Source organism: Crinia signifera, chromosome 1, assembly GCF_055691185.1.
Source record: "Crinia signifera chromosome 1, ASM5569118v1, whole genome shotgun sequence".
In the NCBI taxonomy this organism is placed as follows: domain Eukaryota; kingdom Metazoa; phylum Chordata; class Amphibia; order Anura; family Myobatrachidae; genus Crinia; species Crinia signifera.
The window spans coordinates 86,770,695-86,842,783 of NC_139217.1; positions in this window are offsets into that span (position 1 = coordinate 86,770,695).

The window sequence follows — 72,089 nt, forward strand, 5'->3', positions numbered from 1 at the left end:
AATTGCATACGAGCTTGCTAATTGTTCTGAGCATGGCAACACAAATGATCTGATCAATCAGAGAGCTCCTATTCAATTCAGCGGCAGTGCCAATATACTGGGCTGATCCAGAAAAAAAATAACAGGGGGGCAGAAGGGTAAGGGAATGGGGGAGTTAGCTGTGTCACACATATTGGCACTCTCAGAAAATCACTTCAAAGGATAGTGGGTGGCTGGGAAAGGGTTACAAGCAAGGGGTGATGGAGAAGCAGGGGCTAACAGAAAAGCAGTAGGTGACAGAGAGGGTAACAGAGAAGCAGTGAGTAATAGGGAAAAGGGTTGACCTTGATAGGAAGGGGGTGATAAAGAGTGGGTAAAATTGAGAGCTAGAGGGTGATCATCATTGGGTGATTGGAAGAGGGTGACAAGAAGTGGGAGTGGCTAACATGGGTTACAGGGAGAGCTAGAGGGTGATGGTGAGAAGGTAAAAAGCAGTGGGCGACAGGCAGAGGCAGGGTGGAGAATTGGTGAAGAGGAGAGGCAGTGGGTGATAGGCAGAGGGTGAAGGGTAGAGGCAGAGTGTGGCAGGAGAGGCAGACCATATCTAAGATCTCCGTACATACTGTAAGAGTAAAGGGAGAAAATTAGGGTGAGATGGTTCACTGGGACATTAAGATAAAGTATCAGTGGGGAATACAAGCAGAAAAAAACAAGGGGGTAAAACATGAGAGCTTAGAGGAGAGAGAGGGCTGAAGGGAAAGAAAAAAGGGGAGAAAATTATTAAACAGAACTATTAAATATAGCTAATGTCACAATTCAAAAATAAAATATCAATTTTATAACCAAAGAAAAAGAGTATAAAACATATAGTGCAAACTGTACACCAGCTGGTATATACTAAAAAAATCTACATAAGAATAATTGAATGCTTTAATTGAAAGTCTTCAAACTTTGCACAATACCTTATCATTTTAAGGAACAATCAAAGATGGATTTAATTGGACGACCACTTAAGGGTGCTGTCATAAGAGTCCATGCTATTTCTGTTGTTTTCATGCCTTGTGATATGTCGTTGGAAAGCTTATGACTTTCTGAATACAACCAGGGCTGCTGAAAGCACTGCCAGGCCCCAGTAAAAAGAGCTGCAGTAAATGGGAGGGGCATGGCCAATGGGAGGTGGCATGGCTATGCCCATGCAAAAAATAATTGCAGAGGGTGCGGGCTGTGTGCTGGGGCCCTCATCCCTGCAAAAGAGGACAGCTGCCTCTCTTCCCCACTCAGCACACAGCACTGAGCAGCATGTTGCATGAGTGGGGAAGAGAGGCTGCTCTCTACTCCCACTGCCTGGTCTCTCTCTGCAGCAGGGAAGGGGGGTGCAGGCCCCGGGCCCCTCCAACAGACCCCGGGTCCAGGTAAAAAGTACCCAGTCTCCCCCTCTCGACGGCACTGAATACAACACAATAAACAGACTTAAGTGAACAACAAACAAAAGAAAAAGTCCCAAGGCGCTACCTAGCACCTTCTGCCAAGCCTTCAAATTAGGACCACCACACAATCCTCTCCAACGACAATTTTCCAAGAAATCAGGCACACGGCGATGATGCTTGTTCCTACACCAATATTCTCTTTTTGATAGAAATAAGGAAATAGGGAATTATATGGAGGGCCCCAGAATGCGTACCCTCACTCACTTCTCTCTATGTGAGTCAGGGTACGCATTCTCGGGCCCTCCATATCATTCCTTATTTCTATATTTTGATCTAGCCGTACTAGATATTGTATTTTCTTTTTCTCCTTGACATATAAACCTGGTCACGAGAGAACGAGATCTCTATCAAAAAGAGAATATTGGTGTAGGAACAAGCATCATCGCCACGTGCCTGATTTCTTGGAGACTTAAGTGAACCCTTAACCCCTTGAGTGGTAGGTTTTCCTGGGGCAGGACAAACCCACTGGGACGGGTTTGTCCTGCCCCAGAAATACTAACCCCAGAAGGGGCAGCAGCTCCCCTAGGGCTGCTGCTGCCGGCTTCAGCTGTTTGCTGCTGCTTTGGAGAAGTTCAGGGCCTCTTCGGAGGGGGCTCAGGTGTATGGGTGGTCAGCCGTTCATCTGTTCAGGCATTCCCGTATTTGGACACCTGAACACACGAACCGCCCTAAGCGGCCCTGATCCTCCCCGAGTGGCCCTGATCCTTCCCCATTAGCCCCGATCCTCCCAGAGTGGTGATGGTGAGGATTTGCGACGGGGGCAGTGATGGGGAGGATTGGCAATAGGGGGGAGGATCAGCGAGTGGGGGGATGGTGGTGCACCACTGGTTCACCGCTGGAGGCACCATTGGCACATCCTTTCTTTACAGTGTCATGCACGGAAATTTCATTATACAGCGCAGCTCAGCCCAAGAAGTTTCCGGGCATACGACCGAAGGGATTAAAGGCCCATATGGGTCCATTAAATGAAAAACATTTTTACCTTACAAAACTTTTGAGAAATGCATATGCATCGAATTCATATGCATCAATGCATATCATCAGACGGATGGGCCTTAAGACAAATATATTGCATCTGCTGTTCAGCACAGATATATTGGCGTATCTGGATGTGTGTTGGTGGATTGCCTTAAACTTTCTGTGAAGCCAAAGCTGAGTGGTCAATTTCAGATGCCCGCACATCTGTGACATCAGGATGACATTTTGAGCAGCAGATTTATAAGTGTATATGCTTATCTGGTTGGCACGATGGCAGGTCCTCTGATGTGTCAGCAGTGTGTACCTAGCTTGACTCAATAGAAAATAACTCCAGTATATCTAACTCTACTAGCCATGGTCTTTTTATAAAGTGAAGTTTCTTTGGTACTTGTGTAGTTTCACGGCGTGGAGTTGATTTTATAAAGTGTGGCGAGCGCAGCGAGCCACCGAGCCCGAAGCGTGGCGAGCGGACGCGGATACCTGTGAAGCCCGCGAGGGGACGCGGATACCTGTGAAGGTATCCGCGTCCCCTCGCGGGGCTCGCTGTGCTCGCCACACTTTATAAAATCAACTCCACGCCGACGTGGATAGTGGGGGTATGAAAAGGTCGTAGGACGCGTACCGCCGCCCCTCGCGGGCTCGCTGCGCTCGCCACGCTTCAGGTTGGCATGGATAGTGGAATTAACAAGGTCGACAGCTGTTACGTCGACTAGTGTCATTGTGAACAGGTTTAATAGTGTACCCCTAGACCCTACTAAATTTAGATGCCCCCATCTTAGCGGTTTGCAGGGAGTCTGGATTTAGACGTCTAAATCTAGACGTCTAAATTGCCGGGGTGTCCAGTTCAGGGAGTCTGGATTTAGACGCTTTAGCGTCCAAATTGCCGGGTTGTCAGAGGTGCACAGGAGTCTGGATTTAGGACTGCCTATTTCACTGTGGAACTACAAGTACCACAGTGACCTGTCAGCGCTGGGTGCACTGCTGCTGCCCAGCGCTTTGCTGATAACGTAGCTTACATAAGGAAAGCAGCCACGCGCTGCGCTGAGAACAGCTAGAGCGGCACGCGCACAGTAAACACAGAGTCTGGCAGACTGCCAAGTTTCAATGTTTCACTGTGCGCGCGGTGGCGCCGTGAAACTACACAAGTACCGTTTCTTTTGACCAGCATCAATATCTTAAGCTTAATTTGTTATATTAATGGTGATGCAGGCTCTAAGTTATAGGCAATACTAACTCAAACATCTTGTAAATGGCTCTGAACTCGATATTGAAAACTATGAAATGACAATATCTTTATGATGTAACCGTTTTTCATATATTATCCAGAAAATTTGGAGCTAGATTTTCTTTTTATGTTAAACAAAGACATAAAATCATATGCACAGAATAGATATACTTATTTTCTTATAATAACTGCACAAAAGCAGATAAAACTGTAGCTAATAAGATATGTATCACAAATATGCAGGAAACTGTAGAAATAATGAAAACCAGGCTATAAAATGCCCGGAATAATTTTATATCTTCGAAAAAGTAGAATAAGATAAGATAAATAAGTTCTCTTCGAAGCCGACACAGATAAAATTTACAGCAAGTAATATTTAATTACTTTAAAATAAGAAGTATATTTCATACTCAAATTTTTAGGTAGCCAATGGTTGTGTAAATTATATATGATATTGCCTACAACTAGTGAGGTAAGGCTGATCCACTCTCTTGCACTACCATATCCATATTGGTATTCAAATCAAGGAGAGTGATTTTAAAAACTGTTCTGCAAGTGTTCACCTCATTCCATATTAGGAGGCTAAAAGTTACAATTCAACCAATGGAATATGATTGTACCTTTTCCCTATCATATCACGCAGGAATGTAAATGTCCATTGCCACTTAAGCTCTGTTCTAGACTATACTGTAAATTCTGAAAAATGCAAATATATAAATATAGGGCACAGTCACAGCACCGGGGCAGATAATTTATCCAATGTGGATGTGGTACATCCGCTCTTATCACACATGGCGAGTCCAGCTTTTCCCTTTCCACTGAATTGGCCCTTTATATGGCGTCCTGTTCCCGGAGCAGCTGCAGTAGCACCCTCTTGGGTTGGGTGGTACTGCACAGCAGGCAATTTAGGTTTTATCTTCAGTTGATGCATGACATTTGATTAGCACCAGAATTGATTACTTATTCTATTTAAGATAACATTGTATAACATACTATGCCAACGTTAGACTTCTCTAGTTGGTGTTTATTGTTGAATTCTTTTTGAAGCTCTGTGTACCTGGTTTGTTGTATTGTTGTGCATTTTTGATATACCTTTGACTTGTTCTACCATTCTGATTATGTTCCTGACCTTTGCCTGCTTGACCATTGTCCTGTCTACTGACTTTGTACAATGACTGCCCTTAAACATTTTCGCTGCCAGGGGGACAATTTAGGGGGCCATGACCTACGGACCACTGACTACAGAGTACCATCATTATACTTAGTTACCATTGGATGCTTAAAGGTGACTAACACACAAATCATTTGCTATATTCAATACCCAAACATAAAATCTAATCTATAAATGCATAAACATTCATATAATAAATGCATAATTGAGTGGCCTACAGTATCTCCTATATATTTGGCTACATCTGTCACTCAAAGTGGGTGTCTGTGTCTATAACGCTCTGTTCCTGGACTTTCCTCTTAATGTGTGATTGCCTTCATCTGTGCTGAACACCTTTCTGAGAAATTAACCTGTTTAAAACAGATGATGGCAATCATACATTAAGGGGAAGTCTAGAAACAGAGCATTGTGTCCCTCCTGGAGAGGGTCATGTTGGGAGGTATGTGACAGAGAACTAGCCCAGTGAGCCCACAGACAGTGCCAGACACCCACTGCCTTCCCATGTTGCCCAGCACTGCTACTCCACAGCCACCAGGTGAGCGCCCCCCTCCCACGATTTGCGGCAAAACCTTCCCCCCCCCCCGTGCGCCCCCCCCCCCCCCCCTCCCGCGATTTGCAGCAAAAATACCCGCTCCCCGCGACCCCCCCTACCGCGATTCGCAGCAAAAACAGCCCCGCGACCCCCCCTCCCGCGATTCGCTGCAAAAAGAACCCCCCCACGACCCCTCCAGCAATTCGCGGCATAACCACCACCCCGCGACCCCCCCCTCCCGCGAATCGCGGCAAACCCTCCCCCGTGACCCCCCCCCCGATTCGCGGAAATAACACCCCCCCGCGACCTCCCTCCCACGATTCGTGGCAAAAAGAACCCCCCCGCGACCCCCCCTTGCACGATTGGCGGCACCCCCCCTGCGACCCCCCTCCCGCGATTCGCGGCACCCCCCCCCCCCCCCCCCGCAATTCGCAGCAGCCCCAGGATTAAATGGCACATGCAAAACACTGACATGGCTATGGTCGACAATGAAAAAGGTTGACATGAGTTTTTGAAGATTTATTTTTAATTTTTTTAATTTTTTCATATTCATTGTCATGTGTCGACATGGACACCAATTAAGTGGCACACTTATGTCAACATTTACATGTGTTGACCTTTCTGTGTTGATTTTTTCTTGTGGCGATTCGCGTCACACCCCCCGCAACCCCCCCTCCCGCGATTCGCGGCACCCCCCGTGACCCCCCACCTCCCTCAATTCGCGGCAACCCCCCACCGGAACCCCTGTGAACCCCGCCCTCCCGCGATTCGCGGCACCCACCCCCGCGACCCCCCCTCCCGCAATTCGCGGCACCCCCCCGTGATTCGCGGCAGCTCCAGAATTAAATTGCACATGGAAAACACTGACATGGCTATGGTCGACAATGAAAAAGGTTGACATGAGTTTTTAAAGTTTTTTTGTCATTTTTTGAATATTTTCATATTCATTCTCATGTGTCGACATGGACACCATTGAAGTGCCACACTTATGTCAACATTTACATGTGTTGACCTTTCTGTGTTGATTTTTTTCTTGTGGCGATTCGCGTCACACTCCCCGCAACCCCCCCTCCGGCGATTCGCGGCACCCCGGCACCCCCCCGCGACCCCCCCCCTCCCGCAATTCGCGGCAACCCCCCACCGGAACCCCCATGAACCCCGCTCTCCCGCGATTCGCGGCACCCACCCCCCGCAACCCCCCCCCTCCCGCAAATCGCGGCACCCCCCGCGATTCGCGGCAGCCCCAGGATTAAATGGCACATGCAAAACACTGGCACGGCTATGGTCGACAATGAAAAAGGTTGACATGAGTTTTTGAAGATTTATTTCATTTTTTGAATGTTTTCATATTCATTGTCATGTGTCAACATGGACACCAATGAAGTGGCACACTTATATCAACATTTACATGTGTTGACCTTTCTGTGTTGAGTTTTTCTTGTGGCGATTCGCGTCACACCCCCCCCCCCGCAAACCCCCCTCCTGCGATTCACGGCACCCCCCGTGACCCCCCACCTCCCGCAATTCGCGGCACCCCCCGTGATTCGCGGCAGCTCCAGAATTAAATTGCACATGGAAAACACTGACATGGCTATGGTCGACAATGAAAAAGGTTGACATGAGTTTTTGAAGATTTATTTTTAATTTTTTTAATTTTTTCATATTCATTGTCATGTGTCGACATGGACACCAATGAAGTGGCACACTTATGTCAACATTTACATGTGTTGACCTTTCTGTGTTGATTTTTTCTTGTGGCGATTCGCGTCACACCCCCCCGCAACCCCCACTCCCGCGATTCACGGCACACACACACCCCCCGCGATTCTCGGCACCCCACCCCGTGACCCCCCCTCCCGTGATTCACGGCACATCCCCCGCGACCCCCCCTACCATGATTCGCCGCAACCCCCGCCCCCATAACCCCCCTCCCGCAATTTGCGGCAACCCACCCCGCGACCCCCCTCCCGCGATTCTCTGCAATCCCTCCCCTCCCGCGATTCGCAGCATCCACCCCCCCACAACCCCCCCCTCCTGCAATTCGCGGCACCCCCCGCGACCCCCCCTCCTGCAATTCGCGGCACCCTCCGCGACCCCCCCTCCCGCGATTCGCGGACACCTAAGTTGCAATACAGGGCATCTTTCATACAATTCTAACCATATTTCTCATATACAAACGTTCACAAATTAAGGGGGCGCAGCCCCTTACGACGGTGTGAAGAGCGCCCGTAGGGCGCGATGAATCACCTAGTATGATAATATTTGTTAATGTGCTATAAGGAAGCTATATGGTATTTTCTGAAGAAAAACTAAACTAAATACTGTACACTATAACTTGATGCTGAAATGTGACAAACCAGAAACAATGGCCTCAGCGCAGATGTGAGAAAAACCTTAGCACTGATGAGGTTAATGAATTGCATGTTTTCACTTGTTCTCTTAAAACAATGTCTTAATTAAGTCATAGCAGTTAGGGAATAGGAAGATAAGGTAATAGCCAGAGAGGAAAATGTCATCTATTAATAACATATAGGGGCAGATTCAATTATCTTATGTGTTTACCATGCAACTAAAGCTCCAGATTTAACACCTGGAGCTATTCAATTATTATGCAAATTGTCCACGCAATAAAGCTGCGGCTAATGCACATTAACCCATTGATTCCACGTGTTTGGAAAAATCCACGTTAAGAGCTCCCTCTCTGACTTAACACAGGACTGTGTCCGGTTCTGTCATCATCATCGGCGAATGCTATTGGCTGCAGTATAAGGGTTGTCATCATCATCATTATTATCAGGGAAGTAGGGCTGTGGGCTGCAGCATTGTCTGTGACTGTGTCAGACTGTCAGTGTCACTGTCATTGACGTTTAAAGGCTGTAGTCTACTGTGTCAGTGTCATCAGTGAAGGACTGTAGGCTGCAGTACTGTGACTTCATCAGTTTTAGGATAATCATCATTATAAAAATGTGTGTGTTCTAGACACAAGGGAAGACAAGAATGATTTGTCTTGTGTCTAGAACACAACACATACACACACATATAATATAAACACACACCCACATATAATATAAACACACAGGACTTCCAGAATTATATAGATAGAACAGGATCAGCATTCACTGGTGGGTCCCATCCTGCTTACTGCCCTACAGGCTGAGTGGCACCAGGTCGTAGCCATACTGTCCCCTATTGCAGGTGTTAGCAGCAGAGGCGTAGGGAGGGCGGAGCCACTGGAGCACACGCTCCGGGCGCAGATTGGGCACCTGGCGCCAGAGGCGTAGGGAGGGCGGAGCCACTGGAGCACACGCTCCGGGCGCAGATTGGGCACCTGGCACCGCCGGCCCGCCCCCCCCCCTTCTCAGCAAATGAGCTGTGGCTGTAATACATGTTCACATAAGGGGCAGCGTGCGCCGGCGTCTGCTCTGCCTGGCGCCTGCGGCCTGTCTGCTCACCCGGTCCCTAGAAGCTCTCCCAGAAGAGCACTCAGCACTGCGGGTGCCGCTGACGTCAAGCGGAGGACCCAAGTGTCTGTGCGCGGCGTGCACTAAGTATAGAGCGTGACAGGGTGCACCAGCGGGCTGAAAGAAGCACCAGTGTGGCAGCCGCCTGACTGCCACCACTGAAGCACTGCAACAGGTGAATCCTGCTTACAGTGTGTGTGTGTGTGTGTGTGTGTGTGTGTGTGTGTGGTGCTTACAGTGTGTGTGAGTGAGAGAGAATTGTGTTTACAGTGTGTGTGTGTGTGTATGTGTGTGTGGTGCTTACAGTGTGTGTGTTTTATTATATCTTGATAAAGGGCATATTTCCAGCAAAAAAAATTCACTCATAACGACTGTGCTTTAAAAATTCTGCGTTTGCCACTGAATATATATCATTATCAAGGTGGATTTCTTCTTTTTTTTTTTTGATAAAGCTACTTAATTATGGTAATGAACTTATGGTAATAAACTTGGAGATTGGTAGGGCCCGGGGGAAGAGAGGGGTGGGGGGGAGGGTGTGAATGTCTCTGGTTTCTGCTGCCGCCCTGCTGTGCTGTATATATCTCTTTATCTGTATATTTATTTATTTATTTATTTATTTACAGAATCTTATATAGTGCAGCAGATTCTGTTAGTGTCTTATATAGCGCAGCAGATTTCCGTTACAGTGTCTTATATAGCGCAGCAGATTCCGTTAGTGTTTTATATAGCGCAGCAGATTCCGTTAATGTCTTATATAGCGCAGCAGATTTCCGTTACAGCACCTTATATAGCACAGCAGATACCGTTACAGTGTCTTATATAGCGCAGCAGATTCCGTTACAGTGTCTTACTGTATATAGCGCAGCAGATTCCATTACAGTGTCTTATATAGCGCAGCAGATTCCGTTACAGTGTCTTATTTAGCGCAGCAGATTCCGTTACAGTGTCTTCGCAGCAGATTCCATTACAGTGTCTTATATAGTGCAGCAGATTCCGTTACAGTGTCTTATATAGTGCAGCAGATTCCGTTACAGTGTCTTATATAGCGCAGCAGATTCCGTTACAGTGTCTTATATAGCGCAGCAGATTCCGTTAGTGTTTTATATAGCGCAGCAGATTCCGGTAGTGTCTTATATAGCGCCGCAGATTCCGTTACAGCGTCTTATATAGCGCAGCAGATTCCGTTACAGTGTCTTATATAGCGCAGAAGATTCCGTTACAATGTCTTATATAGCGCAGCAGATTCCGTGGTACTTGTTTCCTAGAAAAGCCACACCGATTTTGATCGGGTCGGAAAAATCGCGTCGGTCGCAACGCATGCGACCAAATCGCATGCGATGCGACCGACGCGATGGACCCGATTTTTACATTGAATCCAATTTGAATAGGGTCCCTGGGACCCTATTTTACATTGGATTCAATGTAAAATTGTCCCCAGACCCCAAATGGCCCCATTGTGAACGGCACCCCACGATTGACACCAACCCGAAGCGTGGCGAGCGTAGCGAGCCCACAAGGGGCGGCGGTACGCGTCCTCAGACCATTTCATACCCCTACTATCCACGTCGGCGTGGAGTTGAGAATATAAAGTGTGACATGTCCTCAGTGCCAGGGGCCGGCGGCCATTTTATTATAGCCGCGGCCATGTTCTGGCAGCCGCGGCCAGCGCTGGACGGCTGGAGGAGGAGGTAAACAATGTGCAGGATCACCAGATGGTGATTCAGCACGCCGGCCCGCAGCTAGTAATTGGTAAAGTAGCCTGGGGGGCACATGGCACCCTGCCCCCCGGCCCAGCCCGCCTCTGAACACTGTATTGCTAATAGCATGTTATCTTTCATGCTATGTACAAGGAGTCAACTGCCTCAGAGTGTACCTGTATATTTAGTGAGTGGTTTTAGTTTAGAATCCCTGAGTTTAGGATGCATTTTGGTATTGCTGCTGCAAAATTGTGTGTGTGTGTGTTTGCACATTAAATTCCAATATATCTGTCACGATCCGAGCTGTCAGACAGACTTTCCTACTGGCTAAGTGCCTCCGCAGGTTCAGCTTGCGGTCCAGACGTCATCCCTGCCGGCGTCCTGTCTGCCGTGCGCCATCACCGCTGCCATCCTCCAGTCTGCTCAGCACTGCTGAGTCCGCGGCAGCGCGGTGCACCGCTCTCCTTGTCCCCAGTGACAGTACCCAGTGAACGGCAATCCATCCGTCCGCCGCCATTGCTCCCAGTATCCACACTTTCCCGCCATAACAGACATGGGGGCTGCCATGTTCTTCCCAGTCACATGTCTGTACTGTCCAATCCTGAAGGTTCTGATCTCCCAGTCATACCTGCCCGGCCAATCCTGGCCACTCAGTGGGTATAAGTATGCTGGGAGCTCTCAGAACCTTTGCTAGTGCTTCAGTTGTCTCCAGTGTATGGTCAGCTGTCCTTGTCTCCGTGCAAGTGTATTTCCTGCTGGTGTTGTCTTCCATGCTGCAGTGTATTCCAGGTTATTCCATCTCCTGTGAAGTCCAGGTTATTCCATCTCCTGTGGTCCTGCCTCTACAGCCCAGCCTCAAGCCTAGCTCCGGGACTCTGGTCCTCTCGATGTTCCAACATCGCCCACCATCGATGCTCCGACATCATCTGTAAATCCGATACTCTGGATCTCCAGCTTCCAAGCTTCCGTCCGTCATTCCGGACCCACAGTCATCCGTCTCCCATCCAATGTTCCAACATCGGTCACCATCGATGTTCCGTCATCGCCTGTAAATCCGATACTCCGGATCTCCGCTTCCAGTTCCCGTCCGTCATCCCAGATCTACAGTCATCCATCTTCCATCCGATGTTCTACCATCGATTCCACTCCATCATCATCCAGCTGTAAAGTATTGCTATCTGTGACTGTATTATCTCCTGCATACTTTACTGCCTGTTGATCTACAACCATCTGTTCAATAAAACACTGGTTGTATCTTACCTGTGTTTACTCCTTGGCTTCGGGTGCACTGTCGCGCAGTTCATGCGCAGGGGTCCTCTCCAACCTCCCCGGTTTAGGTACCGGTCCAGGTCCCCACCAGAGGTCTCAGTCACGTCGACTCAGACCCCTGGTGTGACAATATCTCCTTTGATCAAAGAACACTAAGGAATGTAGAGCATTGAAATATTTAATTATAAAACATGTGAACTAAACAATCTCAGAGCAAGCGCATGTTAGATATTAAGGTGTTAAGGGGTGTACATGCGGAGCGATCCTTCTAAGCCATTTTGACTACATAGTCAAAATGGCTTAGAAGGTTAGTAAAGATCGCTGTCAGGGTTAGACAAATCACCCTATAATAATGCTTAGTAAAAAAGAGTTGCCAGGCAAGGATATTTTGACTGGATCGCTGGCTGTCAAGTCAAAATTGCTGGTATTCACTGCTAAGGGAGATATTCACTAGGTGATCGGCAATTAAATACCAATTCAGTTTGTTCATTCTAGTAGTCAAAATCACCCATAATCGCTTAGTCAAAATCGCTCACTAGCAAAAATCACTCCGTGTGTACACCCCATTTAGGGACAGATGCACTAAGCTTCAAAAGTGATAAAATGGAGAGTCATAATCCACCACCCAATTGGCTCTTGTCTGACATTTTTCAAACACAGTCTGTGACATAGCAGGTAGGAGCTGATTGGCTGGCTGTTTATCACCCTCCATTTTACCACTTTTGAATCTTAGTGCATCTGGCCCTAGTCTCTTATCTTCTTCATAAGATGTTATACCACTTTTATACCTAAGACCCTAGTCTAAAGGGGTGTTTTTCACAAAAAACCCCTAAGTATGTGGTGTACATATTGCCACTACCAGTCACTGCCCCCATCACAACAACTCCCAGTCTAGGCCCTGCCACCACCACAACTCATACTCCCCAGACCCAGGGAGTGCTGGTGGTCAACAGATTATTTTCCTGCTGTGTCTCCATGTGCTGAAAAATGAGCTTCCATTTTTCAGCAGTTCAGGAGGATGTGATAACTGGCAGCCCTCTCCGGAGTACTGATCAACGGTCCCTGTAGGTGAGTATTTTTTTACCATTGGCTACACATAGCTGTTCACATTTGCCAGAACTTTCTTTGCATACTGCCAGAACAAGCTGTGCAGGAGGCAGGGTTTGCAGTGAGCCCTGTATTGTTTTTAGCAAAGGGCTCAATGCCGTGTGTTTTTTACATTTATTTATAGTAAATTCCTCCAAATTGCATTAAATTCTCATTTTTTTAAGTAACCAGATCACATTTCTCATATTTACTTAAAAAATTAGAATTCAGTGGGTTTGGTAGATATTTTTCATGAAAACTGCTCCTGAAGCCCTTTAAAACATGCAGGTGATAATAAAATAATGTAATCAAAGGGTTAACAAATCTTCCCTATAGTACATGAGCTCACCTAGAATGCATCTATCAATGTGCAACAAATTCACCTCACTTATCACATGCTGCTTTATTTCTTCTGCGGTAGACGTCAGGGGCCACAGGGATAACATTGGGTCTAGGAGTGACGTCACGACCAATCCAGCACCAGAAAGGTTAAAAACTTCTGGCTGCTCAGAGACAGCCCCTGGGCTCTCACCTCCTATACCCCGCTTTCCAGGCTAGTCAGTTTTTATCGTGCTGGCAGCAGCCAACACGCATTTGAAAGGTGCTGCTATAATAGCAGTATAAAACTTTGTTTTTACTTTTTTTTTTTTTCATTATTCTGATTTTTACACTGGCCGGAGTCAGTGACAGAGCAGCAGCGCTGGGGGTCTGTTAGACCCCTGCACTGCGCTCCATCACCCGGGACCCGGCAGCCACACACCACCCACATGGTTCCCACAGCGGGGGTGTTCGGCTGGCTCTGAAGCACTGAAGAGCACAGCCGCGACGGGGACCGGGACATCAGCGGTCAGCACAGCTTACAGGTAACGCGCTCCCCACCAGGAGCGCGCGCGTGCGCATCATAATGGCGGCTGAGCAGCCCAGCGAGGGGGATCGCCGGGCTGCACTAGCAAGCGGCAGAACCTCCGCCTCTTGTAGTGTTGAGCACTCTGTCCCGCTGGACCACCAGGGAGACTTTGAGTGTGGGCAGTGGCGTCGGTACGCGGGGACGCCCGGCAAGCGCCGGATCCCTGCCATTTTACCGGCGCTACATGAGTCATAAAATCCCGGCGGCCATTTGCTAGTAGGGGAGGGAGCCTCTCCTCACACAGCCCTCCCCCGCCTGCCTGCTGCACATGTTGGAAGGACACAGAGAGCTCTCTGCCAGTCTGGAGTTCCATCTCTTCAAGGCCGGGCCATCTGGGCAAATCCCCCCTGTACCTCTCCTTCAAGGACACCAGGTTACAGTAATTTATGCTCCTGCCGGCCTTTGTGCTTTGCGGAGCCCAGTGCCAGGTTTTTTATTTTGCATTGTATGCTCTGTCTGTGTGCTGTGTCTCATATTGGGCCTTATTTTGGTTCACTCTTTCTGACAAAATCCTTCTTAGATGGACAAAACCATGTGCACTGCAGGGGGGCATATGTAAAATATGCAGAGAGAATTAGATTTGGGTGAGTTATTTTGTTTCTGTGCAGGATAAATATAGACTGCTTTATTTTTACACTGTAATATAGATCTCACTTTGAAGTAAAACCCCACCCAAATCTAATTCTTTCTGCACAAGTAACATCTGCCCCACCTGCAGTGCACATGGTTTTGTCCATCTAAGAAGGATTTTGTCAGAAAGAGTGATCCAAAATAAGGCCCATTGTCTTAACACTATCACTGCCTGTCAGAAAGTATATTGTGTTAAATGTTACAGTCAGCTGCCTCTTGTACAATGTCAGAGGAGAGCAGTGACGACACATGGGCCCCTATATTGGTGTCCTGCACGCGTTGCAGAGCGGGCGTACCCCAGCTTGTAGAGGGGTTATGCTTACAATGTATAAAGACGCACGCGCAGCTCCCTGTGGCAGCTTCCTCGCGGGAACCTGCTTGGGCCCAGCTTACCCAGGTCATGTCGCAGTTAATAGACAAGCTCTCTTCTGCACCATCCCTGCAGCCGGGACCATCCGTGTCTCGGCCATGTGCCCCCCCGAGGAGCCTGCATGGGCGCGTGCTTTGGCAGACTCAGTTCAGGGCATCCGTGCCTCTTTAAAGGGTAAAACCAGTAAGCCCCGGGGTGGGGAGATTCCTTCTACCCTCACCTATCAGGATACTGATGCAGATGATACTGATGAGGAGGAGGATCAGCTGGTTGACGACACAGTCGACGCAGATGCTGATGACACCTCTAGAGGCGACATAGCAGCAAAAGTCGATGTAGGGGCCCTGGTAATTGCGGTTAGAGATGTGTTAAATTTACAGGAGGTCTCTGAACCCGCACAGTCTGTGGGACCATCTTTTAAGCATCACAAGCAGACGCGGTCAGTGTTCCCTAAGTCTTCTGAGCTAGAGGATGTCCTTGGGGAGGCCTGGGTGTTACCAAATAGGAAGTTTCCGCTCCCTAAGCGGTTTAATTCCTTGTACCCGCTCCCTCCAGAGGATAGAGTTCGCTGGGAGACTCCTCCCAAAGTGGATGCACATATCGCTAAGATTGTGCGTTCCAGTACTTTACTCATTCCAACCGCCTCTCTTAAAGATGCCGCTGACAGAAAGTTGGAGAACTTTCTTAAGCTAATTTTTACAACAACTGGGGCGGTTGCACGGCCTACCCTGGCATCTGCCTGGGTGGCGAAGGCCATGGTAAAATGGATTTCTCTCCTCACTAATAGTATTACCGAGGGAGATAGTGTAGATGACATGTTTCCTATTCTTGACATCATGCATCAGGCTGCACTATATTTGGGGGAGGCTGCATTAGATGCAGCCACTCTTACTTCAAGAGCATCTGCCTCGGCAGTGGCGGCACGATGATCCCTGTGGCTTCGCTCTTGGAAAGCGGATACTGAGTCCAAACAAACTCTAGGCATTACCCTTTGCGGGTTTTCTATTGTTTGGATCAGAGCTGGACAAAATCGTGGCCACGGTGGCTGCCTCAAAGGCGGCTTTCCTGCCATCCACTCCTGCTCCACGTCCTCGACCGGCGTTCCAGTCCTTTCGTTTCCAGGGCAGGGGTAGGGGACAGTCGTTCACAAAGACTCAGGCCCAACCCGCAAAGCCCTCTAGGGCCAGGGGAAAACGTCCCTGGCCCACTAGACGTGCTGAACATAAACCCGAGGATAAGCCCTAGGCATGATGATCCCAGGGTGGGGGGTCGCCTGCTTCAGTTTTCGGACATGTGGCTGGAATCCACGACAGATGCTTGGGTTCGAGAGGTAGTCTCCAAAGGCTATTCTATAATCTTTCGCCGTCGACCACCAAGCTCGTTCTTTTCAACAAGTTCTCCCAAGGACTTGGAAAAGCGCGTAGCCCTGGAACAGGCCATACAAAAACTACTGTCAGCAGGTGTCATTGCCCCTGTTCCAGTGTCGCAACAAGGCACAGGTTTCTACGCCAGTCTTTTCTTGGTACGGAAGCCCAATGGGACCTTCCGTCCCATTTTAAATCTAAAGAGGCTAAACAAATTCCTCCGGAACCCGAGGTTCAAGATGGAGACCCTGCGGTCCATTGTGCTGGCGTTGCAACCAGGGGACTACATGGCATCCCTCGACATACAAGATGCGTATCTGCATGTACCCATCAAACAAGAACACTGGCGGTTCCTCAGGTTTGCGTTGCAGGACCGTCATTTTCAATTTCAGGCACTACCTTTCGGCCTGGCCACAGCTCCCCGGGTGTTTACGAAGGTCATGGCAGTGATGTGCAGTGCTCTTCGCCACCAGGGTGTTCGGATTCTCCCATACCTGGACGATCTGTTGATCCTGGCTCAGTCGCCTCAGGTTCTCCAGGCACACTTGACCAAAGTCGTGGCGGTCCTGGAATGCCACGGCTGGATAATCAATTGGCCAAAGTCATCCATAGTCCCTACTCAATCCATGATTCACCTAGGGGCCCTGTTGGACACAGTAAATCAGCGGATTTACTTGCCGGAGATCCGCCGCAAGACCCTACAGTCCCGGGTTCAACATCTTCTCTCGCTCAGGTGTGTCTCAATCCGCCTGCATGAGGGTGCTGGGCTCCATGGTCTCGACCTTCGACATGGCAGAGTACGCACAGTTCCACTCTCGCCCATTACAGCGGGAAATTCAAAGGAAATGGTCGGGGTCATACTCCAACATACGGTCACACCTGATTGTCTTATCACCGGCAGCTCGGAGTTCCCTATCATGGTGGCTTCTAGATCAGAACCTCATGGAAGGGAGGCCTTTCTGGATTCAAAGGTGGACTCTCCTCACCACGGATGCCAGTCTTCGTGGTTGGGGAGCAGTCACACGTCAGAAATCCTTTCAGGGGCTTTGGACTCCACAGGAATCCTTGCTATCCATCAACATTCTCGAACTGAGGGCTGTCTTGCTAGCTCTCCGCCAGGCGGAGCCTTGGCTTCAAGGTCACCCGGTGCAGGTCCAGTCGGACAATGCGACGACGGTGGCTTATATCAACCACCAGGGTGGCACTCGGAGTGGAGCAGCTATGGCGGAGGCCTCTTGTATCTTCCAGTGGGCGGAGAACAAGATCCCGGCATTATCGGCAATCTTCATCCCGGGCCTCCTCAATTGGGAGGCGGACTTCTTGAGTCAGCAGACTCTGGATGCCGGCTAATGGACCCTCCATCCGAAAGCGTTCCAGATGTTGGTAGACCGGTGGGGCAGACCGGAGGTGGATCTGATGGCATCACACCACAATCACCAGGTCACCCTGTACGGTTCCAGGTCTCGAGATCCGAACGCTTGCATGGTAGACGCTCTGTCAGCCCAGTGGCCGTTCGCTCTCATGTATGCCTTTCCCCCATTTTCGCTTCTTCTCTGAGTTCTTCGCAAATTGAAGGCAGAAGGGGGCACGTTGATCTTGGTGGCCCCTCATTGGCCTCGGAGGATCTGGTTCTCAGATCTGCAGGCCCTGTCAGTGGCCCCTCCAATCCGGCTACCTCTGTGGCCGGATCTGCTCTCGCAAGGGACGTGCCTCCATCCCGATCTGCAGCGGTTGTCTTTAACGGGGTGGCTGTTGAGACTGCCTTGTTAAAAGCTAAAGGCTTTAATTCACGTGTGATTTCGACTATGCTCAGAGCTCCTAGGCCTTCTTCGGCCGGTGTTTATCATCGCATCTGGCGGGCTTACTTTTCTTGGTGTAGCTCACGCCAGTTTAATCCAAAACCCTATCGTTTGTCTCGAATTCTGTCCTTTCTGCAAAAGGGTTTAGAGGCCGGCCTTCGACTGTCCTCACTAAAGGTACAGGTGTCGGCCTTGTCTATTCTATTTCGAAGGAGGCTGGCGTTGTTGCAGGACGTCCGCACTTTCCTGCAGGGGGTTTTGCGAATCCAACCTCCGTTTGTCCCACCGGTTGCTCCATGGGATCTTTCTCTGGTTCTTAAGGCTCTACAGGGCCCCCCTTTTGAACCATTGCGATCAGTGGATCTATCTTGGCGTACATGGAAAACTGTTTTTCTGCTGGCCATTGCTTCGGCCAGGAGGGTTTCAGATTTATCGGCTCTGTCCTGTCAGTCTCCTCTCCTGGTTTTCCCCCCTGACAGGGCGGTCCTTCAAACAGTCCCTTCACACCTTCCCAAGGTGGTGTCCAAATTTCACGTTAATCAGGAGATAGTGGTCCCACCCTTTCGTGGGCCGGAGGCTTCTCCTGAACATCGATTCCTAGATGTAGTGCGGGCGTTACGTATCTATGTGCGCCGTACTAAAGCACTTTCTTACACTTCTATGCGTTTGATACGTTTACCTCACAAGACTCGGCATTTGGCCGAAGTGTATTGGCTGCGGCCTAGGCGCGCCCCCACCCATAGGTGGCTGCTTTAGGACATCCCAATGTTATCCCTGGGGCCCCTGACGTCTACCGCAGAAGAAAATGATAATTATGTCTTACCTGTTAAATATCTTTCTTCAAGGACGTCAGGGGCCACAGGGATCCCTCCCTGGCGCGCCTGGTTCATGGTATTAACATTCAGAGTTACTCCGTTGAGTCAACTTAGTTAAAATTTCCTCTGTTGAGGGTGTTTACACATGTTACAGTTATGGTTTCTCTATTGAGCAACCACACACACACATATATTTGTTGAATGTTTCTGTACGGGTTTCTCTTCCTTCTATCTTGTCTCCTGACTGGTTTGGGAAAAAAAACTGACTAGCCTGGGAGGCGAGGTATAGGAGGTGAGAGCCCAGGGGCTGTCTCTGAGCAGCCAAAAGTTTTTAACCTTTCTGGTGCTGGATTGGTCGTGACGTCACTCCTAGACCCAATGTTATCCCTGTGGCCCCTGACGTCCTCGAAGAAAGATATTTAACAGGTAAGACATAAATATCATTATCATCTGTACCTACCCATGACTCACGTTCTCTGCATATCGTCGTTTACAAAAAGGTGCATAATATCACAGTAGAGAAACAAATGTAATAAACACGGTAATATATTTTTCTATAATTATGTTACATTTTATGGATGGTGACCCAAAGTTTCATTAGTTAAACTTCTTGAATTATATTTTTGATGGAAATCCAATGGAATGCAGTCACTAGCTTGACATGGCTTTAGGTCGACAGGGTCAAAAGGTCAACACATGCATTAGGCCGACAATGGGGAGGTCTAAATTCAAAAGGTCTTCACCGGACATTTTATCCTGAGCCAACATGTGCCGACAGGCGGAATTTCATGCCCTACCATCTACTAGGGCTTGGAGGGAGAATATAATAGTGTTCCGAGCTTAGCAAGCCATGCAAGGGGACGTGGTGCACTTTTTTAGTGTCCACGTGAACTGTGTCGACATTTGGCACAAATAAAATGTGAAAAACTTGAGTCAACCTTTTGATTGTCGACCTTCCCATCGTCGACCTAAGGCATGTGTTGACCTTATGACCCTGTCGACCTAATGCCATATCGACCTTTTGAAGGTGTCGACCTAAGGCCTTTCGACCTTCAGTGGTCAACCCGATGTATGTTGACCTTTGTTGGGTCGACCCAGTCACCCATTCCAATAATATAAGAGAAGGATAATGATTTTAAATGTAAGCAAACTTTAGTCACTATGAACGCACTGCACTATGCTTTTAATGACTGGAGCCTGTGCTGGTATATTATTTGTGACTCCCACCATTACAGTAGTTCAGGTATTAAAATACATCATTAATCTCCTAGCCAATTGAGCTTTCCATCCAGCATTAGAGCACATTAGCACGCAGCATCAATATGATTTTGGGAAATTGTACAGTAATATAATATAAGTAATAAATATTGAGCACTTTTTGGGACCTTCTATTATTTTGTTAGACTGCCTCAGTGCACATTCCTTTCTCCCTATTATAAATCTTCCATCCCAGAAGTGATATGGAATATAATTACAATAATCAAATAGCTGAGTGCTTCAAATGTTTCCCTAACAACCATGAGTTTTAAAAAAGTACCATTTCCTAGCACATATTTGCAAATACAATATTGTAATACAATGTTTTCCTAAAAGCGTTGACATCAAATTATAGAGAACTTTGGAAGTCCTATTGTGTTCAGCGCAGAGTATAGAATCACAGATAAAATCATTGCTTGTACACTTTTTCATGTACAAAAGATGACAAGCATGAGAGGTTGATATGCTTTAAAGACATGAGCTATTCCTTCCATGAGACAAAGAACCTTATTCTGATTGACTCACAAGGCTGCGAAATTTGCAGCCTTGCGAGTCCATCAGACACCGCCCCAAAGTGCCACCCCCCCCCCTGCAGGCGCTCCCCCCCCTCCCCCCCCCGCACTCCCCTGTGTATGGATGATTTACATAATCATCCGTCCGCGAGCAGGGAGAAATCATTTGCTGGTCGGCCACCATTGAATGATTTCTCCAGGGCTCGCAGTTCAGAAACACCTACAGTATATAGTGTCTCTACACTGCGGGCGCCCTGTGTGAGGACAGGGTGGGCAGCTGACATTCGGACTGGACAACTGAACTTTAACAGCAGTACCAATGGACTTTAACGGCATTACCAATGGACTTTAATGGCATTAATACTGGACTGGACTTATGCAGCAGTCTCACTGGACTGGACTTTAAATGCAGTACCACAGGACTGAAGTTATGCAGCAGTATCACTGGACCGGACTGTAGCTGCAGTTTGACATTTAAGCATGTGTAATGCTGTATATCACACAACATTGAGGTTACCCTCCTGATACATATATTAATATGGTATGATTACCATGTTTTTACTTCACAACAGAGAGAAAGAAAACAATCTTGCAAACCTAAACTGTCATTTGATTACATCAGCAGGTATGCCGCCATGCATCCAGCAAGCTGAGGTGAATGATATGTAGCAGGTAAGGATCCCTAGAAAATAACAAAAATAAAAGGTGTTCAATCATTTGCTTGTACTTATTCCAGACAATTACACATTCATTCTCCAACAGCACGGTTTAGAACCTTGATGGCTAACTTTGACACTCCAGCTGTTGTTGAACTACACATCCCAGCATGCTCTGCATCAGATTTAGCATGGCCAAATAGCAAAACTGAAGCAGAGCATGCTGGGATGTGTAGTTCAGCAACAACTGGAGTGTCAAGGTTAGCCATCAAGGGTCTAGATCTAGAACATCACAAAAAAGAAGTTGGGACAAAGGGTTATATATACAAAGTGGCAGCTATTGTACGCCAACACTTTTCATTGGGTTGGTGCTGAAAATTTAGAATGCCAGGCTTTACACTAACAGGCTGATTCAGACCTACATGCAAAGGTTTGAATTTGGCCCCTGTCCGATGGTGGGGCTACTGCACATGCACATTGGGCCTTATTTTGGTTCATTCTTTCTGACAAAATCCTTCTTAGATGGACAAAACCATGTGCACTGCAGGGGGGGCAGATGTAACATGTGCAGAGAGAATTAGATTTGGGTGAGTTATTTTGTTTCTGTGCAGGGAAAATACTGACTGCTTTATTTTTACACTGCAATATAGATCTCACTTTGAAGTGAAACTCCACCCAAATCTAATTCTCTCTGCACATGTTACATCTGCCCCACCTGCAGTGCACATAGTTTTGCCCATCTAAGAAGGATTTTGTCAGAAAGAATGAACCAAAATAAGGCCCAATGATTGTCGGTAATGTGCATGTGTAGGGCCCAGCTGCAAGCACCTTTGGCAAACTTCTCCCTTGCCAAGGCTGGGGAGCATGCAGGGGTTGACCCCTGACATTTTGTGGGTGTGCCCCCCCAAAAAACGGTGGGCTCGCACATACATATGCCTGGAGTGCCTGGTTGAACACAGACCTGCGTTCACCTGCTAGGCGTGGAGGAATGACGTTAATGCCCACCCTGAACTCACTTAAATTCGTGCAGCTGCTGAGTGCCGGGGGAGGAGGAAAAATTATTCAATGGTCAAATGATTTTTCCACTGTACGGACACTAGTGAATGGATGTGCACCCACACAAAACTGAGCAGAGTAATTAGAACAACTGAGGATGTCTCCGCACTTCAGAACAATCTTAATAAATTAGATAGGTAATTGTGTGTTGCGCAATCAATTAGCTGCTGGCACAGGGCTTGTCAGGCCCTAATTGGTAACCAAGAAAAAGGAAATATATATGTGCCAGCGCTTGCTGTTTCAGTAATTACACGGTTCTCATAAAATATAAATTTAATTAACGTATAAAATACATACCGTATTTATCGGCGTATAACACGCACTTTTTTCCCCCTGAAAACAGGGGGAAAAGATGGCTGCGTGTTATACGCCGATATGCGTGCTATACGGCGGTAAATTGCGGTAAATACACCCGACGGTACCTGTATTATATAATAGGTGCGCGCCAGTGGTGTCCAGGTGTGCACCACTGGCGCAGCACCTCTACCCCATACCTCCGATCAGCTCCAGCCCAGTCCCCCTGTCCTCCGGCGATCGGAGCTTCCCCGATCACCCCGGCGCGCCTGTCACTTTACAGTGACGTCGGCGGCAGGCTCGGGTAATGTCGGCCAGGCTCGGGGGGACTCGGAAGCGCTCAGGCACCCGAGTCCTCCCGAGCCGCGAACATCCCCCAGCCTGCCGCCGACGTCACTGCTAAATGTGACAGGCGGCTAGGAAGGGGGAGAGAGGCAGCAGGGAAGCTCCGGCGTACTAACGCCGGAGCGGAGGCGAGGGGGGGGCGGGCTGCTTCTAACCTTCTGTGGTGGGTTTTGCTGGGGCAGGATAAACCTGCCCTGGTAGGTTTGTCCTGCCCCAGCACAACCCACCACCCAAGGGGTTAAAGCTCCTCCCTGCACAGTGACTCCTTCCTCCCTGGCTACAGCAGCGTCATCAGCCTTCCCAAGCGCTGGCTGTAGCCTGGAGGAGGAGAAGGATAACTGTGCTGCCCTGCAAGTAAAATCCAGTACGGTATTTAAATTAATGCTGTATGCTAATAAACAGTGTAATAACACTGTAATAAACCTGGGGGCTGGGGGGGCGGGGGGGGGGGGGAAATGATGAGTAATAATACTAATAAAAAAAAAGTTCTGAGTTATTCTTATTTTTTTCCTGGAATTTCCCTCTTAAAATGAAGGTGCGTGTTATACGCCTGTGCGTGTTATACGCCGATAAATACGGTACATACATACATTTAATAAGAAAATAAAAATAAATATAGAAATAAAATTGAATTGAATGCTGGTGAATCATTTATCGCTTGAGGTTATTCTCATATGTGATAGAGTCCCGTAATAGGGGGGATTGTAAGCTGACTTATATTACCATCAATCCATCTGGTAAGGTTTTGAGTCCAGAATCTGTGACATCGATGGTTCTGAAGTGCCTTATATTTTCAAAGGCTCACGGTTCCCTTTTTAGAAGACTTCTCCTCCTCTGTATGGATCTTTAGGGATAATGCAAACCCAAAACGATTTTTCATCCAATAAGACAAAGGGGTGTCTGTAGGGTGTTGAACCAGGTCACTTTGGGGATGGAGTCAGCAAGATATTGTACAGCTCAACGCGTTTCCCCGGAATATCCTCCTCCGGCTTCCTCAGGACATTTGCTCCTGAGGAAGCCGGAGGAGGATATTCCGGGGAAACGCGTTGAGCTGTACAATATCTTGCTGACTCCATCCCCAAAGTGACCTGGTTCAACACCCTACAGACACCCCTTTGTCTTATTGGATGAAAAATCGTTTTGGGTTTGCATTATCCCTAAAGATCCATACAGAGGAGGAGAAGTCTTCTAAAAAGGGAACCGTGAGCCTTTGAAAATATAAGGCACTTCAGAACCATCGATGTCACAGATTCTGGACTCAAAACCTTACCAGATGGATTGATGGTAATATAAGTCAGCTTACAATCCCCCCTATTACGGGACTCTATCACATATGAGAATAACCTCAAGCGATAAATGATTCACCAGCATTCAATTCAATTTTATTTCTATATTTATTTTTATTTTCTTATTAAATGTATGTATGTATGTATGTATTTTATACGTTAATTAAATTTATATTTTATGAGAACCGTGTAATTACTGAAACAGCAAGCGCTGGCACATATATATTTCCTTAATAAATTAGATGAGTGGACAAAAAAGTGGAAAACCTAGGAGTCCAAATAGATAACAAACTTGGGTGCAGTGCTCAATATCATATAGCAACAAATAAGGCCAACAGGATACTAGCATGTATAAAAAGGGGCATGGAGACTAATTACTAAAATGTAATTATGCCACTGTACAAAGCATTGGTTAGACCACATCTTGAATATGGAGTACAGTTCTGGGCCCCACACTATAAAAAGGACATCATAGAACTGGAAAAAAGTCCAAAGAAGAGCAACAAAGCTAATAAAGGGAATGGAAAATTTAAGCTATGAAGACAGATTGAACAATTTGGGATTATTTACACTAGAGAAGAGATGTTTAAGGGGGGACATGCTTAACATGTACAAATATATCAGGGGCCAATATAAGGAACTGTCAGGGTCCATTTTTACTGTAAGGAAGGACTCCAGGACACGTGGGCATGAGTTTAGATTAGAGGAAAGAAGATTTTGTTCCCTTAGAAGAAAACTTTTTTTACAGTAAGGGCAGCCAAATGATGGAACTCTCTTCCTGGTGAGGTGGTGTCGGCACAAACAATAAATACGTTTAAAATAAGATTGGACAAACATCTTTTGGTTAAAAACATCCAGGGGTACAAGCAATAATTATAATCTATCCTTAAATCTACAGTATAACAAGGGATGAAGCTAATAGATCATACTCGCTAACACCAAGGTTGAACTAGTTGGATGTGAGTCTTTATTCAGCCTTAAATACTATGTAACTATGTAACTATTGGCTCATACAGAGCAACAACAATTGGATAGTTAGATCCATATCTAAGGAGTACATCAATTCACTGTCTGAAACTTTCTACATATCTTACTGTATATCATACCTACCCACCCTCACTTCAGAGTTGTGAGCTGATGAGGTTATTTATTTGGGGTGAACAGTAGAAATCAATCTTCTCAATGAAATTACTGTTTTAATTGTTTTATATGTAAATGTATTGTTTTGATACCCCCAGGAGTAAGTTAAATTGGGTGTTTTTATTTATCCTGTAGACACTGAAATCATTGTTACTCCCCTACGAGAAGGTTTAGACACTAGTGGAAGCATGTACTATGCCAGAAGTGTCATAAAAACCATGTTTTCAGGGTTGTTATTGCATTTCCGAATGCATTAAGCCTCAGCCAGACCTCTGGTGAGGAATGTAATCTCAGCTATAGCTAGCATTACCCTATAGAACCCTAACCAGTGCACCCTACTGTACCCTTAATCTCTAACCAGCACACTCTGATGTACCCTTATTCTCTAACCAGCACACTCTTCTGTACCCTTACTCCCTAACCAACACACCCTACTGTACCCTTACTCCCTAACCAGCTCACCTTACTGTACTATTAATCCCTAACCAGTACACCCTACTGTACCCTTACTCTCTAATCAGCACATTCTACTGTACCCTTACTCTCTAATCAGCACACCCTACTCTACCCTTACTCCCTAATCAACACACACTACTGTACCCTTACTCTCTAACCAGCACACTCTTCTGTACCCTTACTCCCTAACCAACACACCCTACTGTACCCTTACTCCCTAACCAGCTCACCTTACTGTACTATTAATCCCTAACCAGTACACCCTACTGTACCCTTACTCTCTAATCAGCACATTCTACTGTACCCTTACTCTCTAATCAGCACACCCTACTCTACCCTTACTCCCTAATCAACACACCCTACTGTACCCTTACTCTCTAACCAGCACACTCTGCTGTACCCTTACTCTCTAATCAGCTCATCCTACTGTACCCTTACTCTCTAACCAGCACACTCTGCTGTACCCTTACTCTCTAACAAGCACCCTCTACTGTACCCTTATTCCCTAACCAACACACCCTACTGTACCCTTACTCCCTAACCAGCACACCTTACTGTACTCTTAATCCCTAACCAGTACACCCTACTGTACCCTTACTCTCTAATCAGCACACTCTATTGTACCCTTACTCCCTAACCAGAACACCCTACTGTACCCTTACTCCCTAACCAATACACCCTACTGTACCTTTAATCTCTAACCAGCACACTCTGCTGTACCCTTACTCTCTAACCATCACACCCTACTGTACCCTTACTCTCTAACCAGTACACTCTGCTGTACCCTTACTCTCTAACCAGCACACCCTACTGTACCCTTACTCCCTAACCAACACACCCTACTGTACCCTTACTCTCTAATCAGCACACTCTGCTGTACCCTTACTCTCTAACCAGCATGCCCTACTGTACCCTTACTCCCTAACCAGCACACTCTACTGTACCGTTACTCTCTAACCAGCACACCCTACTGTACCCTTACTCCCAAACCAACACACCCTACTGTACCCTTACTCTCTAACCAGCAAAAGTAATACTGCACACAGTAGTTAATAATGCGCACAACTGTGTCCATTCACACGGGTTGGCCACCGCCCGGCCGCCCAGTTGCAGCCCGATCCCACCACTGGAAAGGATGGCTGCCGGGCTGTGGCCATCCCCACCATTCTAAACTTCTGTGTGAGGCACGGCTTCTTGGCCATGCGGGGTTTCACCGCCCGGCAGGAGCCAGAGCGTGTGAAATAGCCCTTACTCTCTAACCAGCACACCCTACTATTCCTTAATCAGCACACCCTACTGTACCCTTACCTCTCTACCCCATACAACTTATATTAAATCAAATTGCATTTTACAATTAAAATTTGAAACATAATAAAGAGACTTATCAAAGGGATATATTTGTAGAAGGGGCACAAATGTATTCATTTTGTTTGAAAGAGGGCACCAAAGTCCCTAGCTTCAGCCATGTAAACCTTCTGGAAATGATCATTCACACTATTGTTCTTTCATTAGCTCATTCTATCTGTGCCAGTGTGGGACACCTTATTCTTTTATTGTCATACTGTAGGTTAACAAAATCACCTTATGACTTGAGTGTGTTGCTGCTACCTATTCTGCAGATTATTCCCTACTACAGATTATTACTTTCTGCTAGAATAATTGACTGGTCTTCCTCCAAGTAAAATGAAGGAGACGTTGGTAGCCTTTTAGTATAGTATAAACAATAATAGCTTCTACCTGCCTGGAGAGAATGAGACAGTCAACCTGGCTGGGTTGCAAAACACTGGCTTTTATGGACTGCATGGCTGCATCCCATAGAGGGCAGATTTTGTTGAATGAAAGGCAGAGAGTGGCTTCCTATTGGAAGAGCTTAGACATTCACGCATTGAGTGTTAGGGGGGCACAGGCACCCCCTAATGCTGTGCCCACCCTTATGAACACGTCTCTGCCGTTAGCAATACCTTTTACCAAAGACTTTTTCTTTTTAGAACTGTATTCCATTAAAAGAAGCGCCTATCAATCAATTATGTGTGTTTTGCATTGTTAATTGTACTAGACCATTGTCATATCACTACAGACGTGCGTCATCCATATGTTTTTTACTTTATTTGCATGTACTGTTGCATGCCAAAAGATGATGGTAGACATGGTTGGCGGTGTTAGACACCCCCAATGGGCGATGTTAGACAAGCCCAATAGGTTGTGCTGGGCACATCCCTTTGATAGTGCACCCCCTAATAAAATGTGCTGCACACGCCTATGATTGGAAGCAAACTCTCTTATTACTCTATTACAGGCCGGTCCGGCAGTCACAGAGGGAGAAAACAGATCCCAATTGGACTGCCTTCAGTGTGTGTGACTAGCAGGAAGGACGTCCAATAGGAGGTCACTGCCAGTCACATTGAAGTCTGTGTAGTCAGGGACTGCATCTGGTTCACTGACACTGAGTGTAAGGGGGGGGGGGGGGGAGGGGGAGGGGGCAGTCCTGCAGCTCATTGGTAAAATATGCCATTGGTCTCATGCTAAATCTGCTTAAATGTATCCAGATTGCATTTGTCAATCTCTGTAAGTGATTGGTGCCACTAAATAGAGTACAATCCTTTTCACATAATTCCAATTTATTTGAATCTATTTCCAGACTTTTCTACATAAGATTCCTTCTGCTGTTATAATGTGAGGTCTGTTGACATTAGCTGTGTAGAGCAATTTGTATTCAGCATTGATGATTATCCAGTCATGAAATACCGTGGTTAATAATTTACATTGTGTAGATAGCTTCCTTGGGAGTGCTTACTGGTTTTGCAGTTGTATCACAAAATTCTCCATTGTCTCCTGTATTTTCTGTCTTTCATAAAGAATAAAACTGCCATATTTTTCTCTGTCAATTTGAATACCCAGGTCCTTTCTTATTTTTCTTTCTGTAGTCTTTTGTCTCAAAAGCTTTGTTTAGGGCTTGTAGTATTTTTAGTTCTATCCACTTATAATTCAAAACAGACCATAGAGATCTGCACTGGTGACAATTCTTTATCGCACTTATTTTACATTCCAGCCTGCTACAGATTATCTATAGCCCCGTATATACACTAGCCAACTAGTAGCAACGCTGATATACAGTAGTTAACTGTAACAGTGGTGCCAGTGATGCCACTGGTCAAACGAGATGCGTACACACTGAACAATATTGGTTCCTGTTATCGTTCCGTGATGTCATCAGGACCATAGATGTACATGCAGTGCCTGAGAATATAGTCAGGTTGAGCTGCATGCACATACCACTGTTGGGAAGAGGGGTCATTAATGATGTGTGGGAGCCAGGACCAACAACAGGGGGTCAACCTGTAAGGAAGAAAGGCTGGAGAGAGGGGAGCTGCACGTTGACCAAGAGAGCCAGCGCTGCAGTGCCATACTCTCAGCACCAGTAGAGGAAGGAAACCTGATGGCAAATGCTAAAGAGGAAAGCCGGCATTTCAGCAGCTTTATCCTGCAGAGAAAGATCACTGGGTACTTGTGTAGATTCACGGCCCCACCGCACGCACAGTCTGTTAGAAACTTGGCAGCTTGCCAGACTCTGTGCGCGTGCCCAGTGGCGTAACTAAAGGGCCGCAGCCCCCGCGGTGGCGGGGAGGCGCCGTGGGTCTGCGGGTGCTGTTGTTTCTTCGCCAGCTCCCCACTGCTTGTGGGTGTAGCGGGGAGCTGGCAGGGGGGTCCGTGCGGTGCGGGGGTACCTGTGGTCAGGGACTCGGGAGAGCCTGGAGGTCCCTGCGGCGCTGATTATGAGTTGCCGGGGTCCCTGCAGCGAAGTGGAAATACTGCGCTACCGCCGTGCGGCGGCGCGGGAAGCGCTTCTAACTTTGAAAACACTGGCCGCGGCCGCACACTGATTGGCTGAGATTCAGCCAATCAGCATGCGCCCAGGGTTTTCAGAGTAAGAAGTGCTTCCCGCGCCGCAGGGGGAGCAAAATTTTCTGTTACGCCACTGCGCGTGCCGCTCTAGCTTTTATCCTAGCTGTTCTCAGCGCTATGTTACCAGCGTAGCGTGTGCGTGTGCCACTCTAGCTGTTCTCATTGCAGCGTTACGATATCAGCGTAGCGTAATGTACACGCTACAATTGAGACGCTTTAGCGTCTGAATCCCGAGTCCTTGCAAGCCGCTAAGAAGGGGGTTATCTGGATTCAGACGCTACTGCATCTGAATTTGGTAGGGTGTAGGGGTACATAGGGGTGCACTGTTCAAAACACTCCTAAACCTGTTCACAATGACACTAGTCGACATAACAGCTGTCGACCTTGTTAATTCCACTATCCACGTCAACCCGAAGCGTGGCGAGCGCAGCGGTACGCGTCCTACGACCTTTTCATACCCCCACTATCCACGTCGGCGTGGAGTTGAGAATAGAAAGTGTGGCGAGGGGACGCGGACACCTGTGAAGCCCGCGAGGGGACGCGGATACCTGTGAAGGTATCTGCGTCCCCTCACAGGGCTCGGTGGCTCGATGCGCTCGCCACACTTTCTATTCTCAACTCCACGCCGACGTTAATAGTGAGGGTATGAAAAGGTCATAGGACGCGTACCGCCGCCGCTCGCCACGCTTCGGGTTGCCGTGGATAGTGGAATTAACAAGGTCGACAGCTGTTATGTCGACTAGTGTCATTGTGAACAGGTTTAGGAGTGTTTTGAACAGTGCACCCCTACGTACCCCTACACCCTACCAAATTCAGACGCATTACCGTCTGAATCCAGATAACCCCCTTCTTAGCGGCTTGCAAGGACTCGGGATTCAGACGCTAAAGCGTCTCAATTGTAGCGTGTACATTACGCTACGCTGATAGCGTAGCACTGCAATGAGAACAGCTAGAGTGGCATGCGCACACGCTACGCTGGTAACGTAGCACTGAGAACAGCTAGGATAACAGCTAGAGCGGCATGCGCACAGTTAAACAGAGACTCTGGCAGGCTGCCAAGTTTCTGAAACAGACTGTGCGCACGGTGGCGCCGTGAAACTACACAAGTACCGATCACTGCAGAGAAAGCAACTGTTTCCCCATACAGTGTGAGTAAAGGTCCTCTCAGATAACCACTATGAGTGGTATTCAATGCCGCGGGGAGGGGGTTTCTACGGCGAGGATGGCTTATTTTCGGTGAGTAAAAGTCATCCTCGCTGTCAAGCCCCCTCGCCATATCCAATGTTAGGGGGAAAATCACAGGAAATGTCATATGGTGCTAGAGCAGCTCATAAACTACTAGAACGTATATAACAGCTGCCACAGTAGTGGAGGTATGCCAGCCTCCAAATATAGACACTAAGAAAAAAGCACTACTCTATGGTGCTAAATGACACGTAAAATCAATTTATTAATAAACATCATATGTTAGGGAGAAATTATATGTTATCGAGAAACTCCGTAATCTGTGAGGTTTGCCGCAAATGCAGCGAGTCTGCTGCATTGTGTGCCAAGCCCCTCCGTTTTAATGGCCAAACTCGCCAATTCCACCTCGCAGAAAGGAACCAGGAAGGTGGAAATGGCGCGTGAAGGGGAGGGAGATAAATACTCTGATGACGAGCTATCGGCACTTCTCGCCTTCAGGGGCATTGAATACACCTCTATGTGTCATTTGTGCTATTTTATATGTTTGTTTATGATTCATGTTGCAGTTTAGGCATACAATATTTTAGCACCACTTCCTACTGTAGTGCTTCATAAGTTTTTGTATTTATAATCAAGGATGATGCTGAAGCTGCATCATATTTTGGGATCAGCCCTGTTTTATATTGTTTCATAAGGGAAGTGTGTATGCGGCCAGTACACTGTGTGTGCATGGTGGTGTGTGCGTTTGTGTTGCTGTAACTGTCACACTCCACATCCTCCTCCCATATTCCTGTGTTCATAATGATCATATGGCCACATATTTGGGGGGGGGGGGGGGCAGAGATATCCATGTATCGGGCCCCAAGATTTCTGTTGCTGGCCTCAGCAGGAGCGTGCATCGTTAACAACATTAAACTAGACCTATTTTTAAACGATATCGCTCACAAGGGCCCTTCTGAGTGACATCTTATATCATCTTGTCAAGTGTCTACTGTAGCTATATATTTGGTACTTATGTAATATCTGGGCTCCCGTTTTTCTTAAGAGACCGCGTCCCCTTGCGGGGCTCGCTGCGCTCGCCACGCTTCGGGCACGGTGGCTCGCTGCCCTCGCCACACTATATAAAATCAACTCCATGCGTAGTTGGATAGAAGGGGTATGAAAAATGGAGTGCATTTAACATGGGAGCCCAGATAATACATAAGTACCATATATTTATACTGTAAATAAAAATTTGTGTGTGAAAAATGGAGGACCTGTTGATGCTCTGCTAAACCAACAAATAGGTTTATTTTGCCACACTTCTTTAACTATGCTCTGTTACTGGGATTAAATGTAGAATTGGCGCTACAAATTTGAACATTACATGGTGGTAGATAATTCAGAGATCCTAGGTACATATATTTGCAAAGATATAATTAAGCCATGAGACCAATGTCAAGGTTCCCCTGATACTGGAGGTCCTTAAAGGTGCATACACATGATTAAATATGAGCTTCTTATTTTGACTATATAGACAAAATCAGAAGAAGATTTTGCTCTTATTGCACAGTGTGTATACAGATTGCTATGCTTTATCTTCAGCACCAGTCCAGTAGTCCGGAACCAGTATCTCTTTGTCTATGTCATCAACTCCCAGCTCAGTAGTCTGGGGAATCACACGGAACCAGTATATCTTCATCTTTTTCTTCAGCTCCAGTCAGTTTGCTACACCCAGAACCAGTATCTCTTTTTCAGGTCCACTTAGTCTAGAATATTGTTGTAATGAAGTATATCCTTGCTTTAGATCGACTCTACTTCAAACTCAGTACCCCCTACTTCAAAATACTACTGCACATCATCACAGATGTGTTCACTGATATTTAGTAATTTAGCAAAACTGTGTTTTGATATTATAGTAGTGCTGGCCTTGCACAGTACATTTCTCCCCTTACCTCATCTTATAGCAAACCCCACAGAGAAAACCATAGTGCAACACCTTTTCACCAGGAGAGCACTGGGCACCACCACCACTGTTGCAGCCACCCCACCTATGAAGTGCGGGGAGTCTGGGAAGGCTTTGCCTTTATGGGGAGCTGGCTGGCTGCAGCACTTTGCATGTGAGCTCTAGCGCCCCCACGTCTGCCAACATTTTTGTGTCACTTACCCAATGCGTTGATACTAGTGCCATTAAGGTGTTTCACCCACCCTGCGCCGGTGCTCTCCCACCTCACAGTTGTACAGGGTGCCATGTGATTGGCCCGCAGCTCTCCCTCCCCAACCCCAAACTGTGGTGCACAGCAGGAGTTGTAGTCCTGTCAGCCAGCTACCCCTCATGCTACCCAGGAAGCAGCCGATGGTGTAGGAAACTACATCTCCCAGAGTCCCCTTGGCCACATCGGGGAAGGAAGCTCGCCGCCTACATGCCAAGTGCTATTGCTAAAAAAACGGTACAGGGATTTTTAGACGGTACCGGCCGTTAAAAAAAAACGGTACTGTACCGGCTAAAACGGTACAGTTGTAGGGTATGCAGCGATTGCCAGCGGAGGGGATCTGGCGAGCGCTGGAGCTGTATGAGAGGCACTCCATCTGAATATGTAGTTAGAAATACCACAATCCACCCTATCATATATAGAGAGACTTGTAGGTTTTTTACTTTTCAGATGAAAATGGAAAAATGTATTATAAAGAAAGTAGTAGTTTTAAAATATTATAAGCTTTTGGCTTTTATATTTATACATTTACACTAGTTTGTGGATATGTCTCCCAAGATAGATGCACTTGAATGGTGCTGTGGGGATCATTCAGAGGCATAGTTACAAATTCAGTGGGTACTTGTTTCCTAGCACGGCCACACCGATTCTAATCTGGGGCATCGCAGGTAAAAAAATCTCATCGGTCGCATCGCATGCGTGCTAAAAAATCGCATGCGATGGTCCCGACGCGATGCCCCCGATTTCCCATAGGGAACAATGTTAAATGCCTCAATTTACCCAAATGAACAGGGAACAATGTTAAATGATCCAGAAACCCCCCAAAACACCCCAGAACAGTGAAATGGCCCCCCAAAATTAGTTAACGCCACCCCACGATCAACGTGAACCCGAAGCCTGGCGAGCGCAGCGAGCCCGCGAGGGGCGGCGGTACGGTATCCGCGTCCGCTCGCCACGCTTCGGGCTCGGTGGCTCGCTGCGCTCGCCACACTATTCTATTCTCAACTCCACGCCGACGTGGATAGTGGGGGTATGAAAAGGTCGGAGGATGCGTACCGCCGCCCCTCGCGGCCTCGCTGCGCTCGCCACGCTTCGGGTTCACGTTGATCGTGGGGTGGCGTTAACTAATTTTGGGGGGCCATTTCACTGTTCAGGGGTGTTTTTGGGGGTTTCTGGACCATTTAACATTGTTCCCTGTTGATTTGGGTAAATTGAGCCATTTAACATTGTTCCCTATGGGAAATCGGGGGCATCGCGTCGGGACCATTTAATGCTTATTTAGCCGCATGCGACGCGACCGACGCGATTTTTTAACTTTTCAATGCATTTCAATGGGAAATCGGGTCCATCGCGTCGGGGGCCATCGCATACCACTATTAAGGGCACAAGATAAATGCGATTGTGGCCGTGCTAGGAAACAAGTACCATTCAGTGTTTTGGATATAGAGTTTGCAAATGAGACCCATAGTCTGGATCATCAATGAGTTTATCCAGCAGTGACTGGAAACTTTCCTCTATGGGCTGTCCATCATCATGCACAAAATGTGTCAACTCCAGTCAGCATTCCTCCAGCCTGCACAGCATTCGGCCTCTGATGTGTGGCACAAGAGAGGATTGTGCAGTCTGACAATTTGGGCTGTCAGATTAGAGTGCTCATTCCTGAGCTGCCTTTCTCTACATGTCACAACTCTGGTGGGTGCCTGTCTGGGAATGAGTATAACGCTCTAAATAAAAGGCAATAGTGAAGCAAAATAATAACACTAAAGGACCTTGTGACAGATAAACCTTAAAAATTAATATAAAAATGAATAAACCAGAGCAGTAGGTATGGCATTGTTCCAGTCAGATGCTCTTGTAAGCTATTCCACTGCTGACATCCCCTGCAAACAAACCCAAAGGAGTCATAAATCAATGTTTTGTGCTTAATAATTGATTATCTCCCAGGAGAAAGACAGCCGCACCTGCAGAATGCACAACTGGCAGGAACAGCTTTATTACCAAGAAGTTACAAACTTTTATGTTAATGCTGAGAATGTCCAAATATACTTTTAAAACAGTAAACTGTTATTTTGTTCATCTACGCAATTTTACGCATGCTAGGGATTTGGGTGCTGGGGGGGCATTTACCTGTTCACTAGGCTGTGATAACACGCAGCCTAGCAAACAGGTCTGAATTGGGCCCAATATGTATCGAGGCCTTGCCAGTTAGCATATCTAAAATATAGGGTGAGATTTATTGCCACCTGAGTTCAGCGGCAGTGCGAGATGTCTGCCGAACACTGACTTTTTTTTAAAGGGGAGTTAACTTACAAGGTATGGTTTTGCCTTGTAAGTTAATTCCCCTTTAAAAATACGTTCGAGTTCGTCGGACATCTCGCACTGCCGCTGAACTTGGGCGGCATTAATTGTTTCCAATAGTATGGATGGTGTAATGGTTAGCATTACTGCCACACAGCGCTGAGGTCATGGGTTTGATTCCCACCATGGCCCTAACTATGCAGAGTTTGTATTTTCTCCCCAAGCAGATTCGGTATGAATCCCAGCGGTCGGATTACCGGCGTTCAAAATCCCGATGCTGGAATCCCGACCGCTGAAATCCTGACATGGGGGGGACGGGGAGCGCCCCCCTTGCGGGCTCGCTGCGCTCGCCATGCAGCGGCCCCGGGGGCCTCGCTACACTTGGCACGCTAATTTATTCTCCCTCTATGGGTGTCGTGGACACCCACGGAGGGAGAACGTTTTGGGATTTCGGCGGTCGGGATTCCAGCGTCAGGATTCTGAACGACGGGATTCCGACAGCCGGGAAATTGACTGCATCCCCCCCGAGCCTGCGTGGGTTTCCTCCGGGTACTCCGGTTTCCTCCCACATTCCAAAAATATACTGGTAGGTAACTTGGCTCCCAACAAAATTAACCCTAGAATGTCTGTGTGTGTGTGTACATGTAGTAGGGAATATAGATTGTAAGCTCCACTGGGGCAGGGACTGATGTGAATGTTTAAATATTCTCTGTAAAGCACTGCGGAATATGTGTGCGCTATATAAGAAACTGTTAATAAATCAATAAATAATAAAATGATTTGGGGTGAGTACAATACTATGCAAACAAGAGAAAATTAACATATTATAAATATTCTGCTAATTGTGGTTTCATATCTGCAAATCATCATATGTATTCATTCCACATGTATCTCACAAATATCATACAGACTGGGGATAGAAGAATATATAAAATATATTAAATATAATCATGATGGGATGACCATTGGCAAGTAATTGAACAAATCTATCATTGTTAATAATGTTTGAGCATGCATCAATTATTTAACAGTCTTACAGTGCTCCTTTGTTTCTCTTTATACAGTATATTGTGGCAATATATGTGAATCAAAATATCATGATCACGATACTTATCTGAAAAAAAATTAAATTGGGAAAGTCAGGCCCCAATAGCATTTTTAACTATTATAGAAATAAGTAATAGCTAAAAAAAACGGTAGTGTGGTATTTCCAAATATACAGTTTTATACAAAAAAATGTAATATCTAAAACTCACTAGAATGAGCCCTCTCGCTATATTACACATTCCCCAATTGCAATACTTCAAACAGGCACTGAACAGCCTCCTGTTCAACAAAGCTCACCCTTCTGCATAACCTAGGGCCTTATTCTAGTTCGCACTTTCTGACAAAATCCTTCTTAGATGGACAAAACCATGTGCACTGCAGGGGGGCAGATGTAACATGTGCAGAGAGAATTAGATTTGGGTGAGTTATTTTGTTTCTGTGCAGGGTAAATACTGTCTGCTTTATTTTTACACTGCAATATAGATCTCACTTTGAAGTAAAACCCCACCCAAATCTAATTCTCTCTGCACAAGTTACATCTGCCCCACCTGCAGTGCACATGGTTTTGTCCATCTAAGAAGGATTTTGTCAGAAAGAATGAACTAGAATAGGGGCCCTAGTACAGAGACCGCTCTCCCATACCTGCCATCTTATGTCTTGGCCATCCCTGCCATGCTCACTTCCAGCCTTCAGGCCTCCTTGTCTGCACTCATGTCACTGGTCTGCCTCCCCCTCCCTCTGAATTGTAAGCTCTTTGGAGTACAGCCATCTTTCCTCATGTTCTCGCAGCGCTCTTCTCTTGTACTTCAATTACAGCTCTCTCCTACTCAGCTATTGTCTATATGTGAATTTTCTCACTTGTAATCTAATTGTTCATCTCCCAATGACAACCTTCCCCAGTTATTACACAGACAACTCCTTAGCTTTCCTACATATCATCTGTATTGTGTACAGCAACACCGATGGCTGATTAAGCTGGAGGTGATATAAATCACCGAAGGGGGATCATGCTGCATTAGTTAACAGATTGTTAGGGTTAGACTGTGTGCTGCGTCTGGCAGCCAATGGGTGCAAGGGGAGGAGTTGGGAGGAGAGAAGGGTCTTGTGATCAGGAAGTTACTGCCTCTCTGGAAGTTTTTCCCCACCCTCCCATCCCTATTTTCTGTCTCTGTTTTCTTCCTTTAGGCGGCGGTAAAGAACGGTCAATTGTGTAGATGGAATGTGTGCAGATTAGTGGGTGCGCTCTCCAGGCATCGATTGTCACGAGCCATACTTCTTTGCACGGAAGATGGCTGCCACCACCGACAAGGGTGGTTGGCTAGGAGAGTTGATCACCAGCGGTGTGTGAATGCAATGGTGATCCTACCCCACCCCTTTTTCTTTACTCTGACCGTTCTTTAGTGCCGCCACCAATATTATAGTCATAGTCTGTTGTCAAAATAAATTTGACATTCATTATTTGAAACGCCAGCACTTGTGTCCGTGTCGTTATTTTTAGATAAGTTTAGTAAGTTAAGTGTTAAGGGTTTTAAGCATGAGAGCACCGATGGTGAATTTATGAGAATTGTAGTGTTAATTGTTATCTGTGCTGTTTTAGTTTTTCCGATACTGCAATGTTAAGTTCTCTGCAGCCTGTGATGTTTTCATGTGTGCTATATTTAAGGTGCTGTGAACCACTTGTGGCGCCTTATAAACAAAATGTAATAATACTAATAATAAGGGTACATTGAGTTCTAATGCCATTGGAATGCTAATCAGTTCTCGTCTGTCTGCACATGGATTGTTAGTCTTCTCTGCTTCCTGATGTCACAATCATTGAACAGGAAAACATTTCACTGTACTTTGGAAGACAGTCTTTTATTTGCGTACTAGTTGGCTCCCATTACACTTGGACTTAATTTATTTTCACCATATGTGCACATATACACACATATATACACACATATATATATATATATATATATATATATATATATATATATATATATATATATATATGCACATATGGTGTTACCTGTGCCCAGTCCCTCCTGCTCACCTCTTCAAAAAAAGAAAACAAAGGTAGTAGAAAATTCTAAATACGATTAAACAGGATTCTCGATATACAGTAATTGCGCACTTATTATCTTCCGCTTAGTATGCACTAAGGAGCACCACTCCTATATACGAATTTGGACAAAAAAGTTAGTGGTAACCCATCCAGACAAATAAGACTCCTATGGATATTGTAACATCCACTCTAAGCAATTGGATATCCCTATAGGACTACACTGACCTGAGTGTGGGTCTCCATGTTCACAATAAAGGTTTCTTTATACAGCACTCCACATGAAATTAGGAGAATGGACTCCAAAATTATTACACTGACCTGGGAACTGGTCCCTATATGTCCATAAATGTATCATTACTCCAACCTTCTTTTCATATAACACAGTGACCTCTCATAAATACAGTACTGACCTTGGGAATATTCCCCTATATGCACATAAAGGTTTCTTTTGTAGCCGGTCTGTCAGTCTGAAGATGAACTCAGTAAATTTCTCCAAAAGTAGTATTTATTTCAAGCAGTTGCGATAGATGAAAATCAAACAATAAAACCGATTAAAATTCGGAAAAGTTAACAGGGGGCCCATAAGCAAACAAACAGATCCTTCTCACCCGGACTGAGTAGGACATAAAGGAATGCAGATCGATGACATGGGTAAGAATGGATGCCCTCATGGTGAACAATTCCTCTCACACCAACACGTTTCTGAATAGTCCTTCCTCAGGGTGTGAGGTTTATGCATTCTGAAAGGGGTTTTTATACCCTGTTCCCCTATTAAGGGGTGGAATCCTAAGTTATTGGCATAATGAAAACCTGGTAGGGACCTAACTGGATAAATCACATTTCTCAGGTACATAATATAGTATATTAAAACAACACTGTGTCATTATTTATACAAATGGGAATAAAAGTGCACAGAAAAAATACACATTAAAAGTAATGAATATGAAGAAATTTCCAAAAAGATAAACAATGTTCAGGTGAATCCAGTCTATGTCTTTATAATTATCCACAGTCCCCGCTGTGTGCATTACGTACATTTTCCTGCCAAAAGCAACATCCGCTTCATGTTTCTGTAACTTGCGTTTAACCGGAAGTTGCGATACATCACTTCTGGTCTTTGGACCACAAACCGGAAGTATAGTTAGAACACAAACCGCGATCAGTGGTATTGCATGTATTGTATTTGCAGAGTGGTCCTCCCATACTATTGGCAGATAGTCTCTTTCTCAATGCAGATGGGAGGGACATAAAAAGGGAGGGGGGGGAGGAACGTAAATAATAATATCAGCAGAAATAGGTGGAAAACTAGCTAAGCAATTTAATACACCAGCATTAATAAAAACAGAAAATGGAGAATAGAAAAATAAAAAATTGCAATACCACTCCTAAATTATGTTCTAAAACTGTGTACAAGTATATCTACAAACAAAGGTGAATAAGTATATATATGTTCTCTGTCCACCTCAAGATGGAGAAATACATTAACATATAGCTTATAATGCACGGAGACTGAAATGACCAGAGGGAGAAAAGGATTTTTTTACTTTAAAGGAATGCCCAAGAACATATTAGTGAATAAAAATAGAGAATATGTTTAACTCTAAGGCAATGGTTACAAAAACCACTAGATTTCGAATTCCAGATTGAGTCCATGTGGACCCTGGGTCCTCAAAGCGTAAATAGTCTTCGTTTCCATCCTTGCCAGTTATGCGTCTCTATCATTCTCTCACTCCACTGATTATGGGCGATTTTTATCCCACAAAATGACATCTGGGGCGAAATGTAATACGGTGCGATTTTTTTCGTAAGAAAAAAATCGCACCAAATCGCACCTTTAAAAATCACATTTTTTGCCGTGAATTCGCATATGTAATGAGATGCGAATTTGCGGCAAAAAAATGCGATATGGTGCGATTTCGGGCGCTTTTTTAGTCCTGAAAATGTGCGATTTTCAGTCATGAAAATCAGCACATTTTCAGTACAGTGCGCTGTGTTGTAAAAAAAAAAAAAAAAAACGGCGTGCGGTCCCCCTCCTAAGCATAACCAGCCCCGGGCTCAAAAAGCCGGTGCTGGTATAATAAAATCAAAGGAACAATCAAGTTGGGGTTCCCTGGATTTTATAAAACCAGCACCAGGCTCAAGGTCCGGCGCTGGTTCCCAAAATACGGGGGACAAAATGACTAGGGGTCCCCCGTATTTTAAGAACCAGCACCAGACCCAACCAGCCAGCAGGGTAATGCCACAGCCGAGGGACACTTATTATATAAGGTCCCGCGGCCAAAGCATTATCCCCCTGGCTGGTCAGCATGGGCAGGGGTCCTGGGGAAGTGGGGACCCCCCCAATGAAGGGGTCCCCCCCTCCAGGACTTACCAGCCCATGCTGAAAGTCCGGGGCTGTCCCCGATGCCCCTGGACGGTGGGCATCGGGCCGATGTAAAGTGTAAAAAAAAGAATATAAACTATTGTTTTCTACTGTAGAACTATGAGTCCCAGCAAGCCTACCCCGCATGCTGGGACTTGGAGAACCACAAGTCCCAGCATGCGGGGCATTAAAGGGCCCGCTGGCACTTGTAGTTCTACAGTACAAAAAATAGTTCAATAAAACACACTGACACCCTGAAAAATAAAAGTTTAATACATACACAGCCCACACATACTGATACTTACCTACCTTGAGCCTGTAGGTCGGTCCCTGGATCCTGGGTCCGGGCTCCGGGGCTCCAGGGCAGAAGAGTCCAGTTCCGGGGCCTTTGTCCTGGTTCCGGGGCTGGTCCGGGCTCCGGGGCTCCAGGGCTGAAGAGTCCGGTTTCGGGGCCTTGGTCCTGGTTCCGGGGCTGGTCCGGGGTTCCGGGGCTCCTGGGCTGAAGAATCCGGGGTCCAGGATCCGAAATAACCACAGGGGTACCTGAGGAAGGAAATCCTACTCACCTGGTCCCCGGCGACGACCCCGGCATCTTCAGCTCCAGGCGCGCTGCTCCCGGCTGCTGTGGTACCCGCTCACAGACTGGAGAGGCGCAGAGATTTTCATCTTCCAAGCCTTTCCTACGGATGATTCTATTGAAACATAGAAACATAGAATTTGACGGCAGATAAGAACCACTTGGCCCATCTAGTCTGCCCCTTTTTTAAACATGTTACCTCAAACCATATTTGATCCTTATTTTTTTGTAAGGATATCAATATGCCTATCCCAAGCATGTTTAAATTGTACTACTGTATTTGCCTCTACCACCTCTGATGGGAGGCTATTCCACTTATCTACTACTCTTTCTGTGAAGTAATTCATCCTCAAATTTCCCCTGAATCTTCCTCCCTCTAGTTTCAGTGCATGTCCTCGTGTTCTGCTGCTCCTCTTCCTGTGAAGAATGTCTCCCACCTGTACCTTGTTAAAACCCTTGATATATTTGAAAGTTTCTATCATGTCCCCCCTTTCCCTTCTCTGCTCTAAAGTATACATATTAAGATCTTTTAGTCTTTCCTGGTACGTTTTGTGATGTAGGCCATGCACCATTTTAGTTGCCCTTCTTTGTACAGTCTCTAATGTATTTATATCCTTCTGGAGATATGGCCTCCAGAACTGAACACAATACTCTAGATGAGGTCGTACCAATGACCTATTCAGTGGCATTATTACTTCTTTCTTTCTACAACTGATACCTCTCCCTATGCAACCAAGCATCTGACTTGCCTTCTTCATTGCTTTGTTACATTGCCTACCTGCCTTTAAGTCCCCTGAAATAGTGACACCTAGATCCCTCTCTTCCTCAGTAGTTTCCATTATAGTGCCATTTATACTATATTTAGTCTTTGGATTTTTGCAACCCAAGTGCATGATTTTGCATTTTTTGGCATTAAACTGTAGTTGTCATGCTCTTGACCATTCCTCTAATTTACCTAGATCCTCAATCATTTGTTTTACCCCTCCTGGTGTGTCTACCCTGTTGCATACCTTTGTGTCATCTGCAAAAAGGCAAATTTTACCCTCAATTCCATTTGCAATATCACCAATAAAGATATTAAAAAGCACTGGTCCAAGTACAGATCCCTGGGGTACTCCACTTGTAACCTTTCCCTCCTTTGACTGTACTCCGTTTACTACAACTCTCTGTTTTCTGTCCTGCAACCATGCTCTTATCCATTCAACTATCTTAGAATCCAATCCCAAGCTTTCAAGTTTATTTAACAGTCTGCGATGTGGGACAGTGTCAAAAGCCTTATTAAAGTCTAGATTAGCTACATCTACAGCCCCACCTTGATCTATTACTTTAGTCACCCAGTCAAAAAAGTCAATAAGATTTGTTTGACATGATCTTCCCCCAGTAAACCCATGCTGTTTTGGATCGTGTAAATTGCTGGTTTTGAGATATTCTACAACTCTTTCTTTTAAGAGTGTTTCCATCAATTTCCCTACTACTGATGTAAGGCTCACTGGTCGATAGTTGCTTACCTCTTCTTTGCTTCCACTTTTGTGCAGTGGGACTACATTCGCTGTTTTCCAGTCCTCTGGGATTACTCCAGTAGCTAGTGACTGGTTGAATAATTCTGTTATTGGTTTTACCAGCTCCCCTTTGAGATCTTTTAGTATCCTTGGATGTATCCCATCTGGCCCCATTGATTTATCCACTTTCAGTTTTGAGAGTTCTGTGAGGACTTTCTCCTCTGTAAATGTACTTGTTTCTCCTTCAGTTTTCTGACTATACTTGCAACTTAATTTTGGCCCCTTCCCCTCTCTGTCAGCAGTGAATACTGAGCAGAAATAATTATTAATATTATCTGCTATTACATTGTCCCCCTCAAGAAAACTTCCACTCTCTGTCTTTAGTCTTATTATTCCACTTTTTGTTTTTCTCCTTTCACTTATATACCTAAAAAAAGTTTTCCCCCCTTTACCCACTGATTGGGCCATTTTCTCTTCAGCCTGTGCTTTTGCACATCTGATTACCTTCTTAGCCTCCTTCTGTCTAACTAGATACACCTCTTTGTCCTCATTCTTCTGCGTATTCTTAAATTTCTTAAAGGCCAACTTTTTTGCTTTCACAATACTTGCTACTTCTTTTGCAAATCACAATGGCTTCCTTTTTCGTGTGTTTTTCCTAACTCTTTTGACACAAAGTTTTGTTGCTTTTAGAATTGCACTTTTTAATTTTTCCCACTTATCCTGCACTCCTTCCAAGTTCCTCCACTCTGTTAAAGAATCCCTTACAGAGTTTCCCATCTCTACAAAATCAGCCTAGCGGCCAATCAGGAGCCGAAACATCTCTGCGCCTCTCCTGTCCGTGAGCGGGTACCACAGCAGCCGGGAGCAGCGCGCCTGGAGCTGAAGATGCCGGGGTCGTCGCCGGGGACCAGGTGAGTAGGATTTCCTTCCTCAGGTACCCCTGTGGACTACTTCGGATCCTGGACCCCGGTTTCTTCAGCCCAGGAGCCCCGGAACCCCGGACCAGCCCCGGAACCAGGACCAAGGCCCCGGAACCGGACTCTTCAGCCCTGGAGCGCCGGACCAGCCCCGGAACCAGGACCAAGGCCCCGGAACCGGACTCTTCAGCCCTGGAGCCCCGGAGCCCGGACCAGCCCCGGAACCAGGACCAAGGACCTGGAACCGGACTCTTCAGCCCTGGAGCCCCGGACCCCGGACCCAGGATCCAGGGACTGACCTACGGGCTCAAGGTAGGTAAGTATCAGTATGTGTGTGTTATGTATGTATTAAACTTTTATTTTTCAGGGTGTCAGTGTGTTTTATTTAACTATTTTTTGTACTTTAGAACTTCAAGTGCCAGCGGGCCCTTTAATGCCCCGCATGCTGGGACTTGTGGTTCTCCAAGTCCCAGCATGCGGGGTAAGCTTGCTGGGACTCATAGTTCTACAGTATAAAACAATAGTTTTTGTTCTTTTTTTTACACTTTTCATCAGCCCGATGCCCACCGCCCAGGGGCATCGGGGACAGCCCCGGACTTTCAGCATGGGCTGGTAAGTCCTGGAGGGGGGGGGACCCCTTCATTGGGGGGGTCCCCACTTCCCCAGGACCCCTGCCCATGCTGACCAGCCAGGGGGATAATGCTTTGGCCGCGGGACCTTATATAATAAGTGCCCCCCGGCTGTGGCATTACCCTGCTGGCTGGTTGGATCTGGTGCTGGTTCTTAAAATACGGGGGACCCCTAGTCATTTTGTCCCCCGTATTTTGGGAACCAGCGCCGGACCTTGAGCCTGGTGCTGGTTTTATAAAATCCAGGGAACCCCAACTTGATTGTTCCTTTGATTTTATTATACCAGCACCGGCTTTTTGAGCCCGGGGCTGGTTATGCTTAGGAGGGGGGACCGCACGCCGGTTTTTTTGTTTTTTTTTGTTTTAACTATTTTTTTACAACAGAACCATGCACAGATTTCAATGATCTGTGCATGTTTCTGATAAAATCGCCAGGCAGAACCTGGTCTATTTTTTTTGCGATTTTTAGTAACCTTTACTAAAAATCGCAACCCATTAAATATGCGACTTCTATCCTCTTTAATGGGAAAACATCTGGATGCGATTTTTAGTCTAACTAAAAATCGCACCTTTAAAAAATGTGATTTTTCCCGCAAATCGCACCCTATAAAATATGCGATTTTCGGGAAATGCCAGAAAACGGCATATTTTGCGGGAAAAATCGCAAAAAAAAAAAAAACGCCTCCCATTACATTTCGCCCCAGATGCTTAATGTCACTATTACGGTATGTATAGTTTTGAAGTGCATTGAGACACTATGGGTGAAATTTACTAAGATGTGAAATACACTTCACAGGTCATGCTTCTATGGGCAACCAATCACATCCTGTCTACTATCTTCTAGAGGGTGATAAATAAAAAAGAAGTAGCTTCTGATTGGTTGCCCATAGCAACATGGCCTGTGAAGTGTATTTCAAATCTTAGTAAATTTCACCCAATGAGTCTCAAGGCCATTTCTCACATTTCTTACATGCTCCATTAACCTAGTTCTGAGCATCCATGTGGTCTTCCCCACATATTGGGTGCCACAAGTGCACACTAAAAGATAGACACAGTATTTAGAATTACACAAGATACAATCTTTATACCCCTGCTTATTATTATAATTTTATATTATTATTATTATCATCGTATGAAGCTGAACCACTAGTCACGAACATAGGCCAGGACCTTGACCGTTCCTTGCCACTCCATGTCAGAAATGGCATATTGTTCAGATGACATTTCTCCTCAAACGATTTACTTTTTTTTTTTTTCAAGTTACTGCCATTTTGGATTTTACATGCCCTCTACAATGACATAGGACAACGGCAGACGACGTTGCTGGCATTTCATGTTCTATGTCATGACTAGTGGCAGCAGCTTCAGCACTAGGAGGAAGTAGTTCTTGTTCTTTCACGATTTTATCCTCCAAATTTTGGTTCGCCATTATCTTTCTGGAGTATCACTGGACTGGACCTATGTAGCAGTATCACTGGACTGGACCTATGTAGCAGTATCACTGGACTTTAACAACAGTATTACTGGACTTATGCAGCAGTACCAATGGACTTTAACATCAGTGCCACTGGACTTGACTTATGCAGCAGTATTACTGAATTGGACTATACAGCACTTTCTCTGGACTCAACTATTACAGCACACAGCACTATCACTGGACTGGACAAGGCAGCATTACTGGGTCACTGGACAATACAGCACTATCACTTGACTGGACGGCAAGCAGGCAGTCAGGCAGGCGGCCAGGATGCACTGCATCTTCACTCTCCTAGACTGGAGTGAAGATGGCATCCGGCTACACGCCCCTTTAAAGGGTCCGGATCTCGTGTGATCCGATGGCGGGATCTCGCGAGGTCCGGTGATCTGCAGAATTCCTGAATGAGCTCGGAGCGCAAGTTCGGATTGGTGGTGTCCGGATTCCCCCAATCCGAACTTGCATGTGCCTGATTAAGACCCTTATTAAAACTGCTACGTATGGCGGCAGGGCAATGCACCGGCTGCACTGTTCATAGTTCATCATCTGTAGCAGTATGAGCCAGGGATGGCCTCTCACTCTGTTCTTGCCTGGGAATCCAGTACTGACAGTCCCCTCTGATGACAGCCTGCCCCTGTGCATTCCTGTATAACCTGAATATGATTGTGCACAATAAATGATATGTCATTTCTCTTCTGTTTCACATGATAGTGATGTCTGATGATCTATTTCCTAAGTATGGCACTCTTGTACTGACGATAAATCTGCCCCTCCTCTTCAGAATTTAAGCTCATGAGCAGGACTCTGTTTTCTCACCTGATTTTGTTTCACTAGTCTGCCCCTGGACAACTACTTTGCTCTCCTACTTCTCAGCTGTACTATGGGCCTAATTCAGACCTGATCACAAATTGAACAAAACCTACACTGCAGGTGGGGCAGATGTAACATGTGCAGAGAGTTAGATTTGGGTGGGGTGCGTTCAAACTGAAATCCAAATTGTAGTTTAAAAATAAAACAGCCAGTATTTATTCTGCACGGAAGCAAAATAACCCTAATCTAACTCTCTCTGCACATGTTACATTTGCCTCGTTTGAGAAAAAATGTGCTTTGGGATCAAGTCTGAATTAGGCCCAGTGTACTAAGAATTGCACTGTTAATTGTTACCTATGTTTTTCACTTACTTTTATGCCTAGCGCAGTGTACCCTGTATTGTTCTACTGTGCACCATATGTACGCACTGTGCACCACTTGTAGTTCCTTATAATAAATAATAACAGTAATAGCATCATCTACTCCGTGATCCCTTCAATGACACCTAACCATTGGTTTTTGCCACCCTGTGCTGCGACAACTGATGCAGCAATGGTTATAAAACATGTACTTGTTTTGCCTTGTCTTGTACTGTAATTCACTGTTTTGGTAGATGCTCGGGAACTTGTGGTGCCATTTACATAAAAGATAATAACCATCATCATCATCAAACTCTATCTCCCATTATAGTCTTAACTCTTCTGAGAGAAAAATACAATAAACACAAACAATAACTAATAAAAAAGTAAGAGTAGTCTTAATAAAAGCCTGTGCAATGAAAGGTACAAACAAAGCAATATTATAATACAATTGCACATCAAAATAATTACATTTTTACCACGGTAAAATCACTAAGAGCAGCACTTAAAAAAGTGACAGGTAAAACAAATGAGTATTTCATGTACAAAATCCCTGGAGTAAATGATAAATTAAAGATTGTACTCCGTGTGAATTAAATCATGGCCGCTGGGTACAAATTGCCAGTGGTAGGAACAGTTTCTTTGTTACAGTCAAAGTAGTTTTACACAGCTGCTCCTGGACCTGTAGCTGAGAGGGTGGCAGGTACGGAAGAGTACAAAGATAAATTAGCAATGAAGATGAAGCACCAGACTACAAATAAATCCAATCATATAGTAAATCCGTTATCGGCTGGCCAGCTCTCACACTGTATCCTGTATAAGTCATTACCAGACATACCCTTTACTTTACAAAACCAAAAGAGCAAACAGACTTTACAGTAGATTTAATTTAAATGAGAAAAATGTTATGAATGTAGCAATATAACATAGGAAGCAGGTATCAGCACTGCAGTTAAAGTATGCTGACACTGAGGGTGACATTTAATTGGATGCAATTTTTAGGCACTTTCCGAAATCACACCATATCGCACTTTTAAAATTCAAATTTTTTGCCTGAATTTGCATATTTAATGAGATGCGAATTTGCGACAAAAAAAGAGCAATATGTGCGATTTTTAGTCATGAAAATGTGCAATTTTGTGTAAAATAAAAACAGCGTGGGGTCCCCCCTCCTGAGCATAACCAGCCCCGGGCTCAAAGAGCTGGTTTCATAAAATCACAGACAAAACCAAATAGTGGTCCCCTTGATTTTATAAAACCAGAGCAGGTTCAAGGGCCAGTACTGGTTCCCAAAATAAGGGGGACAAAATGAGTAGGGTACCCCCAGTATTTCAAGAACCAGCACTGGCCCCAACCAGCCAGCAGGGTAATGCCGCAGCCGGGGGGATTCTTTTTATACAAGTCCCCCTAGCCAAAGTATTCACCCCCTGACTGGTCAGCATGGACAGGGATCCTGGGGAAGTGGAGACCCCCCATTTAAGGGGTCCCCCCTCCAGAATTTATCAGCCCATGCTGAAGCCCAGGGCTGTCCCCGATGTAGTATTGGAGCTTCTGGCGCCGGTCAGTGGGGGTCAGTTAAACTGGAGCTGCCAGCACCAATGAACAGGAGGACCAGATCTGAAGGCGCTGATGAGACCTGCCACCACCAGTACAGCACCTCCTCTACTGATAGGGGAACTTAGAGGGGTACCCGGGGAAATGGGGGGGGGATAGGAGGTACTGTACAAATTGATTCCTTTACAAGCCTGATCTCTCACTTTTACCCTCGCTACCCCCCTCTCCCCCTCCATATCTTTCCACCTTCCTCCCTCCCTGTCTGCCCATAAGGCTGCATGGAATATGTCTGCTTTTAGGTATGGGGCTACTGCACTGATAATGATGACAGCGAAGGGGTACAACAGTTACATTGGTGCATACAACTGTACGTGCCAAAAATCCCCATTTTTCTGCGTGCTTACAGTTCATTTTGAATTGGCTCCAAAATAAACATACTGTAGCTTTAATTTACCTAAACCTCGCATTGCTCGTTTGATTTCCTGTTCCTTTTATGTCGGTGAGAATATAACCTGTGTGTGCGTGTGATGATAAAAACTCTGTGAACATATTTAAGACAAAATGGTTTTACATATCTTTAAATTATCAAAGAAAACATAATAAGAAGCACCAACACTGCTCTATTTAAGGCTATTCAGAAAATACACAGAATGTAATGAAAAGTTCTGTCTAGTCTCAAAAATACATTTTATACAATTCTATTTAACTGATCGAAAGCATCAGAGCAGTTCAAATGCAATCATTCACTGACTGCACTCTACACATGTCGTGAAAAAATAATTCCATTAATAAATATCAGGTTGGTATTACAAAGGCAAAAATCCAGCCATACTATCCCTGCAAAGATGCTGGAAGATGCAGAACCTTAATTGTAGACTAAAGCTGTGTACACAGGGCTGTCTTAACAGCAGTGTGGGCCCCTGGGCAAAGCAATGCACTGGGGCCCTTACCCATTCTCCCCTCCTAGGGTTGGGGGGTGCTATCAGCAGCAGCTTTGATGTCCCACGGGTGGCAGGGGGTGCTCTATCTTCCACTCAACATGTAGGACCTGGACGAGTAACTTCTGCTAATTACTCCTTTACTGCACAGGTGGTGGGAGGGAGAACACTAACGTGTGGAAGGGGGCACTGAGCTGAATGAAGGGTGTTTTATACGCAGGGGAGGGTTGGATAATGGAGTGGGCATAATATTCGTCCTTTTCCAGTGGAGGGCAGCTTGTTTGACTGCAGTTATCGCCATTATCTGGAAATAGATTTCTTAGCCTTCAATAGTATAAAAACTTCCCAACTTTCAGGAGGTGCTGGGAACTTGGGGATCAGAGATCAGGAGCCAGAGCAATCCATTGACAAAAATATAAAACTGTACACCAGACGTTTGGAACTGGAGCAGGGACCGGCTGCTGGAAGGCTGATATCTATGGTTCTGGGCATGATAGAGACAAGCCTCTAGTGTCGACAGAAAGGGGAGAGTCCCAGCTTTTGGAATATACTCTCAGAAAAACTCTAAGTCAGAGATAACCTGAGAAATATGATTGGGAATTGCAATTAACAGGTCGGATGTGGACTGCTGCTTTGAAGTTGGATATCTCCAGTTCCCCAGATCCTTATACACCTGGGGCCCCTGGACAAGTGCCCATTAAGCCCATACGAAAAGATGGCCCTGTGTGTACACATGGGATGATTTTAAGCACATATATATATTCAGATTTGAATGTGCTGTGGGTGATAAATCGCTGCATGTGCCGTATTCAGCCCCTAATGGTTGCTGGAGCATGCTTCTGCGACCAGCTATTTAACCCTGTGGCTCCCCCTGCAGAGTCTCCTTTTCATCAGCGACCATCTCTGGTTGCAGGGCCGGCGCTACCCGCTCAGAACAGCCTGCATAGCAGGTAGGCACCGGCCCTGAGAAGCGCTCCCCCTCCACCTTCCTCTTACACTGCTGTTCCACATGAGTGACAGCGGCATCGCTTCGTCACCCTCCCTCCTGCACACTATTTCCCACCACTCGGTAGCTTCTCAGTCAGGCACGCACACTGCACAGTGCAGCCTGCAGAGCGCCTGAGCCTAGGACACAGAGGGCGAGTGCCGATCAGCATCATTGGGGTATTCCCCCTTTGTGTCCTAGGTTTGGCGCTCTGCAGGCTGCACTGTGCTGTGTGCGTGCCTGACTGAGGGAGCCTGACTGAGGAGCTGCCGAGTTTGAAACAGTGTGCAGGCAGGATGGTGACGCCCTGCCGCTGTGAGTGACTACATGTGGAGAAAGGAGAGTAATGGGTACTGCTTGATATTGGATATGGGTCTTGGATATGGGTCTTGGAATATGGATATTGGATTTGGTATTGGATATGGGAATTGTAGAAGGTACAGCAAAGGGTATTGCTACTGAGAAAGAGAGAGAGAGAGAGAGAGAGAGAGAAAGATATATCTATATATAATGTGCCCCAACAAAGGGGGAGGGGATGACAGGAGTCAAGAAATCACTACACAAGGCAAGAGGGGAACATGGCTCACATAAGGGGAAGTGGAAAATGGCGCACACAGGGGAAGGGGTGATTTTACTTACACAGGGTAATGGAAGCAGCATTGACTAAGCATTGGAGGGGGAGATCGCTAGGTACATATACACAATGCTGTTGTCATTTTATACACAATGCTGTTGTCATTTTATAAAGCTGATACAGATATTACTGTAACTGTTCAGATTGTCTTTTGACCAAGAAAATCTAGGTCACTACAATTCAGTAACAGTGGAGGGGGCGATAGCTAGGTACATAGATACATACATACATACATGTTATCATGATGTATCTAATATATGTGCTGGATCGATCCCCCAGGGATTGCCAGCGCTGAGAGCATCGGGCGCTGCAGGTGGGAATCACCATAAACCACTATGCACTGTTAAGCCCACCCCCGGACTACTCAGTGCTGTCGATTCCTGGGGTATTGATCCAGTACATATATAACCATAAAAACATGTATGTATATATGTGCTTAGCGATCCCTCCATTCACTGCTTGTTTGGCGCAGCCCACACTGAATGGGAGCATGACACAGGGGTGTTATGTGTATGGGGCACTAATCTGGGCATTATGTGTAAGTGTTGCTACTCAGGGCATTATGCCTATGTGGCACTGTTCTGGGCATTATGTGTAACCATCGCTACTCTGGGCATTATGTGTATGGGGCATTACTGTGGACATTGTGACAGCGCAACTACTCTTGGCATTATGTGTAAGTGGGTGCTTCTGAGGACATTATGGGGGTTATTCTGGTGCACTCACAAATATGGACAAACTGATATCTATAGTGCAGTGTAAAAATAAAGCAGCCAGTATTTACCCTGCACAGAAAAAATATAACACCCAAATCTAACTCTCTCTCTGCATATGTTACATCTGCCCCACATGCGGTGCATATGGTTTTGTCCATTAGAGAGTGAATTTGTCTTTGCGAGTGAAACAGAATAACCCCCTATGTGTAACCTGCACTACTCTGGTCATTATGAGCAAGCTGCATTATCTAGAAGCAGCATTACTGTGGGCATTATATGCAAAAGCCACTATTACTGTTAGCATTATATATATATATTAGGGGCACTACCGTGTGGCGTAATGCGTATAAGGGAAACTTGTGTGTGGTGTGATGGGAATCATTGACACTACATGCAGTATAATTTGAATAAGATTATGCTACTGTGGGCCGTAATTTGAAAAAACACTCCTTGTGAGAACATACCCCTTTTTTTATGGTGTGAGCCTCAAGCCTGCACTGTCTCTATTATAAGGTATGGGAGGGCGCAAATGTATAGTTTGCAGGAGGGCACCCAACACCCTTGCACCGGCCCTGTCTGGTCGCTGATAAAAATGGGACACTGAGCAATATATTGTACTGTTGTGTACACAGCATTAAAGCAAGAATTATTTTCTCTATCAGTTCAGTTTCCCCTCCAAGTATAATTTTCCCAGAATGCCTGTGCAGATTGTGTGCTAAAGCTGTACAGAATGCCATGGCGTATCACCTGCTTTTTGTTACCATGCCTAACATTTACACAAAAATACATCTTTGGAGTTTGTCAAAATAATGAAAGGATGTTTTGCATAAACATCCATTTGAAGGGTAGCGTGCGGGGACCGAAATTATTCGATGGAAGTCGACCATCGAATTATTTCTACCCTGCTTGCAAATCTGAGTCAGTCTGGGCTGCTTAGTTTAAATAAACTATTGAAAATGAAGAATAAGCATAAGATCATCAAAAGACTAAGGAAAAAGGACAGGAATATTATTTATTTGAAAAATGATTTGTCATATTGTAACCATTATCTCTGTTTGCTTGTTATGGCAATACAATGAAAATATGGAAAATGTACAACTTTTTTATTCGAAATTTCTTTGTTGTACAATAAATATATAATAATAATAATGGTACTTCTTTACTTTCACGGCGCCAGCATGGCGCCGCGCGTACTTCCGGGTTACGCTCGCCACTAACTAAGTAAAATAAACTAAGTTAACGCCATGCCAACATGGATAGTTCATACCTCCACTATCCATGTTGGCATGGAGTTGATTTTAATTAGCGTGGCGAGCATAGCGAGCCCGCAGCGTGGGCGAGCGAAGCGAGCCCCGCAAGGGGACTCTGACGCGCGGCGCCATGCTGGCGCCGTGAAAGTACAGAAGTACCATAATAATAATAATAATAATAATAATAATAATAATAATAATAATAATATATAATATATAATAATATATTATATAATAATAATATATAATAATATATAATAATAATAATGATAAAGTAAAATGTGAGGGCGGGTCGAGAAAACAATATGCACCATGACATTTTTTGTTTATTCATTTTAAATGCAGGTAAATTTTCTTTGTTTGAGGATTACAATCAGTTTCTGAATATGCAACACATGTAAACAGAAACCTACTCACAACTAAATGTAGATGGATAAAATTATACAATATGATTAAAAGTGCCCATACACGGTACACATGTTGGGTGCGATGAGGTGCGCGCTCCCATCAAACATCTCATCGCACAGCTCAAAAAAATATGTGCTGCACATACTTTTTGTACTAGATCTCATCTCATCTAATTGCATTGCAAAACCTATGCAACGAAACGAAATGAGATGAGATGTGATGCAATATTGTATACAATAATTGTACCGTGTATGTGCACATTTAAGCTGGCCATACATCTACAGATTTATTGTCAGATCTGGCTAGTTGGAAAAAACCCTGATAATATCTGAATGACAGTTCTTGGCAGTTTCCAAGCATTTCGAAGCAACTGGTCAACTGTCATTTGCTCTCATCAATTACCAGGGTTTTGTTCCAACCAGCCAGATAGGACAATAAATCTGTAGATGTATGGCCACCTTAAAACGTGTAGGAAAGAATCACTTTAACATCATACTGTCCCAAGCAGGTGTGTATAATGTACTGGGAGTTTTAAAGAGATTCTGATGTTTCAAAATACAGACATTGCAGTACATTGAGAGAATTCCAGTTATGTTAGCGTCTAGAAATATCGCCACATTCCACACTCATTTACAAGATGTCTACAGTACTTTGGTGTTTAACAACAGTCTGGTTCCTGTAGTCTTACACTTAACAGGCTCCCTGCATATGCTATTTATATGTTATTCAGCATTAACCCCTTACGTCTTAATTCCTGACTAACAAAAAAGAAGATCTTTACATGTAATTTGGATCTAATTGACACATGCACATACCAGTATGCAGTCGTTAGGTTAACAGTATCTCTAGGCTGACCACTATTGGTCGACAGTCTAAAGGTCAAAACATGGAAAAGGTCAGCATGCTTTTGGTCAACATGGTCAAAAGGATCGACGCAAGCAAAGGGTTGACATGAAAAAGGTCGATGTGGGTTCTTTGTGATTTTTTTTTAAATGGGCTTGTTCATATTTTACCATCCCAGTGGGCATGGAGGAGGACTATAATACCGTGCCGGGCGCGGCGAGCCATGTGAGGGGACGCAGTATACTTATACAGTGTCCATGTCAACCTATGTCGACATAGACACAAAAATGTGAAAACCATATGTCATCCTTTTCCATGTCAAACATTTTGCTTGTGTCGACCTTTTGACTATGTCGACCTAAATGTGTCGAAACCTTTTTTACATGCCCATCTTTTTCAAGTTGACCAACATTGGTCGACCTATTGACTGTCAACCTTAATTGTGTCAACCCTATGACCCATACCCCACATGTCAATGATTCTGATACAGAACGGAATCTGCTCATACTGTGAATCACTTGAATTGATCAATATACAAATGTGTGTGTCTTTTTGACAAATCTTGTTAAGGTGCCCATTCACGGAGCAATGTTCCCATACTTTTTGTATTAGATAGCATCACATCTAGTACAAACAAGCATGCAATGTGCTACAGCAGTATGGGCTGCACATACTTTTTGTGCTATGGGTTTGATGTGGGCGGTAGCACGTATCCCATTGCACGGAGAAAACGCTCTGTGTGTATGGGCACCTTTAAAGCTACCTTTAAAAAAATAGGTTGACTTGACATTCTAAGATATGAAAACATCTATTTACAACATGAAATTAAAAATGTCAGTGTGATTTTTATTGTTCCATACTGTGCATGCTGAATAAAGGCGCATAATCTCAGATGTCCACTACTCCTATAGACTATAAATGGCGGATAAAACAAAATTCCTAGGTCATTAAGCTCTTTAAGTTAAGTGCTAGTTCTACACATATGCTCATTTCAAGAGTATCCAGACTTTGGGTCATCGTGCATTAGTCTATAGGTCATGCTTTATTTGTTGATGCATGAAAATATTGACATGAGTTTTTCACAATTGTTTTCCATTTTTTGAACTTTTTCATACTTTTCCATCCACATGCTCTACGATTTCGAAAGGTAAAAATTCATGTCAACCTTTTCATGTGTCGGCCATTACTGTGTCTACTCTTTGCTTGTGTCAACCTTTCCCAATGTTGACCTAATTACCAACATACCCCATTTCAAGATCATACTGTATATGCAGCTTCAGTGGGTGACTTCTTCACGTGGCATCAATAAAAGCTTTGGAAAGAAGGTAACAGATTGTCTTGGATTAGTCCCTATTCGAACAAATTTCAATTAAAATGATTTACTTAATGCAGGATAATTAATACATATGATTTAATAGTCATATATCGCAAGTATTAAGCAGGAATAATTATTATTTTAGAGGGGCCAGGTTTATCAACCCTATTGCGATGCATTTGATAGAAACAGTTATAAATCTCTCTTCAATAGTGTTCCTGTAAGGCATGAATGAGATGCTGGAATACTCACTGAAATAACGCTTATTAAATCGTCTGAAGAGATCACCTGTAATTATTTTTCTGTTCACCGCAGTACAGTATAAAACAGGTTCTACTTCACGCTTCAATATATGCCACTTGTTCCAATTTTAAAATCAAATGATTGTTAAGAGCCCTTGATATGCCTTTCGTAAAGTGACTTTTTACTTTTGTTTAATACACACAAAAAAGCTGTTGTAGAACCTTTCAAGTTACCTGAAATCTAAATAAGCAGACAAATTCAGGTTCTCGTCTTTTGTGATGGGATGCGACTATGTTGAGGCACTTTCAATGGTAAATAAAGGGGATTATTCTGACTTGAACTCTAGGGTAAAACAGGTTGATTTTGCAGTGTAAATGATTTCCGCTTTAAAAAAACCTGGAGATTTCTTAACAAATCTCTAATTTTTTAAATCTTGCTTCTAATTAAATGTCACCCCTAGTGACATGAATCTGATAGATTTCAGTTACTGCACTGGTGTCAAAGAAACCAGTGACTGCACAGGCACCAAATCAGACTTATACTTAGACCTGGTATTTGGAACACGGTTCCAGTACGGGTCAGACTCGGGATTCACCTAATTTACACTGTAGTGTTGTTACTAGTGATATGGGGTTATGACCACAGTTGTGGAGGTAGTCCCTTTTTTATTTTCTTTTTTTAATCTAGCAGGTGATTTTTTTAAACACTCTCTTTAACCCATACTTGCCTACTTGTTCAGTCTCCTTGCTGGGAGAAGCCCAGCGAGGAGACGGTCAGCTGTACTTTGGGGGGCGGTGACTGAAATCCATGTCATCAAGCCCCACCTCCAGTAAGTAAATACGGCACTTGTGTACTAGCACGGTGCCCACGATATTCAGTCGTATGGCATTGTATTCAATTTAAAATTGTATACCATTGTATATGGCATAAAATGGCATACAATGCAATGAGATGTGATTTCAAATTGTATATACAATCTTTAATTGTATAAGCACCTTAATAGGTGCTTACAATGTTAAATGCACCCCCACGCCACTGCCACTATCAACGCCAACCCGAAGTGTGGCAAGCGCAGCGAGCCCGCGAGGGGCGGCGGTACGCGTCCTCCGACCTTTTCATACCCCCACTATCCACGTCGGCGTGGAGTTGATTTCATATAGTGTGGCGAGCACAGCGAGCCACCGAGCCCGAAGCGTGGCGAGCGGCCGCGCATTACTTCACATGTATTCCGCGACCCCTAGCAGGGCTCGGTGACTCGCTGCGCTCGCCACACTATATAAAGTGGGAGTATAAAGAGCTTGGAGGACGCGTAGCGCCGCCCCTCGTGGGCTCGCTGCACTCGCCGCACTTCTGGTTGGCGTTGATAGCACGGGTGGCGTGGGGGTGCTTTTAACATTGTAAGCATCTATTACGGTGCTTATACAATTATTTATCTCATAGGGGGCACATTTAACATTGAAAACACCCATTAGGGTGCTTATTCAATTTAAAATCTTATACCATTGTATATGCCATACAATGGCATACAATTCGATTTAAAATTGTATAACATCTGGTAACATTGTATCGCATCGCATACCATCGTATGCCTAATGGTATGCGATGCGATGGGTGCTGTGCTAGGAAACAAGTACCGTAAATACGGTGATTCATTGGTCTACGAGGAGGCATGGCTTAAATAACGCGTCTTAACATATATTAGCCCTGCCCCCTTCCAAAGAGCTACAGTTTATGGTATTTGGTGAGCGGAGGAGATGCGGGGATATCCAGGGGCATGCGTGAGGCTTTTTCAACTTTCGGGGGAGGGGGGGTAGTATGCTTTGAACTCTACTTAGGCATACTACATGGACACTTGGCAGGTGCATGGACACTTGGCAGGTACATTGGCAGCCAAGTGCCAAGTGCATGGACACTTGGCAGGTGCATTGGCAGCACTGGAATGGATGGACACTGGAAAGCAACTTTTAGATGGACACACTCCAGCCATAAATAAATTATTTATATATTAAATGATATGAAATTATATAGAGCCGCAGGCTTCTGGCTTGCTGATGTGAACACGTCTGTTTTTTAATACTCCCTAAGGTGAACACACGGTATGTGATAAACTGGAATTCGTAAGGAACACTGCACTAATTAATGTAATTGTAACACCATGGACTGAATCACAAGCATCAACGATACAAAATATATATTTATTTATTTAAACACTAGCTGACCCGCCCGGCGTTGCCCGGGAAAACCTTGGGTTTTTTTTATTTCTAAAATTGCTGAAAAATGTAATCTTACAGTATGCTGTGCCAAAGACCTAAGATTGTAATTTGTTGTAGATTTCACCATAATGTTAGAATGTGTTTGCATTGATACTCAATGACGGCAATGAATTCAGGTGTGGTGGTGTTGTTTGAAACACAACGATCCTGAGTTGATAACTTGTATGTGTTGATGAATTCTACATCCACTCCTGAGATTTAGCACCTATGACATAGCCTCCAACATCTGAGGGTCAGAAATCGGTACAAAATCAGAAAGGGATTTGGCCACACCTCCATTTCTATACTTTCAATGGTACAGTTTCTAGGATGTGTAAATACAGGTGCTGAGTGCGTGGAGACCGGGGTGGGCATTACTTACCGCGCCATAATTAATAAAAAATTCAACGTTCCCTGCCACTCCCGCTCCCCTCACCAATCCAGCCTGCAGCAGTCTCTGAGGTCTGGAGATCTGTAAAGCACATGCACCGGTCATCTCTACCAGTGGGCAGCCCCTGAGTGTGGGAGCATGTCCGCAGGCCTGGCCACATGAAGTCATAACGCGACGCAGGCTACCAGCACAACACTGCAATGCACCACTGGGAATGGGTGCAATGGGCCAAATTCTTCCCTACACCCGCCGGGCCAATCCACCGATCCAGCCATCGCAATCATCAATGGGTGCATTGATAAGGTTTGGAGTGTAAGAAGTTGAAGAATAAGACTGAGATAAAGATTTTCCATGTTAAAGTGTACAATTGACTCAATAAATCATGAAAAGATATAAGTGTACATAGAAGTACAATCAAGAAATGAAAGTAGGATTAAAAAATAAGTTCTGATTCAAACTCATAATTGTTTGGATGGGGGTGGGTTGTGAAACAAATCTATAGGTGGAGGGGGATATGGATATTGTGGGCATAATTGGTGTTTGGTACACCTACAGGGGCTACTCATTTGATGGGATTTTCACTACAGTGTCATGGTCACAGTGTCACCATAAGGGGATTCCCAATTCGGGTCCAGGTGGTCTTTTAGGAACCCTTTACAATCCCGTAGGTCTCTTCTCCTTGAGCCTACGGTCTCCCTTAATAATAGTCAATCACTGAGGGAGACCATAGGCTTTAGGAGAAGAGACCAACGGGATTGTAAAGGGGTCCCTAAAAGACCACCTGAACCCCAATTGGATTTCCCCCTACGGTGACACTGTAGTGAAAATTTCTCATCAACTGGGGACCCCCTGTAGGTGTACCAAACACCAATTATGCCCACAATATCCATACCCCCCTCCACTTATAGATTTGTTTGGCAACCCACCCCATCCAAACAATTATCAGTTTGAATTAGAATTTATTTTTTAAACCTACTTTTATTTCTTGGTTGTACTTCTATGTACATATATTTTTTTCACGATTTATTGAGTAAATTGTACACTTTAACATGGCAAACCTTCATCTCAGTATTATTCTTCAAATTCTTACACTCATAACATTCAAACGAATACATGCAGCGCTCATGCCCATCGACCAAACATTATCTATGAACCAAAAGAGTCTGGGACACCCTCAAGGCAGAGCAGTGCCTAACATACAACTGACAGGGTGAGTGCAGTGTACCCACTTTGTATTGATCAAGGGGTGCATTGGCCAGGACAAAGATTTCTCAGTGCAACTGGCTGGGGAGCGCAGTGACAGGCTGGAGGACTGGAGAGACGGATATGCGGAAAAAAGGAAAAACGGTACATTAGGTACAGTTTTTATTTGCTGGTACAGACTGTTAAATAAACGTCAATTTTTTATGTGTTCTGTGTGTTGTACTGTTTTTGTTTGTGTGATGTAGTGTATGTGGTTGTGTGTGTTGCATGTATCTGTCCAATGCGTAAGTGTGTGAGGTGTGCTATGTATATACAGTATGTGTATGTTGTGTCTTTGTGTATATGTGCAATGTTTAAGTGTGTGTTTTGTGTATTTTGTACTGTTTTTTGGGTGTGTGTTGTGTTGTTAGAGGTATGTTATGTGTGTGTGTGTGTGTGTGTGCTGTGTGTATCTGCCCTATGTGTAAGTGCGTAAGGTGTGCTACGTATAAATGTGTGTGCCGTGTGTATCTGTGCAATGTTTAAGTGTGTGTGTTCTGTGTATTGTACTATTTTTGGCTGTTTGTTGTAGTGAATGTGGGTGTATGTTGTGTTGTTAGAGGTATGTTATGTGTGTGTGTGCTGTGTTTATCTGCCCTATGTGTAAGTGCGTAAGGTGTGCTACGTATAAATGTGTGTGTGTGTAGTGTGCCGTGTGTATCTGTGCAATGTTTAAGTGTGTGTGATCTGTGTATTGTACTGTTTTTGGCTGTGTGTTGTAGTGAATGTGGGTGTGTGTTGTACTGTGAGTGGTGTGTTATGTGTGTGTGTGTTGTGTGTATCTGCCGAATGTGTAAGTTTGTGAGGTGCGCTACATATACATGTGTGTGTAGTGTAGTGTGCTGTGCCTATCCTGGCAATGTTTGTGTGTGTTTCTGTATCTGCACAATGTTTAAGTGTGTGTGTGTTTGTTGTACTGTTTTTGGGTGTGTGTTGTAGTGTATATGGGTTTGTGATGTACTGCATGTGGTGTGTTATGTGTGTGTTTTGTTGTGTGTATCTGTCCAATGTGTAAGTGTGTGAAGCTCGCTACGTATATATGTGTGTGTTGTGTACTATGTGTGCGTATATGTGGTGTACTGTGTGTGTGTGTGTGTGCACGTGTACAATGTGTACATTTGTGTGTGATGTGTGGTCTATGTATATCCTCATTTATTCCTAATTGTTTAAAGTCTCCACCATAGTGTTAGAATGTGTCATTCATACTCAATGACAGCAATGAAATCAGGTGTGGAGTTGTTCCTTCGCAACGGTTTCCCAGATCGTCGATCCTTTTCCCAGATCATCAATTAAGGCAAATTAAAACTTGGTGTTTTTTAAATTTCTAAGTGAAATTTCCCAAAAACGGCTTCGAGGTGCACACCACCGGGTACAGAGGTATCTTGTTGCAGAATTTGGTGGCTCTGAGTGCCACGGTGTGTCCGCAATGCAACGGACACGCACACACACACACACGCACACACACACGCACGCACACAGACTCTTCAACTTATTATATAGATAAAAAATAAATGACACTAGTATATACTTTGATACGGTGGCCACCGAACATTATTTACATCAAATCAATTGCATATAGAAAGGGCATACTTGCCTACTTTTGAAAACTAGTTTCAGGGAGATTCCAGGTGTTGGTAAAATTTGCAGCACCATTGAGGCGGGGGTCTGCGCATGTGCGAATATGCGCATGTGCAACCCCCCTGGTAGAACGCCTTCGCTGACTTTCACACTCGCTGGGGCATTCGCTCAAGTATTGGAAGACACAGGGCACTAGCACTAGTGTGCCAACAAAACCGCTGGACGTACCCCTGTGAACGCAAGCATGTCTATGCCTGCTTGAGGCAGGTGATTGACATCAGCTCCCGCCCTGAATTCAGCCAGGATAAAATTCAGTCATTAGACTGTTTAATCAGCGAAGGGGAAAATAAATCATTCGATGGGAGCGACCATTGAATGATTTTTCTCCCGTGTGGCCGCATGCGAGAGGATGTATAAATGTACACACTTTCATGCTAATACGGGGATTCCTGCGCAGGGGGGGGGGGGGATGGCGTGGTGTTGGATCGCATTTACCTGCAAATATATGCAACCTAGTGAACAGGTCTGAATCAGGCCCATAGTCTATTATACACAGAAACACCATATAACACACAGCACATTATTACACTATACACACCCCAATATTACATTATACACAACTCAACCCACATTACATTACAAACAGTCCACTCTTTATTGCATTATATACACAGACCCCTCTCCCCACACAAACACATTACACAATGTGCACACAGTTACTCCCTCATATTACAGCCCCACTCCCCAGCACACTCACCTGCCTGTGTTGCTCTTTCCAGGTGGAGTGCAGAGACTCTGCAGGGTAATGGGAGCGGTCTGTGTGGTGAGGGGGAAGCAGCATAGGGCAGCCGGTAACAGGACAGAGCAGGGAGAGCAGCAGACTGATGCATGGAGTGTGGTGGGTGTGGCCATCCTCGGAAGCCCTGGCTGCTGCTGTCTCCCCTGCTCCTCCCATCCACACACTTCCTGACTGTGGCAGCAGCTCAGCCACCATTAGCCACAAACCTGCGGTGGCCGGCTGTGATTTAGCGTGTACGCCCCGCCGCCGACGCACATGCACAGCGTGGATTCTCTCAAAGTGACCCCAAAAACCGGGAGGTGCCGGTAGGTTTGCGGGGCAGCAGGAGGCTGATGTAGAAGTCGGGAGCCTCCCACTGGGAGGGTAGGCATGTATGAGATAGTGCACAATATATATATATATATCATATAGACATATAAAAGAAAGTTGTGTATATACCAGACATTTTCAGCTCTGTCCAAGTGATGCCTGACTTTTTAGTCAATTTTTACTTGCCGTATAAAGTGGGTATGGGTAAAAACTGGACCAGGACAAGACCCCCGGACAGTGGCGTAACTACGAATTGGGCGCCCCCCCGCCGTTAATGGGGGGCGCCCCCCACCCGCAGCCTTACCTGTCTTGCTGTCCCGGCTCCCTTGCTGGCTTCATTCTTCTGCTAGTGAGACGGACCAACACAAAATGTCCGCCCCCATACAGCAGAAAGTTTCAGAGAACTGTCTGCTATATGAGGCAGACATTTTATTGTGGTCCGTCTCACTAGCAGAAGAATGAAGCCAGCAAGGGAGCCGGGACGGGAACAGTGAAGTCAGGTAAGGCTGCGGGCGGCGGATTGGCGGGCGGCAGATGGGCGGACGGGAGGGGGCTAACTATAGCACCACAGCCCCCCGGCGCCCACACATGCACAGCGCCCCCCCCCCACCGCGCGGCTGCGGGGGCTGCGGTGCTATAGTTACGCCTCTGCCCCCGGACTGCCGGACCAGACTCAAACTCTGCATATTGGAGCTTGTAGAGTCCTGTCTGGGGGTGTCCTGTCCGGGGGGCTGCCTGTGACACCTGGCTTTATTCTCCCCCTCCTCCTCTCCAGGGAGAGGAGGAGGAGGGGGAAAATAAAGCCTCCCTGTATGGTCTAGGCATGTAGCGAAAATCGGACGGTCCAGAGCACACGGGGAGGCTGTAATCTTCCCTTCCCTATGTCCTTGGTGATAGTTATCACAGTGACCCCTACACAAGACATGGGGTCTAGTCTGGGTCCGTTTTTTACATAGTCCTGTATAAAGTTGTTATATTGTGTGAAACCGCTGGTGTCCGCTGTGTTACTGGGACTCGGAAATCACAGCAGGGGTCCCGAATGATGTTATTACATCAGGTTTTGGAGGAGGCAGTGTCTCCCTTTTCACTGCGATGTTGTGCAGGCTGGTCTGCTAAGATGCACCACAAGCCAAGCGTCTCTCACCTTCCGCACCTGCGTGCATCGGCGCGACAAGTAGTTGTTGTGATAGCTTCCAAGGGAGACGAACTGCAGATGGAATGGTGCTGCAGTGATTGGTCTCCTACACCTGGTCAGGGGACTGCGCTTCCAGAGGCAACAAGGATCCGACTGTGGCTTTAAGTTGATAAGCTCACCAGCATGTATAGATAATCAATATGATGGTACGTGATGTAGCTGGGCATCAGAAGGGCATCAGGTAGGGGCTGTAAAATATCCTCTAAGGCGTTTCACTCCCAATGGAGCTTTTTCAAAGAGTGGTTTTGAAACCACAATTTTACAATGAAAAGAACTGATATATTCATTTCTTGTATTCAAAATGGTTCAATAAAATCTGTAAAAAATACAGATTTACCTAATTGGTCACTTCCAAAGAGACTAATTATAATCGCCAAGACATTAATGAGAAGTTTTCCATGGAAGATGGGTAAATACAACAATGAACCTCTCCAATATGCTTCTTTCTCCTACAAGTGTGAGCAATGGAATGCTTGGTCTTGGCTATTAAAATTAGTCTCTTTGGAAGTGACCAATTAGGTAAATCTTTATTTTTCATGGATTTTTTTTTTAACTGTTTTGAATACAAGAAAGGAATATATCAGTTCTTTTCATTGTGAATTTTTCACAGTGGCTACAAGATTATATCATGGTACCCCTGATGAAGTCTTTTTAAAGATGAAACGCATTGGGACGTTTCTTTACGCATCTGCATGTACTTGTGACTTTCCATTGAAGGACAAAATAAAAGTTAATATTGGATGAAACCCACGTTGCATCATTGAAAATTTAAAAAGGATCAGTGTATATGGACTGTGTTTCTATACTCTAGGCGCCTTTCCACTATTGGGAAACATTTTGTGGGCTTCATTCCCTGAACCCTCGGGAATTTTGTGGTCAGTCAGCCAAGTTACGACTGTTTTATTTATTTATTTATTCTGTATAAATTGTATACTAGAATTTATCTGTTAGCGCGTTAAGGAATATTGGGGTAATTAATATATTATATTATATATTATATTTAAATACTCTATCTTGGTGAACCAGGTCCTGATCCACAAGTGTAAGAATGCTGTGGCAGTTGTATATATATATGTATATATATATATAAATATATATATATATATATATATATACATACACATATATGCTCGAAATAAAGTCTTTTGCACCGATTATATGGTCTGGAGTGCCGCGTCATTTCGCAGTCTATATATATACACACATATATACAAGTGCAAGAATGCTGCAGCAGGCTTGCTGCTCCTGTAGTTGACCTGTAAAAAACAATATTAACATCAATTTTTACCCCATTATCCCAGCACCCACCATTTCCTGGGACGCAAGGTACAGTCCTGTATAGTCCCCAATTTTTGGGGGCATCCTGGCTTTGTAAGGATTTCTAACTCGGGGCTCACCAGTTTGTGGGCCAAATGCACTTAGCTTCAAAAGTGATAAAATGGAGAGTGATAAACAACCAGCCAATCAGTTCCTGCCATATTACAGGCTGTGAATGAAAAATTTCAGATATGAGCTGATTGGTTGATTGTTTATCACTCTCCATTTTATCACTTTTGAAGCTTAGTGCATCTGGCTCTAAGGCTGGCTTAAGGTATGATAGGGGGACTCCATGCTGTTTGTTTTTTATTTTTTTACAATACCTTGCCTTTTTTTAAAACCAACACAGATCATATTGAACTGTAAAGTGCTACTGTTTTTGGGTTTCTATGCCATCAGTTTTGAACCTAATTGCTGTAGGTTGTGAACTGAAAGATCATATCAAAAAGTGTTTAGCACTACAAAAACTGACTGACATCTCTGTTGGTTTTCACTTGACACTGAAAACCTATGCTAACTAAATATAAATTTTCTTTTACACACAAACACTACTGCAATCACCAGCAATGTTGGTCAGTTTTGTTTTAGTAAATATACCCCTTAGAGGTGATCTTGGCACTCAAGATACCAATCTTTTCCAAAGCTAACTGTCAAAAATTTGTAATGTATAGTATGTAGTATAAGGTGAATGTACTGTATGCACATTTGTAGAGTGTACTGTATATTGCATTTACAGTATTTACTTACAGATGAACCCAAAATAGGTGCATGCGGGGATGGACAATGCAGCAATGTACATATTTTAATTGCATCTACACTTAATGATGAAGGTGCTTAAAAGGGGCACTCTAATAGGCAATGTTCATGCAAATATGTCCTACACAGACCTATATTTAAACAAACTTGTGTCTGTTTATATTCATACTATTTGCACCTATTATTGGATAGGTACATGCATGCAGATGGTGTAGTAGTTGTCACAAGTTAAGGATGTGCAACGAATGCTTGCCGATATTTGGGATTGGCAAAGACCTAGAACAGAAGCATGAAGTCTAACATCACCTGCAACCGCTGCCAGGGGGTATGGACTTAGCTGCACCCAACACGCAGGTTGAGGCCTTCTGCTGAGGTTCCCTTGTACATGTGCTGGCGTGCTCAGGAGTGTTGCTAGAAGTATGTTGTCAGGCATACAAGGCATAGTTGACAAAGCCATGTAAGAACCAAATGGACAGCAAAGTACTGTACCAGGGAGCAGACAGAATCAGGTCACAAGCATAGGCGTGCGCAGCCCATTTTTTTAGGGGGTGCACCATTGGAGGGGCGTGTCCATCGCCGCCTACTGGGCGTGTCCATCACGACCTAATGGGCATAAATGCAAAATAAATAGGTGACTTATTTATGTATATGCACTTTAGAGTGAATCATTCCCCCCCCCCACCCCCTCATATACTATAAACAGGGACAGTGTGCACCTAAGGAGTGCTGCAAAAAATTTAAGTATAATGACCATTACACATAATTCCACACACTGTAATGGCCATTACATATAATGCCACACACCATAATGCCATTACACATTATGCCAGGACTTGACAATAACGACAGTGCGCGCCAAAGGCATGCGCCAAAAATTTACACCATAATGCCTATTGCACATCACACAGCCATTACATTGTATACCATATGCCTTACACATTATACCACACATTGTAATGCCCATTACACATTGCGCCCCACACTGTGATGTCCATTACATGTTACGCCTCACACTGTTATGCCAATTTTGCTTCACACCATAATGCCAATTACATATTAGGCCACATAAAGGTACCATAATACCAATTACATATTAAGCCACACACTGTTATGCCAATTACCTATTACATCCCACACCATAATGCCCATGACATATTACGCCCACACCGAATTGACTATTACACATTATACCATATGCTGTAATGCTCATTACACATTATTCCACACACAGCAATGCCCATTACACAGTATGCCACACACCAAATTACCCATTACACCACACTTATATGGTGTATAAGTGTATACATTACATATTATGACACACACCATAATGCCCATTACTTATTATGCCATATAAGTGCGCTTACCTACATGCTCGTTGTCAGGAGTTACATGTTCGATGCCAGGGTTTACATGCTCCATGCCAGGGGGTTACATGCCCCTTCACATGGGGGGGGGGTTGCATGCTCATTGCCATAGGAACTACATACATTATGCCCCGCATAGTGCCACATGCATAATGCCCCTGTAGTGCCACACACAATGCCCCAATAGTGCCACATACATACTGCCCCCATAGTGCCACACATATAATGGCCCTGTAGTGCCACATACTTAATGCCCCCTGTAGTTACATACACATATAATGCCCCATTGTGCTAGAGTATATATGCAGTGTCATGTATAAATGACAGAGCAGCCTGGAGCCTGTGGAGGAAGGCGAGAGCTAGCTGCCACTGCAGCAGTGTGTGGGCCGGAGACAAAGCTGCTGCTGCCAGGCAGATGAGGGGAGGGGGCGCCAGGGGAAGGAACTTGGCTGATGAGGAGGGAGCGTTGCTGCAGCCTGCAGGTGACCCCCGTGTCAGATGGTGCTCCTGGTTAGTAAGCGGGGAGGAGGACTCGTAGTGAGGAGCGCTGCCGCAGGTGACCCCCGTCTCCCTGCTTAAGGAGCCGCTGGCTGTGGGGCCGGAGCGCATAGATGCAGGTCCTGGCGCCGGAAACTGCTTCCGGCGACAGGCAGCCGCCGGGCAGCTCCACACTGCTGCTGGCAGGGGAGGACAGTGCTGCGTTCGTGCGGGGGGTGCCGGTCATTAGGAGGTGCCTGTGCACCCCTCGCACCCCCCGTGCGCACGCCTATGGTCACAAGAAAATCCAAAGTCAAACCTAAAGTCACCAAATCAAGTTCCAAGTTATCAGTTGGAGATCGGTCACTAGGAACAACTGAGGACAGGAATAGGTAGACAATAGCACAAGGTCAGGTACACTATTTGAGCCTAAATTCGAGCAAAGAAGTGATCACAGGAACTTCCTTTTATTAATTAAACTCAATCCCTTCAAGAATCAGTACCGCCCTTTTGGCGTGCATTGCCATTTAAATCTTTGCACAGAGCAAGCTTCTGTTTCCTCCAACAATCCAAAAATATACTGGTACTGTTCATTTAATTTCTCCTAACAAAAAGGATCCTGGGGCCAAATGTAATAGGATGTAATAGTCAGAAAGTGAGGAATTTGGCACTTTTTTTTTTTTTAAAGCAGCAATCATTTACACTGCAAAACCAGGTTGATTTTGCAATGTAATTTATTGTCGCTTTCTAAAAATGCAAAAACTCTCCAAAAATCTCTCACTTTCTAACTCTCACACTCTATTACATTGGTCCCTAGGGTGCATGTGTGTAGTGTATGTGACTGTGGTACATGTGGTGGGGAATATAGAGTCTAAGCTCCATTGGGGAAGGAAATTAAGTGAATGGCCAAATAGTCTCTGTAAAGCTCTTTGGAATATATATATATATATATATATATATATATATATATATATATATATATATATATAGATTATGATTAAAGTTGAATAAAGTTGATTCTGATATATATATATCTATATATATATATATATATATATATATATACATATGTAAATATATATATATATACATATGTAAATATATAAGATAGAATAGATAGAATGAGGAATTTCACAACTACACATATTACTTGCTGTTTAGGAGCTCCCATTACAGATCCTGTCTGGGCACAAATTCTACTTGGGACATTTATCCTTTCAATGCCAAAGTCCTATGTGACTTATCACCGGAATTTTGTCATTGAACTTCTGCTGAGGCATTTGCCGTATATACCGCCTAAAAAAACCTATGAGACACATCATCTCATTGTCGATCATTGGATATTGGAAAATCTATTTAAAGGATCAATTCGTATTACACTTTTGATTTGTTATCTGTTTGCTTTACCCCTGATGAAGTCTTTATAAGATGAAACGGCTAGGGTTGGATTTACCTTGTAACCTCTTGAATTGAACTAACAGATGGGAATTAAGAGATTTTAATCAATTTTTAATAAAACACAAATTGTATTGTCATCAGTTGTGTATATTTCTCCATATTTGTCTAAACTATTGGTGATAACCCATAAGGTGGTGGATATATATATATATATATATATATATATATATATATATGCTGTAGTATACAGTAAATTCAGTGATATACCAATGCGATTATTTTTTAAAGTGTCCAGTAGAATAAAATTACAGATGAATGTTGGTAAAGAACTCCACAAAGTTACAAAACGAGAAGAATGGGATATACTTTCTTGAATTTGATTTTTTTACCCTCTATATGCTCACACAACAGTAGCTCCTGCAGCTAAAATCATTACTCCATGTCTTATTTACGAAATCCACTTAACACCTCCATCAATACCTGTCTCTGCTGTCTCACGGTATACTAACTAATGGCATGTTTGTACTTGGATATATGGTGCAGTTACTGAGACAAGCAGAACGTATTTTTGCAGTAAACACAGCTTCCCATACCAGTATAGAAGGATGGCCACATCAACATGGAAGTGCTACATTGTAAATAAGTAAATAAATATCATGTTGCTACAGTGTATCAGCAGTCAGTATAGTCTATATTTCTATTATTTTAATGACCAGTACTACTATTTATATGGATAATCACTATTGATGTAGGAAAATAGCACAGTTTGAACTATGCATTTATTTATTTTATTTGCAATATTGCTAAAGATTGTTCTTGTGTTTTTTTGGTTGTGAGTGTTATAAAGTTGAAAGTATATATCTATTTGTATGACATTTTCATCAAACAATAAACTAGACCCATTTTGAAAGTTTTACCATATGATTTATTTAAAAGAGATAAATAAAATATTTCTATAAACATGTGTATGTTCTGTAACAGTGCCTTCTGCAACCAGCAGGTAAGCAGCCTGTATGAACAACCACCATAGTTCAATAACACATCTCATATATACTGTAAGTATTCTAAAAATGACCATGACCGTTTCCCACTTTAATTATTTATAGTGGATGGGGTGGGGAAGATGTGCAGAGGTCTCCAATGTTTTACATTAGCTAATGCTGGGCTGCTCCCATCCTATGGAATGCCCTTCCATGCACAATAAGACTCTCCGCTAGCCTCCAAACTTTCAAGCGTTCCCTGAAAACTCACCTCTTCAGGCAAGCCTATCATATTTAAGTTCTACACGCATAACCCTCTGAGGCACTTATGTATTATATAGCTTCCCTTCTGGACTTGTAACTTGTTGGGACTGCTATGCTATTACTGATGCATGTCCTTGTGTTTCCCTCCTATATACCTAATAGATTGTAAGCTTGCAGCAGGGCCCTCTAACCTCCAAGTCTGTCTGTTACCCAGTTTGTTTTATCACTGTCTACTATTGTAAAGCGCAACGGAATCTGCTGCGCTATATAAGAAACTGCAAATAAATAAATAATAAATAAATAAATAATGCCAATTTGGCCATTCCACCAAAAGAGACAGCACCAGTGGCGGCTCTTACCAGTATGGAGGAGGGGGGGCTGCCGCAATGCAGCCCATAGGTAAAAACAGCCACTGGAGAGCACCCTCAAGTGGCGCCACCGAGAGTACTAAGCGGGTAATAATTACCTGGGCCCGGGCTTGCTGGAGGGGCCTGGCAGGGGCCCTGGTCCGACCCTTTCTGTCCCTTCTGGGTGGTAGCAGCAGAAAACATGTACAGTATGTACTGTGCTGACAACAGGCTCAGCATGAGCATATCTGTTGCTGCTGCTGAAGGGGTGAGGGGATAATAACACCCCCCTTCCCCTCAACTTTAGTGGTTTTTTCACTCTCCCAGTAATAATTTTGGGGGTGTGGCCTAATTGCGGGAGGTAACCTGGGCCAAGCACATGTTCATTTGGATTAGAAATGTTTAAACATACACAATTACACCACAAAAGTGATATAAAATTCTGTTAACCATTTTTTGGTGAAACCATTTCCATGTTGATGTTCTGTCAATCTTTTGACCCTAAAAGGGGGGGACGTCATGAGGCTGACTACAAGGGAACATGCGTAAGGTTTTTGGGGCACACTTAAAAAAAGTATATATGATAATAATAATGAATTAGTGGTTAGTTGAGTAATTAGTGTGATAAAACTTAACTTTTATTCTGATTATTACTAAAAAGAGAAAGAGACAAAATTCAATGCGTTAGAATATTATGGCTGATTGCCAAAAGTGGGTCCTTGATAATGATCACAAGATCAGCGCAATGTTTAGATATGAGTAAACCATACCCGTAAGATCAGCACCTTTCATAGATTATCTAATATGTATAAATGCGATAGTTGATACAGGTATTGGTTTATGGATGCTTGACACACTTAATTAAACAATAAAAATTCCAATAAACAATGTGTTGTCCTCCGTGAAAGACGAGTATTAATGGGTCACAACTGTGGATATTTTAGGGAATGGGAGTGGTAGAAAGATTAGGAAGTCAGGAATAGTGGAGTGTATAGACAGCTTGAGCTAAGACTAGAAGGTGATCCCTTCTTCGCCTGGTAATTACAACACCGAGTATTCCCAGTGAGTCTTCCCACAGGTACTAGTCCGGCCGGTCACTGCTTAGCTACTGAGATCGGGACGGGTTCAGGCGATCCAGTGACGTATGGTAGTAATGTTGGCAAAATTGGGGGGTTACCAACATTGTAGCTCAATTGAAATAGAGTGCTTCTACTTTCTGAGGCGTCATCAATGGTTCACCCTGTTGCTTATCTGCATTGCAGGGGGTTCAGTTTTGACGCGACTGATGAGAGAGCACTGAAGAGAAGGGTTGTGGCATAGGTAGTGGGTTGGTATCAACAGTGCGGACCCTGACTTCTGCTGTCCACCATCTACTAGTTGTATCAAATGGTGGATGAGAGAGTAGGAGAACGCTGATCCTTTCCCCGGAATAGAAGAAGGGTAATGGGGTTTAGGCA